This window comes from Melanotaenia boesemani, chromosome 7 (assembly GCF_017639745.1).
Source record: "Melanotaenia boesemani isolate fMelBoe1 chromosome 7, fMelBoe1.pri, whole genome shotgun sequence".
Lineage (NCBI taxonomy): Eukaryota > Metazoa > Chordata > Actinopteri > Atheriniformes > Melanotaeniidae > Melanotaenia > Melanotaenia boesemani.
The window spans coordinates 38,190,443-38,257,072 of record NC_055688.1 but is presented as its reverse complement, the minus strand read 5'-3'; the positions used below and the strand labels follow the sequence as shown (position 1 = coordinate 38,257,072).

Sequence of the window (66,630 nt, the reverse complement as noted above, 5' to 3'; positions counted from 1 at the left end):
ATGAGGACTGATGAAGACTTCATACCGAAGCTCAAACAGAAGCAAGTTAGATGGTTGATAGAGCGAAGAGGTGGGTAAAAAGCTCTTCTGGGTAATGAGCTCATTCCATGTAACTTCAGCCATGTTTCCATCTCAGTCTTTTTGTTCCCACCTTCCCCCTTGTGACTCTGTTCTGGCTCATTCATGGCTCTTTTATTCCTCCGCTCACTTCCCAGCCTCCTATCCACACCCAGCGTCAACCATCAGCCCACGGGGAAATTATGGGATGTCAGCATTCTGCTGGGGAGGAGGTGGAAATAAAAAAATAGAGAAGTGAGAGAGAAATAAAGACAGCAAATGGCTTCTAGAGGAAGTCATCCATCTTCTAAGAACATCGGTCTAATTTCTTCTTTGGCATTGTTGCCATCGGAGACAACACGAAGCACAATCCCAAGAGAAGGTGAGAGATAAAGAAATGGATGTAGCCTCCATTTTACCTTTGTGGATAGTATGTTTTCAGGGTTAAAGGTCAACAAGCGGACCTGCTGGTGTTAAACTTTCCTCCATCTCAGGGTCCTCATTAAAACGAGGTCATTGTGGAAAACCCGTTTAAAGGATACACTGTATAAAATGATTGTCTATTTACAGCAGAGTTTTACCACAAACAAAAATCTCATGATTATAAAATACTTTTAAACACAGCTGAGGCACATGCCCCAGTGGTCTGTGCCCTGGTCTGTCTTAGCATCCAGCAGTGAGGGATAAGGTGATTATAGGAGTAACAGGAAGACCCGATTCTACCAGTCTGTGTAGTTAAATAAAGCAGTTTTTTCTTGTTTTTGTTCCCTCTGGTCAACCATGTGGTGTTTTTTTTTTTTTTTTAAGTGCTAAATAAATAAAAACGGTGTGGTAGTTAAATGAAAATACTAGACCCAGTCAGCTTAAATTCACTCTGAATTTTGCATTAACAGTGATTATCTCTGAATTCCTCCTCAACCCTTTAAAAAGGTGCAAAATGGTTTAGTCCACACCTGAACCGGACATTTGAGTAACATAGCCAATGTTTGGACCGACCATACAGCCCCAAGAAAGGATAAGAGGTGAGTATCACCTGAACTAAAACAGAGCTGATGCCAGCAGCAGGTTGGGATTCATGTAGAGACAACACATTAAATATCAGCGTTCAAATTATTACCAACTAAACAAGTTTGACAAAACTGTGTTCAGAACTGTCCAACCATCATTAAAACTGGAAGGATGGTGGGAACCATCGTCTTCCAGGAAGAAACGTGGTCAGAAAAACATCCTGAATGATGGTGATTCAGCGTTTGGTGGAAGCAGAAGGAAGAAAAACAGCAGTAGAACTCAGGACCATGTTTAATAGTGAAAGTTAGAACATTTCCACATGAACAATGTGAAGGAACTCAAGGGACTGAACAGCTGTGGAGCCAGAAGAAAACCACTAACCAGTGAGGCTAACCAGAGGAAAAGGCTTCAGTCTGCTAGGGAGCATAAAGACTGGACTCTGGAGCCAAGGAAGAAGGTCATGTGGTCTGATGAGTCCAGGTCTACCCTGGTCCAGAGTGATGGAGCATCAGGGTAAGAAGAGAGGAGGATGAAGGGATGCAGCATCATGTCTAGTGCTGCTGTACAGGTCTAGGGTTCAGGTCTAGGTTTAGGTTCAGCTGGTATCTGAATACCCTGAATGAGCAGGTTATTCCATCTTCCCTGATGGCTCAGTGCAGGACTCATGGGGTTCAGACTGTGAAAAAGTGGTTCAGGGGACAGGAGACATCATGTTCACACATGGATCGGCCACCACAGAGTCCAGACCTGAACCCCACGGAGGATCTTTGGGATGTGCTGGAGAAGACTTTGCTCAGTGGTCGGACTCTCCGTCAGTACAATAAGCTGTGTGCACTTATGATGATGTGTGATGAAATCATGGTCTCATAATTAAACAAAGGACTATTATAGAAACACAAAAAAGCCCTGCCCCTAGCGCTACATGACAGCACCTGGGTCCACCTGGTCCACCTGGACTCCCATCAGTCTGACTACTACTTAATGATGACGTCCCTCCTGGTTGGTTCCTGCTGGTGGTGTTCTTCCTCTCAGGTGTAAGTCACTTTGGAGAAAAGGGTCTGCTACATGACTGTAGAATAGAATAGAATAGAATAGAATAGAATAGAACCAGATCTTGGAGAGAAATTACATAGCGCAGTGCTGCATGTCTGCAGGATGCAGCTTGAAGGTCAGTAGGCCCACAAAACCTCAAGCCTGTAAAAGTTTATTCAAGTTCAGTTGCAAAAGCCATCAAACAATGTGATGAAAGGAAGACTAATGAGGGGAAACCAAGAATTCCCTGTGCTGCAGAAAAGATCATTAGACTTTCCAGCATTAGAAGTCAACAATTAATGTCACCTTAGATTAGAGTTGGCATCCATACAGAAGAATTTCATCCTGCCTTGAACCTGACCGGAGAAGTTGGGGCTCGGGGATGATTCGGAGCTCCGTTGGAAATCAAAGCAGAAGGTACATTCTTTAAGGAATGTACAACAAAAACAGATTTTACTTTTCTGTTTTGGTAATAATTCAATAGAAAGTATTCAGTCTTGTTTTCTCCACGGCAGAGAAGAAAATGGGTAAATTTAAGAAGAACTCCAACAGATGGAGTTCTATCAACAATAAGACCGGAGGTGGCCTTGCTTTAGAAATGCTCTCCTTAAAGCCAGACCCAAGAAAAAATGGGCTTGTTTTATCTAAAGTCTTTATTTGAGGGAAAAGGTCTCAGAAACAGTTTCAGACATGATACTTAGAGCATTAAATGGTTAAAAACATGCCTCTTATCTACATGGTGAAATTATTTAAACTCTTAAAAATGAAATTTTGGCTGTTTATTAGATGCTTCCAAGCCTGCCAGTGAGGGTCAGCGTTGTTTTCAGTGAAGCCTAAAAAGGAGAAATTATTAGTAAAATTCAGGTTCCAAAACTGCATCTTTGATTTTTCTGCTTTGCTGCAGCCAAGTCTGAAAATCCTGTATGTGTGCGGGTGGATGGAGACCCGTGAACTGGTTTCTGGCCAGCCTGCATGAAGCCAGCCTTTCTCCACGTTTATCATACCTGCACCTGGAAGTCAGCCGACTCTCCTTCTGGAGGAAGCTGAGATCCTTCAGTGTCTGCACCAAGATATCTGGGGACTGATCTGGTCCTGGTTCTGTGGATGGGTCTTTGGTAGTCATTAGACACGGATTAATAAGATTGATTTATCTGTATTTGTTTTGTGTGGTATCAAAGTCATTCTGGAGACTCGTGGAAAAGATTGACGCGCAAGAAACTATGAAATAATTTGTTCTTTTTTTTATCATAAATCACTTGAACACCTTCAGACCTGCTCAAACATCCAGACATTTAATCATTTCAAGACTTTTTACTCTTTAATTGTGAGTTTAATTATTTGGTTTTTCAAATATTATTGATGCCATCAGAATTTTTATACAGTATCCGAAACTTCCTCTGAGGACCTTCGAAGACAAACTGTCCCTCTGACTTCCATTAAAACTACAAGTTAATCTGTCATTCCAATTTACAATAATTCATTCTTTAATTTTCAAGTAAACTCTTGATATTTGACATTTTGGCTGGATTCCATTATGAAACTGTGGTGTCCTGTTGACCCCACAGCTCCATGCAGTACCTGTCAGAAACACCAGGATTCCTTGCATCTGACTACAGGTCGTCCTGTCGTCCAGTTGTCCCACCACCACAGCTAGCTCTCCGTCATCAGCCACCGACTCCATTAATTCCACACAAAGACAATGAGACACAACCGCTGAGCTCAGCATCAGTCTGTGCAGCTAATAAGAAGCATAAACCTGGCAGGAGGCTGCAGCTGGATTGGTGTCAGCTAATGGGAGCAAAGGAGGACTACTTCATCACTTTCTGGAGCAGAAGTTCAGCTGATGCGCACTAATCATCATGTGGATGTAGTGGACTGAAATGCGTAATGATGGTGTAGAAGTAATGGAGTGGGATGCCTGTAGCCTGGAGGATGTTCATTCAGCTGCTTTCATTTGTCACAGATATCACAACAAACTTATTTAGCAGCTGAACGTTTGGAACAAATAAAAAGTAATAAAATGCTCCCGTTTGTTGACATTAATTCAATAAGAGAATCAACTGCACATTTTGACTGAAGGAGGCGAAAGCAGCTGTTCTTTAGGAAAGAAAAGAAGTTTTCATTATTAAAGATCCCGTTTCCAGAAAAGTTCGGCTCTATAATCTGGTGTCCTTTCTGCCCAACTTCAGCGTCTTTAGAAACAAATCTGTGTTTACGTGTTTAAATTATGCTAATATTTATTTATTTATTTATTTGTTTGTTTGTTTGTTCATATTTTACTCTTATTTTAATTATCATTTTAATTTATTTATTATTTAATTTATTCTTATATTTATTTTTTTATTATTTTTTCATTTAGGTTTGACCGGAATAGAATAAAAATGTGTCGTGTAAACGCCACAGCTGGATGATGATGTCTGAGTCCGGAAGAGACCTGATACACTTCAGTCTTCTGGTTTTCAGCTGCAATGTGTTCTCATGCTTTTCAATCACAGACATCATCAATATGTTCTACAGTAGATCCACTGGTGGGTTGGACCATGGGAACGTAGACCCCCTTGTGGGTCGGACCACAGGAACTTACACCCCCTGGTAGGTCAGACCACAGGACTGTAGACCTCCTGGTGGCTCAGACCCATGTCATGTCAGTCATGAGGGCTGGCCTGCATCACATGCAGCTCACACAATCAGGCTCATCTGCTCCACCTGGGTCTCATCAGCACTCACTCTCCTCACCTGTTCATCACCCTATATAATCCCTCCTCAGTGTCTGCTTCCCTGCCAGATGGTCATTTACCTTCCCTGTGAGATATCCTGTAGTAATCCTTGTCTTGTTCTAGATCTCTGTTGCCGACCTTGCTACCACTCATGGACTCCCCGTTGCCTGATCCCTGCTGGACTTTCCTGATCTCTGCCTACCTGGATTTGACCTCTTTCTGGATCAACCTCCACTTTCTGCCTAGCCCCACTTCCTGGACCTGGTTGCTGTGCCTGCCGTCAACCTGCTCCCTTCCTGCCTCTACTCTTCCAGCATCAATTAAACTGTTTAAACTCATCACCATGTGTGGGCTGAATTTCCGGGTCTTCCTGAAACGATCATTACGTCTGACCACAGTAACCAGACCTCCTGGTGGGCTGGACTATAGGAACATAGATCCTCTATTAGGTCGGACCACGGGAACGTTGACCCTCTGCTGGGTCGGACCACGGGAACGTTGACCCTCTGCTGGGTCGGACCATGGGAAGCAGTCATCCTCATGGCTGAATTTTGAAAAAAAAAAAAGCACCTGGTTTCATGAAGGCAAAGGCAAATTTATTTGTATATCACATTTCATGTGCAAGACAATTCAAAGTGCTTTACATAAAACATTACAACAAGTGCATTTAAAAAAAATTCAAATAAAAAATAAAATAAAGATTAAAAGAAATGCAATTAATGAAATAAAAGCAGAATGAATATGCTCAAATAAAATAGATAAAATGCAAGAAATAAAGTTAAAGACAATATTAAAACATGATTCCAGCTTAAAGAACCAGATCCAGATCTGGACTCTAAATAAAAACTAGTCCATGCAGCAGAGAACAGGTGGGTCTTTAACCTGGTTTAAATAAACTGAGTGTTTCAGCTGATCTGAGGCTTTCTGGGAGTTTGTTCCAGACATGTGGAACATAGAAGCTGAATGCAGCTTCTCCATGTCTGGTTCTGACTCTGGAACTGATAAGAACCTGGATCCAGATGACCTGAGGGTTCTGGTAGGTTCATACTGGGTCATGACTTCTACTTTTGTGTGGATGATTATTTGTTAAGGAATTTCTCTGATGGTGGGCTTACTCTCAGGTTTAATCCTGTAAAATATAAAAATTAACCCGCCATCTTGACGGAGCGGCCTCCAGGCTTCTTTTAATTGCCGTGAGATTTGTTCAGGTGGCAATGCGAGCGTAAAGCCGAGCCATGCGGGCCAAAAGCCTGAGAGTTGGTCACTTTGTACACGCATGCAAGAATGGAAAGGACAGTTTCTGCCTACAGCTGTACTGTGCACTACTTCCAAAGCCAAGGAGTAAAGCCTTGATACAGTAGTTTATAAAACAGCAGTGTGGATCCATTCTGCCGTTCGTCACTGCAGAGGTCGTTACTGGAAGGAAAGTAGCTTCTTTTTCCTGAATATGGAAACATTTAGACTCCAGAAAGCTGGAAGCAGCTCATCCCAGACATGTCAATAAGGAGGGCCATTTACATTCTGGTGGTTGGTTGAACCACAAGTGTGAATGTGCTGATGGGCAGAGATGAAGTCTGAAGGTGATGATAGCAGGATGAAGCATAAATAAAAGACGAGATTAGCTGATTTCACCTTTAATCACAGTATTAAAGATCCTGAATGACTTTCCATGTGGGATCATGCATGGACCATGTCATCTGATCAGGAAGGAAGGTAAACAACATGCATGTTACTGCTTCCATGTTTTCATGGGAAAGTCCGGCAGAGGAAGAGATTTTCCCTTCAAACTGACGGATTGAATTCTCTGCGTGGGATGAAACATGAGGCAGGTGTGACGGTGGAGGACGTCTCAGCCTGAGAGCAGGACATGAAACAGGAAACCCATCCAGCATGTTTTACCTCCTGCAGGAGAACCAGCAGTAGCAGGTTAAATTATGCTAATATTTATTTATTTATTTGTTTGTTCATTTTTACTCTTATTTTCATTATCATTTTATTTAATTTATTATTTAATTTATTTTTATATTTATTTTTTTTTATTATTTTTTCATTTATTTAATACATTTATGTTTATTTAAGAACAGGGAGCAGGCATATTAATGCACATTTTCACATTCATATGCTGGTTATAGCCAACTTCCCTTTTTGCTCTCTAGACAGGTTGATGAACTTAAACAGTAAAATACATACATACATCATACATACATTTGATACAGAAACATAAAACATGGACAACAGCATTTATATCACATTGTTACTGATAAAAATGCATCTAGTTAATGTTTCTGTATATCTCCAATAATAACACATAACAGGAAGCAATAAGCATCAGTGTTATACGTTGTTGCTTAAGATTATTTTAAAATAATGAATAATTATTAATTTCCCTGATAATTACTGGTAATTTATTCCAAGTTTACAGCCTCTGAATACCATTTCAATGAATTTTGTTTATCCTTTGGGAGTATCACAGTCCCCTCCATGTCCTGGATGATACGGCTGGATTTTTTTTTTTTTTTTACAAACATAGGTGTTTCATGATGTAGGTGCCCGTCCATTCTGTCTTTTATAAACCAGATGTGTCCAAGAAAATCTGATGACTTCACAATTGAGAAAGTTGTATTTTCTTATGTTACAGCTGTGGTAATAATTTTTTCTATGCATGATTTTTATACATGATTTATTGCTCCTCCCTGAGCCGCCACCTTATCGTGGTGGAGGAGTTCGTAGAGATGTGACGTTCATGAACGAATCGATTCTTTTGAAAGACTCTTTTAAATGAACGATGGGAACCGGTTCACAGCTGTGAGCCGTTCTTTTGTGAGCCATTCTTTTAATATACAAATTTTTGACACTGCTTTCATCAAATCAAATCAAATCTAACTTTATTTATAAAGCGCTTTCCATGCCATAGGCAACACAAAGTTCTTTACATGATTAAAAACAAGAATAAAAACAATGAAATCTTTCACACAGTCACACGCACACACATATACACACACACACCAAGCCCAATCCGCCACCTTCCAGCTAAAAATGACTGAATGAATAAATAAATGAATAAATAAGTAAATAAGAAATTGTACAGTTGAGTAAAATGTAAGAAACATCAGACATCGAAGTCTGATGTCCAACACGCTCCATTCATGTGAAGCATCTATGGACAGAGAGTTTTGTTTGGAAACAAATACTGTGAGTTCTATCCAAAACATTTACTAGAATTTACACAGACTGCTCAGGTTTATCCTTTTTTATCTATGTTTTTTCTATAATTTTTTAATCTTGTATAGTAGATTTTAAATACACTGAAAAAAAAAATCTGTTGGATTTACATAAAAAAAGTATGGACATCGGTTACATACAATAAAATCATGTTATGCCAACATGAATATTACACATAAAAAAATCATGTTACACCATAATGAATATTTCCTTTTCACTACACCTAAGAATTTTACATTAGACAAACATGATTTTATCATGCAGTTTTCCACAATTTGTTCACATTTAATAAAACAATAAAATCATGTTTTAGCAGCTCAATTATTTCACAGAAATATAGATAATTTTAATTGTATAATAAAAATGCAATTGCAGATGATTTGTCCAAAAAAGCATATTTGCCAAGAACCACATGCATTATTATAATTCATTAAACACAGGACACTGAACACAAATGTAAGGTTCAACCCTTTTATTAATACAACTAGAAAAATATTCAACAAAAAGTTGAATCTCTTTAACTTATTTACAATTACCTGAGCATTGACAAAATGAAACATATCATAAGGTGTTTTTTCTAACACTCCCTGAGAGCATTAAAGTGCTCTCTATGAAGCCCTGATTACAGTGTTCTTTAACAAGACAAAACAAACAAAATGAGGGGCTATTTTTGGAGCCCTGATCTTAACAAACCTCCCAAGTACCTAAAAAACTGTGCATAAGGGCACCTAGCAGAGGTGATGTAAACTGTGATTTCAGCAAATACTGATTAATTGAACATTTCTTAAGGTGTCTTCTATCAGATTTTTCTGATTCTTTCATGTATTAAAGTGCTCTCTATGAACCCCTGATTACGGTGCTCTTTAACAAGGCGAAACAAACGAAATGATGGGCTTGCTATTTATGGGGAAACAGTAGCAAAACAAGTAGCAAGATGCCACGTAAACCCACTCTTACAAACACACAAAAACATTTTTAAGGCACCATCTCTACTCAAAGAGTCGGATCTTCAAGGCCTGAGCCCTTTTTAATAATAATAATAATAATAATACATTTTATTTGTTGGCGCCTTTCTTGACACTCAAGGTCACCTTACAGGATAAAACACAAGAGTAAAACAAATCAATAAATACATTCATAAATTAACGGATACATAAAAAATAATAAAAGCAGTGTGAAATATTACAGTGAGGATGCCAGTTTAAACAGATGTGTTTTGAGTTTGGATTTGAACAGTTGTATAGAATCAGAGTTACGGAGGTCTGGGGGGAGGGAGTTCCAGAGATGAGGAGCAGAGCAGCTGAAAGCTCTGCTCCCATGGTAACAAGGCGGGCGGGGGGACGATGAGGTGGATGGAGGAGGAGGATCTGAGGGAACGGACTGGTATGGAGACATGGAGGAGATCGGAAAGGTAGGGAGGAGCGAGGTGATGGATGGCCTTGTAAGTCAACAGCAGGATTTTGTAGTGGATGCAGTAGGTGACGGGGAGCCAGTGGAGCTGCTGCAGAACAGGGGTGATGTGATGGGTGGAGGCGGTTCTTGTGATGACCCGGGCTGCTGCATTCTGAACCAGTTGAAGTTTATGAAGAGTTTTTTGGGGAAGACCGAACAGAAGGGAGTTACAGTAGTCGAGACGGGAGGTGACAAGACTGTGAACGAGTATGGCGGCGGTGTGAGGGGGGAGGGAGGGGCGGAGGCGGTTGATATTACGAAGGTGAAAATATGCTGACCGGGTTATGTTATTGATATGTGATGTGAGATGTGTTTTTGAGAGTACTTTGCCTTCCAACTCCATTAAAACTTTCTGGATTACCTCAAAGGTGTATCTAAGATGAGGAGGGTAGTCCAGGTTTAAGTTGTAAATAAGGCCAAACAGCATGGCAACCGCCACTCCAACACTTCGTAGGTCGACCACCACGGCCTGGCCTTCAAGGACCACGATGATGTCCTCTTCCTCACCACTGCCACTTTCCATTATGATGAAAATTCCCACCGTGGTGTCCTCAATTGCCTCCTGGATTGCAGCATGGTCTTCATTCTACAGAACACAGACAATAATTTCAATACAGTTTTATAGAAGCAAAATATAACCAATCACCACCTGCAGGGGAAGCAGAAAGGTTTCATAGCTTTCTTTACACACTTAATCACTTAATCAACACTTTCAAAGTCTAAATTAACATGTCATAAAAATGTAAAAGTAGAACCTGTGGGAATAAATAAATAGTTTGTCAGGAGGCCTCCCAGACCCTAAACAAAAACTAGAGGAAAAAATATGATATGATATGATAGTTAGTCAGGAGTTTCACAGCACTTAAAGAAAATCTGAGAAGAAACAGGCAACCATTTTCTCCAGGACCTTCTATTAAAATGAGGTCTTGGAGATGGGCCTGAGATTTAGCATTGATGTGTGGTCCAGGCTGGGTTCCTGAAGGAGTGGCTGGGCAGTTGCCTGTTTAAAGTAAGACAGAAACACCTCTGAATGCAGAGAAGAGTTGATGATGGTGAGGACACTGGGGCCCATTGTGGAGAAAAACTTCAAACCATCAAAAAGGAGCTGACCACACCTCTCAAGTTCATAATAGTGATAGATAAACGGCTCAGCTGTTACATTAGGGGAGGGAGGGGAGGAGGAAGGAATGATGTTAGAGCTCACATTCATTACTATATTCACAAAAAAACACTAGAAAGCCATCACAGCCCTCTTTAGAAAATACAGCAAAAGGAGGAGAAGCACAAGAGACAATAGTTTTGATGGTCTTGAAGTGCATCCTGTTGTTCTTACTGCGACAGATGGATTCAAACTGTCAACTCAAACGTTTGTCCTCGTTAAGTAATTACATTCTGCTCTCAATAATACATTAGTTGGACTCACCTTGTATTCCATGAAGAGGTGTGCTGGGTCCTCCTGGAGATATATGCACAGTCCCTTTAGGATGAGTTTTCTTAGAACCTCAATGTCCTCAGTCTGGAAAGAGATAGTTACTTTATTAACTGGTTTGGAACTTAAGCAAATTTTCCAAATTATTTGACTCAACAAGGCCAAGGATCTAACATATTCAAGATATGGTATATTTCATTAAAAAATTCTTCTGAACGCATTATTTTTTTGTATAAAAACATGTTATCTCAGTGATCCCTGCAACTAGAGTGAACTGCTTTCTGCGACACAAATAAATGACTGATTTTCATCAGTGGCTCACCCATCTGAATAGTTGGTAGCAAGATTTATTTTGGGGCATTCTTCCTTAATTTGATGATGTCAGATTAAAAGAAAAAGTTATACTGGGTCCCTTAACTTACAAGATTTGTATGTGGAACTTTAAACTGCAATAAAATTATGAGAGGTTAATACTTTTTCTGAATTTTTTTACATTTTCTTATTTAAGGTGTTTGTACTAAATTGATATAAAGACATAATGAATGCACCTCAAAATAGACACATATTTCTCTAGTAGGGCATAATAAAGTTAATCAATCGGCACTTGCCTTCCCAATCTCTTCCAGGATGTGCTTCAGTTTGGTTCCAATCACTCCTCCTCGTTTCCTGAATAACTTGATCATTTTGTCGGTCTGAATATCCAGCTGGGAGAGAAATCTGGACTGGAGCAGCATGGTGGTTATCCTCTTAAATTCCGCATTTATCTGAAAACACACAGATAAACCATTAATACTCAAAACTGCAAAAAATGTCAATGTAAAGTCAAGGGAACAAAACTGTAGCAGTTACATGTATCGCTGATGTTTATAGTTTGAAGAAACATGCCAAAGTATCACAAACCTCACTCATGTGAAAGAAGTCTGGCCATCTTGCCTTGAAGTCCTGAACCATTGGCTCCTCGGAAACGACTTCTCGTCTCCTGTATGAAAATGTTTTCTCCATTTTCCTTTTGACCACTTCCCTGTTTGTCCTCGTCACATCATCAAGAAGTTCAACTCTCAGTCTTTCCAGGCTTGTATCAGATTCTCCAGTGGGATGCGGGGGGCAGTAATTAACTTCTGCCCGCCGAGGTTTCTTTATGGAAGCTGCAGGACTTGCTTTTCCCTCTGGCTTGTTCTTCAGGGAATTGATAGTCACTTCAGTGCATCCCAGTTTTCTCAGATGGGTGCGGTACATGGCAAGCTTATTTGCCAAACTGGCCTTCCATCCAGCATGTCCGGTGATAGAACCTTTCTCTCTCAAGCAAGGATGCTTCGATACAAGGGCCTCAGCCACAGAATTGAATTCCTTGCCACTGCAGTAAAGTTTGTATTTGATAATTTCTTGCACCAGGGTCTCAAGAATTTTGGATTTAAGTTTTGGATCAGGAATGAGAGGGGTGCCATCTTTTTTGTATGTAGCATTACCTCTGTCAAGTTTCAGCTCTGAATCATAAGAAAACTGGGGCACAGGAAAATTGACTGGCCACGATGTTCTTGAGCTTGAAGAATCCGAAGAGGACAGAATATCTGTGTCAATAGACCCAGAAGACACTGACACTGAACTGGATGAAAGAGGAGCCTGAACTACAGAATGACTGAGAGAAGCCTCATCACACTGGGAACTCTCAATCTGGATTACTTTAATTGTCCCCTTATCCTTGAGTTCCTCCACTCTTGTTAGGTTTGTAAACACATTTCCGAAATGCTCATCCATAAACTGAAGTCTGAAGGTATAGTTGAGGTTGCACTGTCTCTTTACCTCCTGAACCACTTCATCAACTGATCTTGGGAAACCATCTTCAAACAGCAGTCTTTGAGAATTTTCAGCATCCAAGATAACCCTTAACACTTTGAATGCGGACATGATGATCTCTTAATCTGAGGGGGAAAAACAGAACAGGTATGATTTAGTGATTACTTTCACCATCATGGACAGTGTGCAAATCAGAGGGGGAATACAAGAAGAAGCAATTTAGTGTGCTTGTGATCCTCCAATGTCACCATTTCAATGCAACCAAGTTGTCAAATCTTACCCCTAACGATGATGTGCCTTTTTAAGGTTACCATGCGGCTTCTTCCAACCTGGTACTCACTCAAAGGATAGGTATCCATCAGTTCCTCAAGTGCAATAAGTTTCATTGTTTTTGATGATTGCTCTAGTGCAAAGGCTCTGTAGTGCTCATTATACCATGCACACAACAAATTCACGATGAAGAATAGCTTATCATCAATGACGCACATTTGAAAGATTTCTGAAAACTCTGGTAACCCAGATTCTGTCCCATGAACTACTATCATACCCTTGCAGTATGTGATGCCACAACTTGATGCCTTCTTGGCTAGATGTACTTCATTTGTGTCAGGGTACCTCTGCTGAATAGCCTGAGCCATTTCATCTTTTACCACATTTATTGGGACTGTAGAAACATCAGACACCTCTAGAGGAGGTTTACCATGAGATGGAGAATTCACATGAAACGCTATCATCAGCTGATGTTTTGATGCTAACGTCAGAGGTATATTCTTGAAGCAGCTGGTATGTTTAACAATCTGTTTGAAAAAACTGTGCTTTGCTTCAAAGCGCATGGTCCAGTGACAGACAAGAGGACCAAAAGCACGGATCATGAGAGGGTAATGTTCTACATAGTGATGCTTCGGCAGAAGTTTGATGCCAGGGAACTGCTCTTGATATCTTTGCCTATGCTCAACAATCTTACTTTCAAGGTACGCAATAGACTGATCAGTATGTATGGGTGCGACAGCAAGTTCTACAATTTCTTTCAAATCCAAGAGCACAAGCCAGGCTGGCTCACTCTCGGGTACAGAATGCCCTATCAGAAACGGAAGAAACCTCAACAAAGCCCAGTTTTCATGAGCATTTCCTCCGATGGATTTACGACTTTCAAAGCTTTCTGGTACTGGATTTGGCCTGTTAGTTTTGTCCATCAACTTGAAAGGAAAGGTCCGTATGGCTGTGTTAAGGTCAGCCAATCTGAAGAAACTCTGAGATATAAAGTGTGCAAGGCAGTGAGCAAGCTCTACTGGTACAATTCCTTCAAGAAGGTCATGGGCCAGATCAGGTGGGTAGCCACCAACTACATGAAAGAAACTCAACTGTTCTGACAAGATACACCCTCTTTTAACTCCAAATACACTTTTGCCTGTCTCCTGTGCAGACTTTACATGAGATTCATGCTGCTCCTTTGTTCTTGGGCCAAACACACCTGATGAAACACAATGATGTTGAACATCGCAACTTTTTGCTGTGCACTGTCGGCAGTAGTAGTCTCCAGAAAAGCTTTCCTGAAATCCAGCTAGGCTGTGAGCTCCCAGGTTGTCTGCTACCACAGTCTGAACTGTACCTTTCAAACTTTTCCCCAACAATGGGATGTATACCCCTTGATCCTCTAGGATTTTAAGGTCCTGTAAGAGAGGCTTGAATGTCTTTGCATAGCCATACTTTTTGATATGATCAGTTTTGGCAAGTAGCGCCAAATAGATGGATGATAATGATGAGTGGGACCCAGGTGGTAGGTTACCAAAGATCCAATATACTGCACACAGCTTGTGCTTCCTTCTGGAGGTGCCAAGAGGGTTACATGTCTCAAAGTCATCAACATAAAGGCCTAGAGATATTCTTAACTCATCATTATTCAAAAAGCTGTTCTTTTGAAAGTGAGAACCATCTTGGGGGGCCTTGTACTCAAAAAACTCATTAGGTTGTGTATGCTGTGCTCCTCGATGATTTTTTAAAACCTTCTCAACTATAGATTGGCTCCTCAAAATTTGCTGAAAAAACTTCAAAATTGGCACGTACTGAAATGTATGCTTCTCTTTCGCATTCAAAACATGTGTAACAGGTTCAACAACTCCAAATTTTTGGTTATAATAACATCTGCATTGATATGAAGTACTTAAAGGTCCACCCTTTTCTAGAGCCTTTAGCACAGGGGCAGCTGAGCAAACTGCTGTGGCAATATCTGCTATAATGGATTCGTCTACTTGGATGTTGTTGCTCTGAAGTATGTCACTGACCAACCTTTTAGATACTGTGTTAGTTGGAGAGCTGAGTAAATGGTGTAGCTCTTGTAAAAACTCGTCAATGGCTGTTCCAGGGACATGGACCAAATATTCTAATTTTAATAGAGCAGCTCCAAGTTGTTGTTCTATTAAACCAGAGAGTTCTCTGGCTTGGGTGTTTATATCTGTTAAAGAGGATGTAGAAGAAACCTCTACGCCATCATCTTCCTCTTGATCAGAAGATTGTACATCTGGTTGAGTTGCTAGTTTTCTGACTATACCTGGCTTTAAGTCAGCATAGGTATGGGGTGCATGTTTACGGCTTTTGTGACTTTTAAATGTGCCATAAATATTACTTTGAAATGAACAATCTGAAAACGGACAGGGAACATTCTCATTCCGCCTAAGATGTGTGGTAATATGACTAAAGAAATCTCTTTCTGTTGATAAAGCCTTACAGCCGCATATGTGACAGGAAAATACAATGTGCTCTGTCTGTCTTTGAGCTGTGTGAGTGGAATGAACCCTACTCTGGTGAACAATTAAGGCATTCCATGTTTTGAATGAGCATGGGCAGCTTAAATACGTACAGGGGTAACGGGTGGTGCGTCCAAAGTGTGGATGTTTAAGTTTATAGTGAGAAAGAAGTTCATTCCTACTTGTAGTTGATTCAGAACAAGCTTTACACTGCCACATACTGCAAAAAAGAAAAAGAACAATTAGTCTGAGTCTTTATGTTGAAGTTATGTAAGTTATGTGAAGTTTAAGTAAAATGTGTAGATTATACTACTCACCTGTACTACAGAGCCTTTGCACTGGTGGATACCGACAGGAAAGGCAGCAGTCTGGAATACAAAGAAGAGTCAGCAATTATGAATTCACATGCAAACTTCATAACAAATACTGTATGATTCTTAACCATGTGTTAATTGGCTCACAGATAAATGTTTAAGGTTACTGGGTTTATGGAATCTAATGTTTTTAATGTTATGTTAACAGAGATAATGGGATAACTTTTAACCTTTGTCCCACATGAGGACAAATGTGTCCTTCTTGAATTTAATTTTTTAGATTTCTTTGCACTGGTTGAGGTTAATGCCATAAAATTAATCTCTCTCTGCAGAAAAGTTATGCGTAATGACAGCTCCTTGCTGGCATGGCTCTACTTTTAACAATGAAGTCAAAACCTACACCATACTAATCAAAATTATGTATACATGTATGTATACAAGTAAAAAATACTCAGAAAAAAACATTAAAATGGACAATATGTAGTTAAATTAAATTTCATTACAAACACCTCTGAAATGTTCTGAAATTTCAGTGCAATATATTTTCAGACTTGAACACTATATACATGTACTGTATATACAGCATATTTATACCTGCAAATACCTCAGGAGTGTGCACCTCTGTTTATTTTGTACATATTTTTATAGTTTAGATCTGTTATTTATCTTTTTTATACTGCTTTTTTGCACTGTTACTGCTTTTCTTTTGCATGCTTTTTTCATATGTGTATAATGAGAATAAAAGGCATTCTATTATATTCTATTCTGTTCCCAGAGCCGATAATAAATTATAATAATATTTTTTTACTGTGTATTTTAACCCACAAAGTTATCAGCCCGTCAATATTAGATGGACTTACGTTAGCAGACAGTAGCTAACTAGCTAGCTAACTAACAAGCAGGTGCACCCTTTTCATGATTTGATCATCATGAGTTACATCATAAAAACACAGCGGATGCAGAGACCGAACTCCAGTTAGTGTCTGTCCGCAGCATTCAGCTGTGTGTCCGTTATGTGGACATGGACCCAAAACTAGTTGCTGTTTGTGGTTCAAAGATCTTGTATTAAGAGCTCTCACTCTATCAATCAGGCTACTGGATACACATGAGCCCTGCTATGAGCAATTAGGAGAAATTGAGACATTTTCTGAATGGCACGTAGCGCGCATCTTTTTTTGTGATGTTTTGAGAATTCATACCGTGTCATTTTTACTCTTTTACTAGAGTAGTGGGAAAAATTGTTATATTTTAAGCGGGATTTGTCACGGACAGAGCATCACGTTAGCAGGCTGTGTTAGGAGAAGTCATTCGCACAAGTGCTCCTATTTTTCCCCCCTCGTTCGCACAACAAAATATTCACTCGCATATGCGACAAAAACGGTCGCACTGTAGTGCCCTGGCCGCTGAGGGCAGCGGGCGGAGAGCGAACAGCATAGGCAGTGCTCGCTCAATGGCTAACACCAGCATTAGCTTTGACTTACTCAATAATAACAGATTAAAAAACTATACTCCGTGAAAACAAGCATTTTGAAGCGATGTCTCCTACTTCCTAACGGTAATTACAGGAAATTAACTTTACCTTTTGCAGGTGACTCCAAGGTGCAGGTGCTTGCAACATCAGTGGTAAAAAATGGCAGACTCCAAAATATCCCCTGGAGGCATGCTTCTTGGCAGACGGGGTTTCACGCTGCCCAAATTCAGGGGCAGAGGCAAAACATAACTATTTCATTTGGTATCAACATGACTTAAATATGCTGAAGTGACACCGCTAAAAATTAAGTATGATCCTCAAGATTGGAAGATGTTTCGAAAGGAAACATAAATTGTTCATGTTATTTATACCAGCTTAATATTTGTAAATTGCACAACCCCACTTCTCCCCTTTTTTCAGTGTAGGTACATATTTTGATTGTTTGTCATTCTTATATATTGTGAAATTCTCTAATATATTGTGAGAACGAGTCAGTCTTTTGAATGGTTCTTTGAAAGGAACGGCTCCTCAAGATCCGGCTCCCTTCAAAGAGCCATAAATCCCATCTCTAGGAGTTTGTGCGTCCTGACGATCCTAGTGGCTTTGTTGTCAGGGGCTTTATGCCCCTGGTAGGGTCACCCATGGCAAACAGGTGTCTAGGGGAGGGAGCAGACGAAATGCGGCTCAAGACACCCCTATAATGACAACAAATCATGGTCCCAGGTTTCCCTTGCCCGGATGTGACTCACCGGGACCCCATCTGGAGCCAGGCCTGGAGGTGGGGCACAGAGGTGAGCACTTGGTGGCCGGGCCTTTGCCCATGGGGCTCAGTCGGGCTCAGCCCGAAAGGGTGACATGGCCCTCCCCTCCCGTGGGCTCACCACCTGCAGGAGGGGCCATAGGGGTGTGTGCAGTGTGAGCTGGGCGGCTGCCAGAGGCGGGGACCCTGGCAGTCTGATCCTCGGCTGCAGAAGCTAGCTCTAGGGACGTGGAATGTCACCTCTCTGGCCGGGAAGGAGCCTGTGCTGGTGCGCGAGGTTGAGCGGTTACGTCTAGATATAGTTGAACTCACCTCGATGCACGGCTTGGGCTCTGGAAACACTGTCCCTGAGAGGGGCTGGACCCTCTTCCATTCTGGAGTTGCTCCCGGTGAGAGGTGCCGAGCAGGTGTGGACATGCTCATTGCCCCCCAACTTGGTGTCTGTACGTTGGGGTTTACCCCGGTGGACGAAAGGGTAGCCTCCCTCCGCCTTCAGGTGGGGGGACAGGTCCTGACTGTTGTTTGTGCTTATGCACCAAACAGCAGTTCAGAGTACCCACCCTTTTTAGAGTCCTTGGAGGGGGTGTTGGAGAGCACTCCTTCTGGGGACACCATCGTTCTGGTGGGGGACTTCATTGCCCACGTGGGCAATGACAGTGAGAGCTAGGGGCGCGTGATTGGGAGGGATGGCCCCCCTGTTCTAAATCCGAGTGGTGTTTTGTTGTTGGACTTCTGTGCTCGTTATGGACACCATGTTCAGACATAAGAGTGTCCACATGCGCACCAGGACACTCTAGGCCGCAGTTCAATGATCGACTTTGTAGTCGTGTCATCGGACTTGCGGCTGCATGTTCTAGACACTCGGGTGAAGAGAGGAGCGGAGCTGTCAACTGACCACCACCTGGCTCAGATGGTGGGGGAGGATGCCAGTCAGGCCTGGCAGACCCAAGCGTGTTGTGAGGGTCTGCTGGGAACATCTGGCGGAGTCCTCTGTCAGAAAGAGTTTCAACTCCCATATCCAGCAGAGCTTCAACCATGTCCAGGCTGAGGTGGGGGACATTGAGTCCAAGTGGGCTGTGTTTTGCCTCCAGTGTTTAGGCGGCCAGCTGGAGCTGTGGCCGCAAGGTCGTCGGTGCGTTTCATGGTGGTAATCCCAGAACTTGTTGGTGGGCACCAGCCATCTGGCGGCTCAGGATGGGAAACCGGTGCTCCATCAACACTGTGGGTAGTGACCGAAAGAACAAGATCCCAAATACAAGCGGCCAAAAGGAGTTTTCTCCGCAGGGTGGTCGGGCTCTCCCATAGAGATAGGATGAGAAGCTCGGTGATCCGGGAGGGGCTCAGAGTAGAGCAGCTGCTCCTCCACATCGAGAGGAGCCAGATGAGGTGGCTCGGGCATCTGGTTAGGATGCCTCCTGGACGCCTCCCTGGTGAGGTGTTCCGGGCACGTCCCACCGGAAAGAGGCCCCGGGGAAGACCCAGGACACGCTGGATGGACTACATCTCAGCTGACAGGGCATATCGTGCCCTAGGAATGAGCTGGTAATGGGTCAAGTATTGGTAATGGGCAATGGTGAATAATAAAGAGAGACCACAGTGTGTTGTACGTCAGAATATCAGCATCTGACAGAATGAAGCAAAACAAGTTTAAATGCTTCTTGGGGACATTTAATCCTGAACACAAAGAAAAGCCTGTAGATTACTTTAGAAATAAACTACTCAATTGTCACATATAGCAGAGTTGTTTTAACTAAAGCAGCATCCTTATCATTGAAAACGTAAGTCATGTAAAGAAGATTGTTTTAATTTAAGTTTTAATTATAGTTAACGAAGTAGCAGCCAGTAAACTAATGACTCTTTTGTGGCGTATTTCTTTGTAAGTTTTCTTGTAGGCATCAGGGTGTATGTGGTAGGGGGATCAGGGGGGCTTGACATTATTGTTGTAGAAATGGGAGCTGTGCAGGTAAATGTTTGGAAACCACTGGTTTATATTTATATCTAAGAATGTGCTACTTTAACTAGTCAGTATTTGTAGGGGCTGCTTCTGTACATTTAAGTACTTTTATTAAGACGACCTGCTCACCCGTACTCGGGCTGAGGTGTTTCGCCTCTTGCTCAAAATCTCTCCTGCTTTGGAGAATATTCTCTCACAGGAACTGATGAGGCTGGGATGGAGATATGTCTTGGCCAGTTGGAAAAGACGAGGGAATATGGTGGCATGTTGAGTCCAGTAATCTAGAGGTTCATCTCCTCTTGGAAGATACGGAGCTTAGAGATAACGCTGAACTTCAGCCATCACATCAGCAGTAACTCTGTCCTCGGGTGATGTCCAGCCCTGTCAGAAATGTCCCAAAGTCCAGAGTCCCATGTCCACCGACCTGATGTGTGGTGACTACTGTTGATGGGACACAAGCACTTGGCTGTTGCTGAGAAGTTGCTGAAATGACAGCAGAGCACTCAGATGTCAAAGCTTTTACAGCTTTGGATGAATTTTCTGGAGATTCAAAACCCAGAACTTTGAATCGTGGATCCAGAGGAGTTGACACCGCAAGGATCCTTCCAGGCTCCGCCCACATTGTTCTCTCAAGTTCCTCTGAAGATTGATGCCTAACTGAGAGGCAGCTGGACTGGTTAATCTCTGACCTTTCTCCTTAATCTTGTTATTCTATTTACCAATTAAATAATTTTTGAAGCAGCTGCTTTATCGAAGGCACCAAAAAGCTGAAGGCTCTACCCGACCGCATCTTGGTCGGCCCTCCCCGAGTCGGTCAGCGCTCCCCGAGTCATTCAACACTCCCTGACTCAGTCAGCGCTCCCCGAGTCGTTCAACACTCCCCGACTCAGTCAGCGCTCCCCGACTCGGTCAGCACTCCCCGAGTCATTCAACACTCCCTGACTCAGTCAGCGCTCCCCGAGTCGTTCAACACTCCCCGACTCAGTCAGCGCTCCCCGACTCGGTCAGCGCTCCCTGACTCGGTCAGCCCTCCCTGAGTCGTTCAGCGCTCCCCGACCGCATCTCGGTCCGACTGTGTCTCATTTACAAAGTGGCATGTTACTGCCAGGTAGGTGTCCATGTTACCTGAGGTCCACATATGTGAAGCCAAGCATGTGTAGCAGGTTGAAATTTTTTGTTTAAATTGCAAACTATTTAATCCAAACATTAATTTTTCACATGGTGTTTATACAACTCCAAGTCAGTAGATGACACCCGTGTGCCATGGTGGGTGTAGCAGAGAGGTTTTAGCTACAGACTTTGGACATGCGCAGCTCAGAATAAATGAGCTCTGGTCAAAATGCTAAAACGGTCTCCTCTCTGTGATTCACAGGTACAGTAAAAGCCACTTTTCTAAAACTGATTAGAATTGTAATGTAAATGCATTAATATTAGTTTGAAGGATTAAGAGACTTTTGAGATGTGTGATTCAAATTGTTGCTTTGTGCTTTACTTTGGTCTGTTTTCCGGTACCTAGCATGTTGCAAGTAGCTAAGTCAGATTGATGGTGATTTTAAAAGTGTATTAAACTGACGAACCATTCCAGTTGTTTGAAAATGTGTTCAATATGCTGATAAAATGTTAACCAGCCAGTAGCATGTTCTTTGAGGATAAGAGAAAAATGAACTTTTAAAAATTGTTTTACATACATGCTTTTCTTTTCATGCCATGCTGTTCACCATCACCATTAAGTATACGCGTATTTTGCTGTACCGGTAAAACTAAGAGTGGAAATCGATTGCAGTAAATGTAATGTTAGTTATTTTAATTTGATGTTTATATTGATATTTATTTTATGAAGATAACTTTAATGAAGTTATATGCACTTTCAGTTTAAAATGGTTTATTTTTTTTCTTTATTTTATTTGTGAAAATTTTGGTTTCTTTTGTTGTAAGTAATGAGCACTTTGACATTGAATGTATTTGGTTATTGAAATGCAGCTCAGAATAAACAATCTCTGGCAAAACGCTAACAGGGTCTCCTCTCTGAGCTTCACGGGTACGTTGTACTACCCACACAGTTCTCCCAAGCCGCCACTTGCTGCCGGTCCAGATTTCCTCTTGGTCTGGCTCCGGTAACACATGCATCCTCGGCCTTTTTCACCTCATCCTTTGCTCTGTCCTTGCTCTCATCAACCTGGACTTCAGCCTTATTTAAATGTATTTCTAGATAGGAGAAGATGGGAGATTGGGGTCAGGTTTCTTTACAAAATTCCTAAAACCATCATCTTCCATGATTGAAAAGGTGAATCTTTCACAATCAGGTCAACAAGCGCCTCGTCCAGTTTGGGGAGGGATGCAGATGTGCAACGTGAATATATGTAGATGTGTAACAAATATGGTCTTTTTTTTTGCTCAGGTGTAAAAATTTACATTCATTGTGAATAGAAGGCCAAAGTAAAGTCAAATGTGAACTAAAATAGCATGAATTAAAAGTTTCTTCTGGGATTAATAAAGTATTTCTAACTCTGGATACAGTTAACGTACAGAAGCGGAGCGCTGGCTTGACTCAGGACTGGATGGTCAGCGCTGGGACTGATGGAGACGTCGGGATGTTTGGTCTGTAGGTGACTCCACATTGTTGTGGTATTATTGCAAAAGGCAAGGTGTTGCATACATTTAACCCTTTTCTCCTCGAGGAGCTCCAGCTGAGCTCAGACAGCCGACCCGGGACGCTTCCTTCCATTTCCAAACGGTTCAAACTTCGACACAACAACACACTCAGATAAATGAGGCAAGACTTTGCAAATGAATGTCCGTTAGAGCTTTTAATGTTTTACACAGGTCAGGTGATTAATCATCCACCAATCCAGCAGAGGCACGAGGAATAATTAAGAATGTTAGTGTATTTTTAAAATGTAGGAAACATTTTTCGTTGCTCCATTTGGACACACGGCAGAAAGACGGCTTCACATTCAGCTGGTTCACTGAACTGATGTTTCAGAACGACAGGTGTCATGTGACATCCTCGTCTTGATTCGGATCACGAAGCACCGTTTCAAAAGTTCCACGTCACTTTCAGTTCGGGCTGGAACACCGTTTCCATCCTGCCGTGACTGGCTAACACGTAGCATGATGGGCTTTCGATGGAACCATGTTGTCTCTGAAAACAGGTCTGTTCTGTTCAAGCATGCAGTCATTTTTCCGTTCATGCTAAAAGACCCAACATGAAATAGAAAAATACTACTCCTGTCGTGGTACTCAGGAGCATTTCTCAGAGCAAATGAAACCTCCCTAAACGAAGGACCTAACCCCTAACCCTAAAGAATTTATCAGCAGCGTATATAACTTAGAAAATAAAAGACTAGAAAACTTTGTAAAGTTTTCCTCAACCAAGGCGCAACGTATGTGATTTTATCCACTCCTGGTTGGAGACATGGGGCGGTTTTCAGATGATGAATAAAGACCAACCAGTCATGTTCCTCTTAGTGAAGGCCATGAGAGCAGAGCATGAAGTTCACAGTGAAGCGTCCAGACGGTCTGTTGACGCTGAGGACAACCTCCCGTATATGCAGACTCAGGGAGGTGGGAGCATTTGCAGGAAGGCTGACTGCACCGGTTATTTCCTCACATCAGGATTTGTGTGGATAAAAAGCCGAGCACAGCTTCAGGCTTCGAACAGATGTTCCACCTGCGCTTTCAAAGACCTTCCGCCAACCCAAATGTTTAAGATGACCCTTCATTTTTCTCCTGAGGTCTGAGTCATTAGAGTCATTAGCCAGTAGACTGGACAGTTGAGGAGTAAACCGTGGGTTATTTCCCCCTTTAAATTTACAGAAGGGGGTGTGTTTGTATTTGTAATTAAAGCATTATAAAAACATTTCCCAGCAAGCTCAACATCATTAATGAATGAGATTCTGCTCCAGTTAAAGCCCCGTACATCACATAAAACATAAAACGTTTACAGACCATAATAAGAGAAATGTGGTGCTGCTCTGCAAATAATTTAATTTTGAAAAACAAACACTGGACTTCCTGTTCGGTCATGGCTTGAGAGTGGCGGTAAGGAGGTGACAGAGTGGCATGAAGCTCGTCACACAATTCAAGAGAAGCAGAACTTTGTTCTCTCGAGGTCAGAAAGCTGTCTGTGGTTCATCCTCCAGCCACGGGTGGAGCAGAGCGATGTAAACATGGCTTCTCAGCTGTTCTTTAGTGTAATAAGGAGACTAGTTCCCCTCACAGTAAAGCATCCTGGAGGAAACTGCCGTTAGGCTCCGTTCTGTAGTCGAAAAAACTTTCCACGTTAAACATTTGGTCTTGAATTTTTTAAATACGTTTCCAAATAAATGTGACTCATAGCCTGGTGTGACTTTTGTTTTTTATTTTTTTATTTTTTCCTATTCATTAAAGACTGATGCATCTTATACTCTGGAGTGACTTATAGTTGGAAAATACTGAAAATGTTGTTTAAACTACTTATTTTTCTCCAAAATAGTTTCTAGAAAGATAGTTAATTAAATGTAAACATCTTAAAACTGTATTTGTGTTTTTCTATGCAGTAAAACATGTTTTTATTTTCCTGGTTTGGCAGACCAGACTGGTGGGGTTTAAGTAGGTTTAAGTAGGTTTAAGTAGGTTTTTTCTTCCTTTTGCTTCTTTTCATTCTTATTTTGGATGACTTATCAAACATGAATTAAATAAGCTAAATAAATAAATTTGTGCTGCATGTGGCTGAACGTGAGTGAGTTTGAATCGTGTTCGGTTTTCACAGCAGCTCTCGATTTATTTTAGTAATGACGAGGTTAACGGGTAAATCTACAGTAACTAATCAGGAACCAGTGTCAATCTAAAAATCTGACAGCTCCACGCTTCAGTTACAGCAAACAGCTGCTTTCATAACGGTCACGTTTTCATTTTCTCCGCTCTTTAAATCTTCAGTACATCTGAACGCCGTCAGTAACCCCCTGTGAGACTTATAAGCTCTCTAATATCCATAATCACATTAACATAGCCAGTTACACTAATGAGATTATTAGATAATTCATTCATTAATTAAGAAACGTGTCTTTGTTGACACATGATCCATGTCTTCAGGCGTCGGACGGAGCAGGAAAAATAAATAGCATTTCTCTCCTGATGTAGAAATTTATTATGCACACAACTAAGTCTAATCAGATTAAAGTGCAACGTTTTTACAAAGGGTTTGCGTTGCCATGGAGATGAGATAAATAAGACTACACACATATAGATGTGGTCTAAACTAATTTATTCCATACAGAGACCTCTGAAGTGCAGCAATTTCCTTCCCTAAAGTCTCTGCTGAATAAATGAGCTGAAGGCAGAGATGTAAGATAACCTGATCCACCGGCAACCATGGAGGCGATGTTATAACATCACCTGATCCGCTGGTAGATCAAAAAAATAAAGGGAACATATGATCATCAGCATGTAACTGAAAGTCAGTCCCACATCTGGGACATCATTCTCTTCAGTTAGGAAGTAAAACTGATTAATTAGGCCCGAGCACCGAAGGCGGTGCGAAGGCCTGTTGTAATTGCTCCGTTTTTTCCGTATTTAGGCCCGAGCACCGAAGGCGGTGCGAAGGCCTATTGTAATTGCTCCGTTTCTTCCTTATTCTTCTTCTTCTTCTTCTTCTTCTTAAACATTGGAGGCATTTTTGGGGACCTGAACATGCACAAAAACGCGCCTATTTTTGTGTACCCCCCAAAGGAATGTGAAAAATTTGATATTTTGGGGTGCTTGGGACTGTTCGGGCAAAATTGAATGAGAGCGCCACCTATTTACGATGCCCCGCCACTGCACGTCATCAATCTTTATGAAAATTGCTACAAATATTCTAAATGTTCGGGCGAACAAAAAATCCTCTTGGAGCAACAGACTAAAACCAACAGGAAGTCGGCCATTTTGGGTCAAAGTCGCCATTTTGGCGTTTTACTGACATTTTCAAAATCTATCTCCTCCTAGAGATTTTATCGTACCGCTACCAAAATAGCTCAGGATGTCCAGAAGGCATGTGTCTTTAAAAGTTATTGAAAGTTTTCTAATAGGAGAAAGGGCATGGAGGGGGTGGGGCCTCAAATTTTGATGTGTCGCCGTGAAGAACGAAAGTGATATAGCTTCCACATAAAACAATGTATCTGAACCAAAATGGCCATGTATGATGCCAGTCCCATCCTGAACACATCTACATGTCAATATTTGGGTTATGAATTGGCCACGCCCCCTGGCGACAGTAAGTCATAGTTTTTACTTGGAGACCCTCTTATCTGACGTTTTGAACACAACCAGGTCCAAACTGGGTCAGACAGCAGAAAACAAGTTGGTGATGATAACCAGTGAAAAATGTTGCTCTATGCTGCAGGGCGAGACCGTGGCGCCATGGCGAACTTTGATAAGACGCCATGACATCATAAATCACTATAAATCCCTCAATTCTGATCCAATCCCCATCAGACTTGCAGGGATTAATCAGGGTCCGGCCCTGAACAGATTCATATCACCAATTCCGGTCTAGCCCTAAGCCCCGCCCACTTCCAACAGGAAGTGCTTTTTTTCAGACGCAGGGGTCCATCTCCTCAGGAATAAAACGTGCACACTTGAAAGTACTTCACAACAGGTCAAACCCTTTCATGATACCACAATAAAAATCTCAAGCTCCTTCGCCAAACGTAACCATGGCGAATAGCGGTCCGACGCCATCAAACAGGAAGTACTTGTAACTGACCCATTGTACTGCTGATCTACACCAAACCTGGCAGGGAGGAGCGCGGACCAGCCGAGAACTCAGCCACATTGACATATGTTGGAAAAATTGCAATATGGCTCTATAGCGCCACCTACAAATATTTAATTGATCATATCTGCCCACTACATTGACTGATATGGCTGAAATCCAGTATATTGATAGAACTTGGAAGGATGTACAAAAAAGCCTCTTGGACCTATATGATAACTTCAACAGGAAGTCAGCCATTTTGAAAAAAGTGTCATTTTTGGGGTCATTTTTGCATGTTTCTTTGCCTTGCATTTGAACGAACTCCTCCTACAGATTTTATCGTATTTACCTCAAACTCAGTCTGAACACTCCAGAGGCATGCGTGGTCAAAAGTTATTGAAAATTTTCTAATAGGAGGTGGCGTTCAGCGGCGGCGCCTCATCAAGTTTTGATGTTTCGCCAACAAGCACGGAATCTATTATTTCTGCAATACAACACTCATTCTGTACCAAACTGCATATATTTCTCTTCACTTCCATGCCGACCACATCTACAAGTCCTGATGTTGTCATCTGGACATTGCTCAACGCTGCATGGCGAGACCGTGGCGCCATGACAAGGTTGGATAAAACGCCCATGACATCATTATTGAGTATAAATCCCTCAATTTCATCCAATCAGCATCACACTTGCACTGATTAATCAGAGTCTGCTTCTTAACAGATATATGTAATTACTTCTGGTCTTGGCCTAAGCCCCGCCCACTTGAAACAGGAAGTGCCTTTTTCCTGCAGCAGGGTCCCTCTCGTCAGGGATTAACCTCACACACTCTACAGTGCTTCAGATCAGGTCAAACCTTTTCATGATATAAGAGAAAAAAAACCTCAAGTTCCTTCCTCAAGCAAAACATGGCAAATGGCGTCCACCGCCATGAAACAGGAAGTACTTGTAACTGACCCAATGTACTCCTGATCTCGACCAAACTTGGCAGGGAGGACAGTGGTCAGGCCTGGAACTGATTCAAATACACATATGCTGGTAATATGGCTCTATAGCGCCCCCTATCAATATTTAGTCTATCAGCTCCACCCACTGCTTTGAACGACATAGTAAAATGTGGCATATTTATATAACATGCCAGGACAAATAAAAAAGCCACTTCATGTCCTGATGTTCTCAACACCATAGCCCTGGGAAAAGGAAGTCCCACCATTTTAACCCTTTATCCTCTGTATAACTAATTCTAACTCATTAATATCATCCTTCATGAACTCATGGTTGAAAATATGACTGACTTCTTACAGCATCATGATTAAAATGGCTTCCTGTGATGGTTTAAATCATTCGCCATTATACAGGAAGTGGCACTAACCCTGCTGTCAGTTGACCAATTGAGCTAATATTTTCCTGTTCTCATTAGAGTTCCAATCTGAACATGGTCGTACATTAAAAGAACTTTACCACCACCTAGTGGCCACGTGGAATTTTCCTCTTGATGAAATCATGCTCCAGATTGTGGGAATTCAACACAGTTTGTAAGAAACAAGGTCATGAATGCTTCAGATGTCATCACTGGACAGGCTGACGTGCAAGTTGATCTTCTGATGAGGAAAATCACCTCTTGATGGAGATAAACTCTGGAAGAATGGGTATATGGCTGTGGGCAAGAGAGGCTGTGTTGCTGGAGGGAGGCTCTTGGCCGATGGGGCGGTGCAATAGGCCGAAGCGGCGCCAGAGGTGCGAGGGCCTCCAACGCTGCTTGCAGCTTTAATCTTCTTATTATTTTTCTCCTCAAAAGTAAATCGCATGGTAGGGGACCTGAACATGCGCGAAAACGCGTTTAATTTTGCGTACCCCCCCAATGGAATGCGTAAATTTACGTATTTTGGGGTGCTCGAGACTGTTTGGGGAAAATTGAACGAGTGCGCCACCTATTTATGATGCCCCGCCACTGCATGTCATTAATCTTTATTAAATTTGCTACACGTGTTCTGAATGTTCGGGCAAACAAAAAATCCTCTTGGAACAACAGCCTACAACCAACAGGAAGTCGGCCATTTTGGGTCAAATTCGCCATTTTGGCGTTTTACTGACATTTTCAAAATCTATCTCCTCCGCGAGATTTCATCGTACCGCTACCAAAATAGCTCAGGATGTCCAGAAGGCATGTGTCTTTAAAAGTTATTGAAAGTTTTCTAATAGGAGAAAGGGCAAGGAGGGGGCGGGGCCTCAAAGTTTGACGTCTCGCCGTGAACAACGAAAGTGATATAACTTCCACATAAAACAATGTATCTGAACCAAAATGGCCATGTATGATACCATTCCCATCCTGAACACATCTACATGTCAAAATTTGGGTTATGAATTGGCCACGCCCCCTGGCGACAGGACGTCATGGTTTTTACTTGGAGACCCATTTCTCTAACGTTTTGGACACAACCAGGTCCAAACTGGGTCAGACAGCAGAAAACAAGTTGGTGATGATATCCAGTGAAAACTGTTGCTCTACACTGCAGGGCGAGACCGTGGCGCCATGGCGAACTTCGTTAAGACGCCATGACATCATAAATCACTATAAATCCCTCAATTCTGATCCAATCCCCATCAGACTTGCAGGGATTAATCAGGGTCCAGCCCTGAAATGATCCATATGACCAATTCCAGACTAGCCCTAAGCCCCGCCCACTTCCAACAGGAAGTGCTCTTTTTCATACGCCAGGGTCCATCTTCTCAGGAATAAAATCTACACACTTGAAAATGCTTCACAACTGGTCAAACCCTTTCATGATACCACAATAAAAATCTTAAGTTCCTTCGTCAAACATAACCATGGCGAAAAGTGGTCCGACGCCATCAAACAGGAAGTCCTAGTACCTGACCCATTGTAACATTGATCTCCACCAAACCTGGCAGGAAGGACCGCAGTCAGGTCGGGAACTCAGCCACATTGACATATGCTGCAAAAATTGCAATGTGTCTCCACAGCGCCCCCTACAAATATTTAATTGATCATAACTGCCCACTACATTGAGCGATTTGGCTGAAATCCAGTATATTGATAGAACGTGAATGGATGTACAAAAAAGCCCCTTGGACCTATATGATAACTTCAACAGGAAGTCGGCCATTTTGTAAAAAGTGTCATTTTGGTGGTCATTTTTGCATGTTTCTTTGCCTTGCATTTGAACAAACTCCTCCTACAGATTTCATCGTATTTACCTCAAACTAAGTCTGAACACTCCAGACGCATGTGTGGTCAAAAGTTATTGAAAATTTTCTAATAGGAGGTGGCGTTCAGCGGCGGCGCCTCATCAAGTTTTGATGTTTCGCCATGAAGCACGGAATCCATTATTTCTGAAATACAACACTCATTTTGTACCAAACTGCACATGTTTCACTTCAGTTCCATGCCGACCACATCTACATGTCCAGATGCTGTCATCTGGACATTGCTCAACGCTGCACGGCGAGACCGTGGCGCCATGACAAGCTTGGAAAAGACGCCATGACATCATTAATCAGTATAAATCCCTCAATTTTCATCCAATCAATATGACACTCGCAGTGATTAATCAGGGTCTGCTCCTGAACAGATACATGTTACTACTTCTGGTCTTGGCCTAAGCCCCGCCCCCTTCAAACAGGAAGTGCCTTTTTCAGACACCGGGGTCCATCTTCTCAGGAATGAAACTTACACACTTGAAAGTGCTTCACAACAGGTCAAACCCTTTCATCATACCACAAGAAAAATCTCAAGTTGCGTCGCCAAACGTAACCAAGGCGAATAGTGGTCCAACGCCATCAAACAGGAAGTACTTGTAACTGACCCATTGTATTACTGATCTCCACCAAACCTGGCAGGAAGGAACGCGGTCAGGTCGGGAACTCAGCCGCATTGACATATTCTGGAAAAATTGCAAAATGGCTCTATAGCGCCCCCTACAAATATTTAATTGATCATATCTGCCCACTACATTGACCGATATGGCTGGAATCTAGTATATTTATAGAACTTGGAAGGATGTACAAAAAAGCCTCCTGGACCTACATGATAACTTCAACAGGAAGTCGGCCATTTTGAAAAAAGTGTCATTTTTGGGGTCATTTTTGCATGTTTCTTTGCCTTGCTTTTGAACGAACTCCTCCTACAGATTTCACCGTATTTACCTCAAACTCAGTCTGAACACTCCAGAGACATGTGTGGTCAAAAGTTATTGAAAGTTTTCTAATAGGAGGTGGCGTTCAGCGGCGGCGCCTCATCAAGTCTTGATGTTTCGCCATCAAGCACGGAATCCATTATTTCTGAAATACAACACTCATTTTGCTGTAACGGTTCAGCAAGCTGGACCACAAAAAGATCAGGACAGAGGGTTGGGTAAGAAAACAGGTTTATTATAAGGGACTGAATACTGCTCAGGAAATCCGGGTCTGGAGACGTCACCCACTGGCCTGTGAGAATAGGAGATCCAGGTGAGCAAAAGCGTGGCAAAAATGGGGATGTAAGAATAATGACGTCTTACGTACCGGCCAAGGAGAGGAAGGACGCAGGGGGACTCGCTGTACTGGGAGGGCGGTGAGAGATCCACTGGGGCTGTGGTGATGTGAAGAGTGAGACAAGGCTGGTGGCAAAACTGAAGGGGAAAAACAGTTAGTTTGGCCTAAGAGCCCTGAGGTCCACTGAATCCTCTGGGGAGGAGATAGAGGACAGGTAATGTTAGGGGGGAATCTCCAAGATCACATCCACATCCAGATCCAAGTCCGAAGTCCTGTATCCAATATCCAAACAAGTAATCCAGTTATCCAAATCCAATAATCAAATCCAAAGACAGTCCAAGGGTCAATGCACAGACAGGTTCCAAACAATAGACAGCAAAGTTACCAGACAGGGGGCAGGCAGGATCAGGTATTCCAGGTCAGAAAACGGGTCGGAGATCAGAACACAGGCAGACAGGCAGGCAATAATGGCTGGAAACGTGCAGGGTAAACCGAGACGATCTGGCAAAGGAGTGGTGCTGTGCACTGGTAAATAAAGCAAGCAGCGCAGGTGGAGCGCATCAACAATCAGGAGCGCACCGGAGGAAAGATGCCTTCAGGGATAGCTGGGAGAATCTAACCACAGGCAACCTCCGTGACATTTTGCACCAAACTGCACATGTTTCACTTCAGTTCCATGCCGACCACATCTACATGTCCAGATGATGTCACCTGAACATTGCTCAACGCTGCATGGCAAGACCGTGGCGCCATGACTAGGTTGGATAAGGCGCCGTGACATCATTAATCTGTATAAATCCCTCAATTTTCATCCAATCAATATGACACTTACAGTAATTAATCAGAGTCTGCTCCTGAAAAGATACATGTAACTACTTCTGGTCTTGGCCTAAGCCACGCCCCCTGGAAACAGGAAGTGCCTTTCTCCGACACCGGGGTCCCGCTCATCAGGGATTAAACTCACACACTCTACAGTGCTTCAGATGAGGTCAAACCCTTTCATGACACCACAGAAAAAAACCTCAAGTTCCTTTGTCAAGCAAAACCATGGCGAATGGCGTCCACCGCCATGAAACAGGAAGTACTTGTAACGGACCCAATGTACTCCTGATCTCCACCAAACTCGGCAGGGAGGACAGTGGTCAGGCCTGGAACTGATTCAAATAGACATATGCTGGTTATTTGGCTCTATAGCGCCCCCTATGGTTATATCATTCGCCATGAAACAGGAAGTGTCTCTAGCTCTGCTGTCAGTTGACCAGATGAACTGATATTTTCCTGTTGTCATTAGAGTTCCAATCTGAACATGGTTCGACATGAAAACGACTATAGCGCCACCTAGTGGCCATTTGGAATTTTCCTCTTGGTGAAATCATGCTCCGGTTTGTGGGAATTCAACATCGTTTGCATGAAACAAGGTCATGAATGCTTCAGATGTCATCACTGGACAAGCTGAGGTGCAAGCTTATCCTCTCATGACGAAAATCACCTCTCGATGGAGATAAACTCTGGAAGAATGGGTTTATGGCTGTGGGAAAGAGCGGCTGTGTTGCTGGAGGGAGGCTGTTGGCCGATGGGGCGGTGCAATAGGCCGAAGCGGCGCCAGAGGTGCGAGGGCCTCCAACGCTGCTTGCAGCTTTAATTTCAGTTGCTGTTGCACAAATGCAACAGTCAGCAGATGGAAATGAGGCAATTAGCAGCATTACCAGGAGGCGGACCGGTATACCGGGAGGCGGACAGGTATACCGGGAGGCGGACAGGTATACCGGGAGGCGGGCCGGTATACCACGAGATGGACCGGTATACCGGGAGGCGGACAGGTATACCGGGAGGCGGACAGGTATACCGGGAGGCAGGCCGGTATACCAGGAGGCGGACAGGTATACCACGAGACGGACCGGTATACCAGGAGGCGGACCGGTATACCAGGAGGCGGGGAAGGGGCTATCTGCTCCTTAGTGCAGGAGCGCCTCCTGGTTCAGGAGGACCTCTGCAGTCCTACTAAATTACCTCCAGCAGCAGCTAATGCTCATGTTTCTGCTCAGACTGTCAGAAACAGACTCCATGAGGTGGTATGAGGACCCACGTCCACTAGTGGGGCCTGTGCTCACAGGCCAACATTGTACAGCCTGATTGGCTTTTACCAGAAAACACCAGGACTGGCTGATTGGCTCTCTGTGCTCTTCGTGGATGAGAACAGGTTCACATGGAGACCATGAGACAGACGTGAGAGAGTCTGGAGATGCCGTGGAGAACGTTCTGCTGCCTGCAGCATCCTCCAGCAGGACCAGTTTGGCAGTGGGTCAGTGATGGTCTGGGGAGGCAGATCCTTGGGAGGCCACACAGACCTCCATGTGCTATCCAGAAGTACCCTGACTACCTTTAGGTACTGAGATGAAATCCTCAGACCAATTGTCAGACCATTTGCTGCTGCAGTGGGACCTGGTTCTGTTGCGGGACAATGCTCGGCCTCATGGGCTGGAGTGTGTCAGCAGTTCCTGAATGACGAAGACATTGATGCTATGGACGGGCCTGGCCATTCACCAGACCTTGTCCAGCACCTCTGGGACATCATGTCTCGTCCTTCAGGAGAACATCTGTGGTCTCATTAGGAGTCCAGATATTGTAGGGAGTGCATACAGGCAGGTGGAGGCCTCACATAAGACAGTACACATGTAGGTTCCAGTAGTGCAGTCATTGCTGAACCTGAGGCTGCTGGATCCACCCACACATGAATTCTGGAAGAAATTTGGCCACTGATGGTTGCCGTACATTCACAGCTGTCTTATACCCATCTTTACCACTAGATGACAGCAATTCTGATACACCAGACCTTTGTGATAAAGAAAATAAAAATCAGTCCAGATACATTCGACTGGACATTCCAGCAGTAACGATCTCCTACCGCAGTGTGATTCAGGGTTATCAGCCAGTTCCAGAAGCAGATGTCCATAAACGCATCATTTCCAAGTCCGTTTACTCCTTCTTCTTTAGCACACAACTCGTTTATGCCTGTAATGTCCTGCTGCTGCTTAACCAAGTAAATAACCCAACTTTGCGTTCCACAAGGTCCTAACTCGGTTAATAACTTAGTTAGCAAGATGTTTGGTGTAGAAAAATAAAATGTTTAAATCAGTCAAATCCATGTTCGAATGCAACGCGTGTCCGTGTGTGTGGACAACAGCGCTGACCACATGGATACCCTGCTGCATGGATCTCAGTCACAGGATGAAGGTTTCTTTTTGTGCACCACCTTCCTGCCTCCTTCCTCTGAGCCCTAACTTTGAGTGCTCCACCTTTCCAGTTACGTTTATGATTTACTGAGGATTTCTAAAATACAGCAGCTCATGTACAACAGTTACTCTATGTGATAAACTTGAGGATTTATTGTTTTTAAAGGTCTCCAGAGGTTAAGCAAATTAAAATAAGGAGCTTAAAGCTAGCTTGCTCCACAGCTGATGGTGGGAATGCATGATGGAGCAGCTTCTCCACGCTACTTTATCCTGATGGCTGGCTTACTGCTGAGTGGACGACCTAAACAGCCATTTTAATGCTAATAAAACCCTCTGAATCCTCCACTTGGCTCATGTTACAGCTAACGCATCCTCCACCATCAGATTTAAGACTTTGCATTTTATCAACTTCACCCTTTGTCCTGCTTTTTCTCCATCTACCCACTCCTCCTGTCCTTGGCTTTTTCCACCCACGTCCATTTCTCTTCATCTCCCCTCCATCCACAGCCCTCTCCTTCCTCACCTCCCGTCCCCAGACAGCAGTGTCAGATTTTACCCTGACCATGAATTTTACATGAGTCCTGGTCTTCTCTCTCTCTGAGATCATCGTGTCTCACCAACCCTTCCCCCTCATTAAAGTTCCATGTTAAATAAATGTTTCAGGGAGATCTTTTTACTTGCAGCACCCAAGTCGTGTCCAGAGGATGTTACTTGCAGGAGAACAAATCTATAGATTTCAGCTACTTTTATAATATAAATGGCTTCTTCATTCCCATTCCCACTCACATGCAGGGAAAACTAAGAGACCAGGGCTCAGAGATGCAAAGATTAAGGAGAAAACTGTAAAACATGGAGGACAACTTGAGAGGGGAATAAATGGAAAGAAGAGGAGACTTGTGTACACTGAAGGTACCCGTGTTCCTGAGAGAAATAACATCTTTAACAGGTTATTTCTGTATTCTGCAAATAAAAGATGGAACTTCCCCTCTTCTCTAGTCAGTCCGTGCCAAGTAACACAGAGTCCGGAGTAATCCATCATATCAGTAACTGGCTGCCTTCTGTTTTATTAGTGTGAGAGCAGCCCTAAAAAGAAACTCACATTCTTATATAACCAAAGAGGGACTGGCCATCGGGCATGCTGGCATTTTCCCAGTGGGCCAACAGTTTGTCTTTTTTATTTTATTTTTTTATTTAACCTTTATTTAACCAGGTAAAAAATGTTTGAGAACCAGTTCTCATTTACAAACATGACCTGTCTGACTGGTCCATGAAACTCTGTTACACTGGGCCTCCTTCCCCTGTGGTCCCTGTTCCTGAGTGATTCATTCATCCAGGTAGTCAGAACTTTTCCTGACCACCGGCCCATGAAACACAACCATCTGCAGCTCATTGGTTCTTTACTTATGTAACATGGGGAGATGTGGACTGGATCCTGACTGAGGGCGGGACCACAAGAGCCCACTGGTAGACCAACCCAATTCCCAAAGAATGGTCTACGGCTCCCTGTTAACGGAGTACGCAGTTTGGATCTGGCTATTGATTTATAGAAACAAGACAGTGTAAAAAAATAATCTCTCTTTATTAAACAATGTATAAAACACAATACAATAAAACACGTTGAGTAATCTGGGTGTTAACACAAAATCCACTGCAACCAAAAACCACAACAAACCAAGAGTTAGTAAATTAATGACAAAACCAGACGACATAAATCCCCAAATTACCAAACCCTGAAAAAAAAAACCCATTTTGCAGACAATTAAGTAACCTAAAGGGGCGTGGACCCTCTGTTAGGACACAGGGTAGGTGGGACAGCCAAAACTAAGGTGCGCAAAATCAACTACTGAGAGCACAGTCAACTAATTAGAGCACAGTAAACTAAAGAGAGCAAAGTAGGGAGCAAAGGCAATCTGTTTTGCAGAGAGAACACAAAAGTTAGCCACAATACATGCTGACCAAGAAGCCAACCATTGTCTTATCCATACGTCCGTCCAGAACAACGTAGCTCTACTCCAACACCACTCCAGAAATACCAGCAGCACAGTCTAGTGTGGAAGAATACACGTTAGCCTGGTGTATACATAATATGCATCCTACAATGTCATCCACGACCCAAACAATAAAACCAGACGACCTGGCTCTAGCAACAAACCACGGCAACCAGCTCGTGGCGATATGCCGCACCGCCGCCAACACGCCCAAAGCTAGAGAGAGGAAGACTGTCTAGCAACCGCACCTGTTTATACTCTTCCTGATGAGCCTAAGCGGAGAAACGAAAGCGGAAGTACAGCCCATGATGCCTTCATGACCATGCATAGGGTCAGAAAACACACCGTCATAATTACCCTGGAGTAAAACCACCCGGTTACACTTAACTGACACCATGATGAACCAATCAGAAGTACCAGTGGATGCAGCTACCTGTTGGAACCGAGAAGAGGAAACAGGAGGAGGCGCAGACAGACTGATGATGATGATGATGATGATGATGATGGTGGAAAAAGCTGCTTTCACATCACTGAGGTTCTGGTCTGTGTAAATAAAGCCACTAAACCCATTAAGTCTGATCCATATGAGCCAGTTAGGGGTGAACATGCTAGGTGTTAGCTGTGAACATGCTAGCTGTTAGTGGTGAACATGCTAGGTGTTAGCTGTGAACACACTAGCTGTTAGTGGTGAACATGCTAGGTGTTAGCTGTGAACACACTAGCTGTTAGTGGTGAACATGTTAGCTGTGAACATGCTAGCTGTTAGTGGTGAACATGCTAGGTGTTAGCTGTGAACATGCTAGCTGTTAGTGGTGAACATGCTAGGTGTTAGCTGTGAACACACTAGCTGTTAGTGGTGAACATGTTAGCTGTGAACATGCTAGGTGTTAGCTGTGAACACACTAGCTGTTAGTGGTGAACATGCTAGCCGTTAGCTGTGAACACACTAGCTGTTAGTGGTGAACATGCTAGCTGTTAGCTGTTAGCCCAGCGTCTACCATCCCCTTCCCCCGACCACCTTCATCTTCACCTTCACTTTCACCTACCCCCCATCTCCACTCCACACCAATGGACTCCACCACCAGCCCCCCACTGCCCTCCACTTCCCCCCTCTCCCTTACATCGGTCCAGGTGAGGAGAGAACTGAGGCGGCTGAAGAACAGGAAAGCTGCAGGACCAGATGGCATCAGCCCCAGGCTGCTCAGGACCTGTGCAGACCAGCTCTGTGAGGTGCTCAGGTACATCTTTAACCGGAGCCTCAGCCTGGAGAAGGTCCCTGTCCTGTGGAAGACCTCCTGTGTGGTTCCGGTTCCTAAGATATCACACGCTCATCCTCGGCCACCTCCGCTCCGTGGTGTGCACCGTGATGGACCCGCTGCAGTTTGCCTACAGGCCAAACATCGGGGTGGATGATGCTGTCATCTACCTACTGCACAGGGCGCTGGCTCACCTGGAGACCGCTGGGAGCATCGTGAGAGTCATGTTTTTTGACTTCTCCAGTGCGTTCAACACCATCCAGCCGGCGCTGCTGCGGGGGAAACTGGAAGGAGCTGGAGTGGATGGAAAGTTAGCTGCGTGGACCATCGACTACCTCACCAACCGGCCACAGTACGTGCGTCTGCAGAACTGTGTGTCTGAGGTGGTCTCTGCAGCACGGGGGCCCCTCAGGGAACAGTGCTCTCACCGTTCCTCTTCACCCTCTACACCTCGGACTTCACCTACAACACCAGCAGCTGTCATCTCCAGAAGTTCTCTGACGACTCAGCCATTGTGGGCTGTGTGTCTGAGGGGAACGAGCTGGAGTACCGGTCAGTCATCATGGACTTTGTGGACTGGTGTGAGCGCAACCACCTGTGCTTAAACACCAGTAAGACCAAGGAGATGGTGACTGACTTCCGGAGAAGGACACTACCCCACACACCGGTGAACATCCAGGGGAAGGACATTGACCTGGTGGACAGTTTCAAGTACCTGGGTGTTCACCTCAACAGTAAACTGGACTGGTCACACCACACAGACGCCCTGTACAAGAAGGGCCAGAGTCACCTCCACCTCCTGAGGAGATTGAGGTCCTTTGGAGTATGCAGGCCTCTGCTAAGGACATTTTATGTCTCTGTGGTAGCCTCTGCTGTCCTCTACGCCGTTGTCTCCTGGGGAGCGAGCAGCACCGACCGGGACAGGAAGAGACTGAACAAGCTGGTCAGGAGGGCCAGCTCTGTCCTGGGCTGCCCGCTGGACTCTGTGGAGGAGGTGGGTGAGAGGAGGATGTTGGCCAAGCTCACATCCATCATGGACAACACCTCTCACCCGCTGCACCAGACTGTGGAGGGGCTGAGCAGCTCCTTCAGCAGCAGACTGAGACACCCTCAGTGTAGGAAGGAGCTACCGCAGGTCCTTCATTCCCACTGCTGTCAGACTGTACAACTTATCTGTATAGTCATAATACTGTGTAATATTTATTTATATTTTACTGTGCAATACCCCCCATTATCAATATCATCATGTTCTTCATATCCCACCATCACCATGTAAATATGTATATAGTCTGTGAAGTTGTTTTTCTTGCACTGTCAATTATATATATATGTATATATTTTATATATATATATATATATATATATATATATATATAGTATATATACATATATACTTTTTTAATATTAATAATGCTAAACATTTTTTTGTTTTTCTTAGACTTCTTTTCTTGTAAATAATTTATATTGCTACTTCTTGTTGTGATTCATGTTCACTTTATTCTGTAATAAGAGCTGCTGTAACGAGTGAATTTCTCCACTGTGAGATTACTAAAGTCCAATCTAATCTAATCTTATCTGAACATGCTAGGTGTTAGAGGTGAGCAGCGCTGCCAACTTTTCAGTAATCCTCGGAGTGAGATTTGGCGGAACCAACCGAAATGTTGCCGCCTACATGGCAGCAAGACATGCGAATCATTGTGTCTGATTTTTTGCAGGTTTAATCATAAACACAGCTCTCAGGTAGAACAACATGTAAGAAAAGGTAAACAAATAGATTATTAGAAGTACCAACAGAAACTTCAAACTGAAACAGAAAACAACTCAGCTGCACAAAGGAAGTGAAACTAAGACAAAGAACAGGAAATTTCCCCGTAGTTATTTCTCTGGACCTGCGTGCCTGCCGGACTGGCTTGTGGCCTTTTTGAGGCCTCAATTAACAGCTGATCGAGGTGGTGAAAAAGTATGAAAATGAAGACGACATGTGGAAAATAAAGACAGGGACACCGCTGCTCAGACCCGCCCGCCGTGGACAAGGTTTCTGGTTACATATGAAGTCAATGGGTCAGCTGTTGATTCCACATAAAAACACAGCTTAATGAGAGGCAGCCGAATGGCGCCAGAGTGAGTTAGTCCAAACGTAGGTTCTGGATTTATCTGGATCAGCCTTGAGGTCCATCAAATGGTGATATTCACGATGCTGTTTCCTATTTTGTAAACTCAGATTAACCCAGGGTTGTCTTTCTTTTATACAGTAAACCGAAAGATTTCTGATTTTCTGTGCAAAATCTTCTGACTCTCTATCTGTCAAACTTTGTCACTCAGGGACCGGTTTGAAAATGTCAAAATCCCCACCAATATCATAACCAATCCAATTTCTTGGAGAAAAGCGATCTTAGAGCGTGATGCACGGCACTGTTGCCGTCGCTGTCTTTGGTCGCCTCTCGTGTGTCGAGTCCAGTAGTCTGCTACAAGGAGGACCGACCCCATATAAGCCAGAGAGATACAGGCTTATCTGAAGCTGCTAAATAAAAGGATAAAACATGATGTCAGTGTTACTGAGATTGTTCTGTTTGATCCAGCTGCAGATGATTGACTGTAAACTGAAGAATCTCAGCTACATCTGGACGGGATGATGGACCTGCTGCTGGGTCTGAACCTGAGGACCATGTAGTTCATGATGTTAAGGTGGTGCTGAAAGGTTCCATATGACTGTTATGCAATAGGCCAGTTGCTAGGATATGCCAACAAACACACGAGTCATGTTTAGTATCATACCTCCTGTCTACCCTCCATCATCCATCCATCCATCCATCATCCATCCACCCATCCATCCACCCATCATCCATCCATCCATCCATCCATTCATCCACCCATCATCCATCCATCCATCCATCCATCCATCATCCATCCATCCATCCATCCATCCATCCATCCATCCATCCATCCATCCATCCATCCATCATCCATTCATCCATCATCCATCCATCCATCCATCCATCCATCCATCCATCCATCCATCCATCATCCATCCATCCATCCACCCATCATCCATCCATCCATCCATCCATCATCCATCTATCATCCATCCATCCATCATCCATCCATCCATCATCCATCTATCATCCATCCATCCATCCATCCATCATCCATCCATCCATCCATCCATTCATCCATTCATCCATCCATCTATCATCCATCCATCCATCATCTATCTATCATCCATCCATCTATCATCCATCCATCCATCATCCATCTATCATCCATCCATCCATCATCCATCCATCCATCATCCATCCATCCATCATCCATCTATCATCCATCCATACATCCATCCATCCAGCGCCACAGATGTTCTCCCACTGATAGTACCCAGTAGTACCTGACAATACCTGATTGTATGTTGATAGTACACGGTAGTAGAGAACAGCCGGTTAGCTGGTTGTCAACTAGCTGGTTATGTTGGCTGGTTAACTGGTTTTGTGTAATGTAGTGTTTTGCACAGGCTACTGTGGACAGTAAACTGTTTCACTCTTTTTCTTTATGTTTGTGTGTAGAGGCTTTCTGGTGCCAGCATGCAGCATCAGGATGTATTTTACGTTTGCAAAGTCAGCAGAACGTCTTCAAGTCACCTTCCATCTGAGGTCAGGTCCAGTCCTCTAACCCACCCTTGAACCACATTTCTTAAACTGAAAGAACAAAATGCTCAATGGCTTCATAAAGGGAGCAAATTAAGCCGAAATAAAACACCCCATAAACCTGCAACCCGCGGCTGATGGGAACACAATAAATGGATAGATGGTAAATATAAATGGTCCCTTGTTTTTCTTTTTTCTAGATCTTCCAGCCTTTTAGCTGCATTTGAGACGGGAAATATGAATATGTGTCCACGTAAAGAAAGTGGACAGGTGGTATCAAGGAAAATCAAATTTCAGCTATTTTGATTTCCTGAAAATAGAAACAGAAACCTGATATTTAATGCAAATTATATGAAAAACCTAAATGAAAAAGAGGAAACAAACCAAAACAAGGCTTTGCCTCTGGAGAACTTGTAGTGATCTTTGTGATATGATTAAATGTGAATGCCAATGAGAACCCAACTCAGAACAGCAGGGCCTTTTTAGAAGATGAGGGATAAAAAGGTGGATTAAAAGAAGGTGGAGGCTCTCTAGCATCTAACAAAGAATGGGATTGCTTACTGAAGGCAGCTGCATTCTGCCAGCGGAGACTTCATTCCTCATAATCAGTGTCATGCCACATGACAGATAGCACTAATCCATTATAAAGCAGAAAGTGTGGGGGCCTTTAGAGAATTTGATCTCCGTCCATATGGCTTTATGTGAGCTTCTGTGAGTGTGCACATAAGGATCATTTGCAGTGTGGGTGCTTGGAATTAATTACACAGAGGAAAAGCAAAGTGTTGGTGGCCCTGACTCCATCCTGTCTTCCCATAATTGCCAGTTTGAGCTCAGCAGTGTGTACTGGAAGGTGTCGCATGCAATAGTCAGTCACCTAAAAGCCTCAATTGCTCATTAGATGTGTGGTGGTCTGCACAAGGTAGTGCATATGGAAGAGGAAGACAGAGTGGGCGAGTCAGGGAAAGTAGAGGCAGAAGAGGAGAGGAAGATGAAGGTGCTAGAGAGGCAGAAATATATTCAAAGGGAGAGATTGACTAGGGGTGTCATGCTAAGTTAGCTTATCTGGCTCTGATGTATCAAAGTGAAATGTAAGAGAAAGAAGTAAAAGTATGATGTGACTTAATTTTCAACTTCCTGAAGTGGAGACATCTTTAGGAAGAACATCTAAGGTTTCAGCCAGCCAATTTTAATGGCAGCGACTTGCTGATATCTTAGAGATGCTGTTGCTAGGAGACAGTCATGTTCCGTGATGATCAGAAATTCAAAGCTATTTAACCTGATACAGCATCTGTCATTAATCATTTCGCTTTCATATGGAAATATGTTCAACATAATTGTAAAGAGGTTTAACATTAAGCTTTAACTTCTGGTCAGTGTAGATATTTATTTTTATTTAACCAGGAAGCCCCTTGAGACAGCTGAGCACTTACAGAATTCAGTTAAATGAGTTCATAATTTAGCTTTAAATTGACCAAAACACTCCAAAACAGACTGGAGTATATAGGGCGAGAAGACAATATATATATATATATATATATTTAAATTTGTCCCCTCGCCCTCCGTGGGCGGTCTCTCATCCATCCAAGCTCGGGTCCTCTACCAGAGGCCTGGGAGCTTGAGGGTTCTGTGCAGTATCTTTGCCGTTCCTAGGACTGCACTCTTCTGGACTGAGATGTCTGAGGTTTGTCCTGGGATCTGCTGTAGCCACTCTTCCAGTTTTGGGGGTTACTGCCCCGAGTGCTCCGATGACCACGGGCACCACTGTTTCCTTCACTTTCCAGGCCTTCCCAAGTTCTTCTTTCAGGCCCTGGTATTTCTCCAGTTTCTCATGTTCCTTTTTCCTGATGTTACAATCGCTTGGTATTGCGGTGTCAACCACAAAGGCTTTCCTCTGCTGTTTGTCCATCACCACATTGTCCGGCTGGTTTGCCATTACCATTTTGTCGGTCTGGATCTGGAAGTCCCACAGGATCTTAGCTCAGTTATTCTCTACCACCTTCGGAGGTGTTTCCCACCTTGACCTTGGGGCTTCCAGTCTGTACTCCGCCCAGATGTTCCTGTACACTATACCAGCCACTTGGTTATGATGCTCCTTGTAAGCTTTCCCTGCCAGCATCTTACACCCTGCAGTTATGTGCTGGGTTGTCTCAGGGGCCTCTTTGCACAGTTTACACCTGGGGTCTTGTCTTATTTGGTAAATCTGGGCCTCTATTGCTCCGGTGCTCAAGGCCTACTCCTGTGCAGCTATGATCAGTGCCTCTGTGCTGTCTTTCAGTCCAGCAGTTTCTAGCCATTGGTAGGATTTCTTGATATCAGCCACTTCAGTTATCTGTCGGTGGTACATCCCATGGAGGGGCTTTTCCTCCATCACCACATGATCTGTTTTCCACTGCCTGAGACATTCAACGTACACTTGGTCAGTTGGGGCCATCTTCCTGATGTATTCAAGAATGTTGGATGTTTCATCCTGGATTGTGGTTCTGACACTCACTAGTCCTCTGCCTCCTTCCTTGCGCTTAGTGTACAGTCTCAGGGTGCTGGATTTGGGGTGGAACCCTCCATGCATGGTCAGGAGCTTTCGTGTTTTCACATGTGGTCTGAATCTCTTCCTTTGGCCAGCTTATTATTCCCGCAGGGTATCTGATGACCGGCAGAACATAGCTGTTAATTGCTCGGACCTTGTTCTTGCCATTGAGCTGACTCCTTAGGACTTGCCTTACTCGTTGGAGGTATTTGGCTGTGGCTGCTTTTCTTGTGGCCTGCTCGAGGTTGCCATTTGTTTGTGGGATTCCAAGGTACTTGTAGCTGTCCTTAATGTCTGCTATTCTGCCGTCTGGGAGTGTAAGGTTTAGCCCCAGCCAAAACCTTTAAAAATGCAGAATGGCGACGTCCACTGAGTTGCACATCCAAAAATAGACCACATGGGACTCTAGAGTTGGCAGAGCTCTGTTTCTTTTTAATCCTTTCTTTCGTGCATTTACATAGTGCATAAATTCATCTTCTCCTCGACTCACATTTCTCACAAGGTATATAAAGACTATGGCCACCACCAAGACTCAACAAGCAGAGGTGTATTTACATGGGTGGCCCATTAAAAACATTCAATACAAAACTAATGCTAAACACCATCCAAAAAAGGCTAAATTACATTACACCATAACCATTACTTAAATTAACCTAATAACTAAAACTAGTAAAGTAAAGAAAAACTAACTACTCCCCCCCACCGCCTCTCCTCTCCTCAGGCCACTTGGAGTGTGCCAATCAAGCACACCAGGTTCTTGTCAGCTACACTCATGGGCGCGCCTCCATGACTGTGCTGAACTCCAAAATCACCTCAGAGAGATAGAGAGAGGTTAGAAATAAATCAAAACATACTGAAAATAAGCCCAAATCAATGCATCAATACACCAAATAGGATCCATCTTTAGTGAACTGAGACATAAACAAAAACAACAAATAAATGGTATCAAGGTGTAAGTATTATCATAAAGCACCTGCTTAGTGAGGGAGTGTCCGGACCTCCCTCACAGGGAGTAAGACCCCTTCTGTATCGACTACCTTCCCTCTCTTTGTCACCATCTGCCCACACTTCTCAAGTCCGAATGACATTCCTATATCATTGCTGTAGATCCTGGTTGTGTGGATCAGTGAGTCAATGTCTCGCTCACTCTTGGCGTACAGCTTGATGTCATCCATGTAGAGGAGGGGACTAATGGTGGACGCATTCCTGAGTCGGTATCCATAGCCAGTCTTGGTGATTATTTGGCTGAGGGGGTTCAGACCTATGCAGAACAGCACAGGGGACAGGACATCTCCTTGGTATATGCCACATTTGATGGACACTTGTGCAGTTGGCTTGCAGTTGGCCTCAAGGGTAGTCTTCCACTGCCGCATTGAGTTTGCAATGAAGACTCTTAGAGTCCTGTTGATGTTATACATCTCCAAGCATTCCATGATCCATGTGTGTGGCATTGAGTCATAGGCTTTCTTGTAATCAATCCAGGCAGTGCACAGATTGGTATTCCTGGTTCTGCAGTCCCGAGCGACTGTTCTACTGTATCTACCGGCAGCTGGTGTTTTGCTCCTCTGGTATTTTTACCAATGCCCTTCTGTGCTGTGCTCATGTATTGATCCATGTGCCCACTTATCTTAGCCGCTATGATACCTGACATGAGCTTCCATGTGGTGGGGAGACAGGTTATTGGCTGATAGTTGGATGGAACTGTTCCCTTCAGGGGATCCTTCTGGATCAGGATTGTCCGGCCTTCTGTTAGCCATTCAGGGTGGGTCCCATCCTTTAGCAGCTGGGTCATTTTGTGAATGTCTGAGTTATGTGCTTTATGTACCAAGGAGTGTTTTTTTTTGTATCTCAATAATGGGCCCTTAGGCCCAGTGTGGAGATGCCTTTTTTTATTCTCTCCAGCCACATCTTTTTCCCCTAATGTTACCTTTCTCCTATATCTAAGACAAAGGTGCGCTGTAGAAACGGCTGCTGCCTCAGTATGCCTGATCCTGTTTGTGTTATATGTTGTTAGTGTCTAGTCTTGGACGGGTTGTACTGGAAACACAAATTTCCCTGAGGAATTCCAAAGGGATTAATAAAGTATTTCTGATTCTGATTTGTGCTGCCAGGCGCTCATGGAGTGTAGTTAGATTCTTCAGCCAGTAGGTGTGAATCATGGCCCTGGTGCTGTCCAGTTTTTCATACCTGAGACTCTTTGTTGAATGTCTGCCACTGTGATGGTTACTGATTCTTGTTCAGAGAGGTTGCTGTGGTCTGCTCTTAGATCCATCAGCCACTGTGCACCACTGTTGTGTGATGCCTCCTTCTCCCATATGCTTTTCCAGTATTGTTCAGTCTCCAGCCTTGGCGGGTCTGCCCTGTTATTACCCTGCCACTGAGAGTACAACACTTTAGCTGGTTGAGTTGAGAACAGGCGGTTTATTCGCCTTGCTTCAATTTCTCTCGTGTACCTCTTTAGGCAGGTGGCCAAGGCTTGGAGTCGTTGTTTGGCAGTTTCTAGTGCTTCAGGTATGGGCATCTGGCTGTACCAGGCTCACTTCTCTCCGAGCTGCTTTGATTTTAGCCTCCAACCTCCTCTTCCACGGTGGATATGTATCTTTATGGTTGCTCTTTGGTTGATAACCAAGCACCTCAAAGATCACTGCTGCTGAGGTGTAGATCAGCTCATTGGTTTCAGTGATGGTCATTGTAGGAATCATTCTCAAAGCTGCATTCACATCTTCCAGGAGACGTTCTGGTGGTGCTCCACTCAGCCTCTGTAATTGGCATCGGGGTTGCCTGATGTTCATTTTTGCCATGATCTTATCTCTTGGGTCAGTCGCTGCCTCATGCAGTGTGATTTTGCTTATTGGGGCTTCGTACCCAATCTCTGGATGAGGAGTTGTTGTTAACTCCCCCCTTACCTGGCGCCCTGGCTCCCCCTTGCCGTAGCATTTGTGCTAAACCATGTCCAGCTACTTAAAGCAATAGAGGATGATTTCTCACGGTGGAGGCACTTACCCATATCACTCATGGGGAGGGTTGCCACAGTTAAAATGATGGTTCTGTCTAAAGTAAACTACCTGTTTTCAATGATACCCACTAAACCATCCTCCAGCTGGTTTAAGTCACTGGACTCACATATATCAAAATTTTTAATAAGCCATCACGTATCAGTCTAAAAACTTTAAAACAGACTAAAGATAGAGGCGGATTGGAGCTACCCAACTTTAATCATGTTTTCTTAGCTAACAAGCTGCAGTATATCTCCAAATGGCTTAAACCTAGCAGTCTGGATGAAACATGGTTAGATGTAGAGCAAGCATTGTGTGAGGATCTGTTTATCTCTGACCTGCCATTCATCAGCTCAACCATCAAAACACATAAGTGTTTTAAAAGCATCAATATCAGTTCCTCCTTAGTGGCTTGGTGGGATTTTCTAAAAATAACCAAATCCTCACTTTTTCCATGTAAGTTTACATCCCTCTGGAACAACCCTGACATCCTGCAAAACAAAAAGCTGATTAATTTCACTCAATGGAAAAATAAAGGAATAAAACAGTTAGAACATATAATAGAAAATGGAAACTTCTTGTCATTTAATATTCTCACTTCACAATATGGAATCAGTAGCAAAACATTTTTAGAATATCACCAGCTTAAATCTATTATATGTAAAAAATATACCATTAATCAATTAAACTTACAGCTACCTGTTAGGGTGGCAGAATTCATGAATCTCAATGCCCCAAAGCTATTATCAAAAACATATAGACTATTATCTAAACTAGAAGACTCAATCTGTCTTCCAACTTCAAAATGGGAGGGTGACTTATCCAGTAACTTTAATAAAGATAAATGGTCACAAATATGTTTAAACACCTTTAAAATGACTAAGAATTCAAATATGCAAATAATACAATTCAGAATTCTGCATAGAACTCATTATACAGGACAAAGGATGTTCAGGATGGGTCTGTCACAATCAAACATCTGCACACACTGCAATGAAAACACACCTGACAACTATCTCCGTGCCTTGTGGTCCTGCACACCTGTCCGCAGGTTCTGGCTTCAGGTATGTGTGGACATGTCAACATGGTTTAAATGTAATATTGCTACAATCCCCGCACTATGTCTACTAGGTGACTTGGGTGACATTAATATGGCAATTAACTCTGCACACATGATATGCACAGCATTATGCTTCGCAAAGAAAACTATCCTTGTGAACTGGAAAAACAAAAATGATCTGTGTATTCAGCAGTTTAGGAATCTCTTAGTTGACCACATCAGTAGTGAAACAATGTCTGCCTCCTCAAAGAACTATTTAGCTGAATCTCATTCCCTCTGGTCCCCTGTGCTTAGTTCCATCACTTAGTGTAGGTGGAGGACTGTGACCTTGTTGCTATGGGGGTTTGGGAAATGGCCGGGAGTGACTGGTGGTTGCGGGTTCTTTGTGGTTGCCCATGGTGCGGGACCGGGCTGCTCTGCGGTGGGGGTGGCTCTGGGTCTGGCCTTGTTGGGGGCTGTGGGGGCCAGCCGTTGGAGTCGCCTCGTGGCGGGGGGTGTTGGTGGGTGTCGGTCCTGGGCCGGGCGGCCGGGCTATTCCGGGGCGGGCTGGGTGGGGGTTCTGGGCTCTGGTGCCCGGGGGTGGTCCTCCTCCCTCTGGGGTGGTGGGGTCCGTGTGTGCCGGGGGTCTGGGCCTGCCTGGATGTGCTGCCATGGTGTGGGTTGGTGCATGCCCTGGTGTCTGGTTGATGCCCTGGGACCCAGGGTATGGCCTGGGGGCAGGGGGGGTACAGGGGTTTGAAGGAGGGCTGAGTGGGATTCGGAGGATTATAGGGGGAGGTGCTGGGGTGTGAGACAGGGATGCCTGTATGTTGTGTGTGTGTGTGTATGTACTTTGGATGATGTTTGTGTGGGTGGGGCTGAGAGGGCATATATGAGTTAGGATGAGCGGGAGTGTGCAAGGAAACAGGTGTGTGCATGTGTTTCTGTGTGTGGTTGGGGCGGGGTTAAGTGCACTTGTGTGTGTGTGGGGGGGGGGATTGGTCTGCCGCTGTCCCCATCCTCTCATTCCCCGTTAGGGGTCTGGGAGAGTGGGTACTTTCTAGGGTTGGTGGCGGCTCACTGGCTGTGGTCCCTGAGTGGCCCGGTTGTGGGGGGTGGCCTCTCCTGGCCTGTCTTGCCCTGGGGGGCCTCCTGGGGAGCGGGGGTGCCTAATGCCACTAGAGGCTCATCATCCAGAGGGAAGTTTGCTTCCCTCTGGACGTACATCCCCAGACCCCACTTACTTCCCGCTCTCTCTGTCTCTCACACACACACACACACACACACACGTAGGGAGTTGGGAGGTGTGGAGCCATGCGGCGTGGAACGGAGGAGACCATTCAGTGGTCTCCTTGGATGCACCCCGTGGCGACTCGCCTCTCAGTTTTAATTGCACCAAGACACCAAAACACAAGAAACACAACACACAAACAACACTTGGGGGGCATGGCATGCGGTGCATGTCGGGTGGGGCCACTTAGGTGGCCCGGCTCCCGGCTCATTGCGGTCACTGCCCCTCAATTTTAATTGCACACAACACACACCACCTAAACAGTCAGGAGCGGGGAGGGAGAGGGTATTGGGGACCTCTCACACCCCTGTTCCCCCTTTGTGTGGCCGGGGGAGGGCGGGGGGAGGTGGTTGCCCCGGGGCCGGGTCCCAGGGTGGCTGCGCCGGTGGGCTGCTGGCTCTGTGGGTGTTGGGTCAAGGGGGGGGGTGCTTGGGGCTCGCTGTCCTCTGGTCCGCTTGGGGTGTCCCCCATGGGGCATGGTGGGTGGGTTGTGTGTGGCGTGACTGTGTGGTGGTGAGTGATTGTGGGTGCGGCGTGGGGGAGGGTGTGAGTGTGGGGTTATATAGGGTGCAGGTGGGGAGTGGGGGGAGGGGGCCGACAGCACCCTGGTTCCCGGGGTGTGCGGCTGGAACATCGGGGTGTGTGCTGGCCTGCGCCGGGTGGCTGGGGCCTGGTCCTCCTAGGCATGTTGCGGGCCCTCTGCCTTTGGGGGGTGGGGCGGCCGCCTCTGGGCTCCTGGAGCCCTGGGCCCTTCGCTTGGACTGCCCTGGGTGGCCGGTCCCTGGTGGGGCTGGTGGCTGCTGATCTTGGCCCCCTGGGACCTGTGCCCCAGGACCGTGGGGGGCTCTTGCTGGGGCTCTCCTCTGCCGCCCTTTGGGTGGGGCTGGAGTCGTCTTTGTGGTGGGGTGGCTTGGGTTGGTGCTCCGGGTCTGCTGCTGGGGGCCTGGGCCTCTGGCTCTGGTCTGCCTCTGGCCTCGGTGGAGGCGTGGTCGCATTTGCATGATCTCACTCACCACTCTTTATCACTGATCACTCCTTGTCTCTCATGCTCTGCATGCTGACACAGTCATTGAGTTGTCCAGTGGGTTTTAATACTAAGTGATATTTTTTTTTTTTTTTTTTTTTTTTTTCCTGTGAGTTAGCATCTCGTCGCTGTTATGTCTTTTTGATTTGGTTATTATTTAAAAACTCTTAATGACTAGTTTTTTTCTGTGTGTATGTTTCTGCTTTTGTAAAAGTTGTAGGAAATTTTCTGGTGTGTTCATGTACAGGTGTAACAGTTTGTTGTCTGGTGATGGTGTGGATTGAAGGGTCGTTTCCTTCTGTCTGTGATCTTTTTGTCTCCTGTCTTCTTTCCCTTTTGCTCTTTTTGCTATTTTCCATCTTTTTTTGTCCCCTCTGGTCAGGTCCAGCAAGATTACATAGATTCTGTGATTCAAAGTAAATAAATAAATAAATTAATCACATTATCAAGAGGAGCCTTACCCATAGGCCTCCCCTTGGCAGAGCAAATATGTTCAGCACGATACAGAAACCAGATTATCATTTTGCTGCTATGATGCTGGACAGGACAAGTTAAAAAAAGAAAAGAAAAAAAAAACAGCAGCGGTCAGGGTCCAAAAATGGTAAATCTCTGTCCTTCAAACGCCACTATGGACATGCAAGTATCTTTATGAAATGTCACGATCAACGGCAATGTTGCATTTAATTTTAAAAGGTTGTTTCCTGTCTTTCTTTCTTGATTACCTTACTTACATACATGATACAGAATGAATGGTGGATAACATTATAAAAACCATTTAGGATAGACTTACTTGCTTAATACACATTTAATGATCAGAGTGAATGGTGGATAATATTTCTTGCAATAAAAACTATTTAGGAAAGTATCTGTGGACTTTGAAACAAAATGTGGCATCATCCTCTGGACACACACAAGCTTTAAGAGCTGTACCCGCCCTCTGAAATGATTCTTTGTGTCACGTAACATAACGTTAAGCAATCATCTCCCTTCCCTCCACTGATCAGGTCTAATACAACAGCTGACCGACTGAGCTGCAGGTTCTGTGTCAGAGCCGGTTACCTTGGCAAAGCGTCACAAGGAGAGATGTTAAATAGTCCACTCAGTCACTTCTTGTGAAAAACTTAAGAGTTTAATGGTAAAAAAACAACATTAACGCATTAATAATTTATTTTATATTTTTTTCTTTCGTAACTGACCATGGTATAAGTGGGATAATGCCCTCAGAGGCGTCGTCCAATGATTTATGATAATGGACACCTCGTCGGGCATTATCCCTTACATAATATAGCATTTCTCATACAGAGAGGAGCTCCAAAACAAAATGGTTGCTATGCCAACCAGTCAAGCCAACCCACCCACACAACAGAGCATTGCTATTGTCATGAGAAACCAGAGACCTAAAAATGATATGACATCAATAAAACATCAAAAACCAAACAAGAAAATAAAAAATTAGTGCAAGGAATAAATTAACTGTTTTTTGTTTTGTTTTTTGTATTTTTTTTTTTTATTTCACCATCTACACCCCTCCACATCTTCACAAAAAAACATTTTTTTTTTCTGAGAGGAAGGCTCTAATTTCAGGGCTAAATGAAATGTGAAACAAAACAGACCGACAAAACCTTGAAAACATTTGCTATTTATGGAGTGATATTATTGATCCCCTTCCTCCTGCTGGTCACTGTTGTCCTCCTCCTGTCTGTCCTCCTCCTGTCTGTCCTCTCCTTGGTCCTGCTGGTCGCTGTTGTCCTCCTCCTGTCTGTCCTCCTCCTCTCTGTCCTCTCCTCGGTCCTCCTGGTCACTGTTTTCCTCCTCCTGTCTGTCCTCTCCTGCTTTTCCTGTCCCTCCTCTGTCAGCTCTGCTCACTGCCCTTTTTCTTTTCAGGGCCTGAGTTCGTTCAAACCTTTTCATTTGATGAATCCTCTTCTGCTTGTTGGGAGAACTTAGATGAGGACATATTGTTGGTACATAGTCTGGACTTAGTGGGTTCTGGCTTTTTGCTCCTGATGAGACAGAGGTTTCAGTTAATATTACTCGACCTGTTTTCCAGGCAGCTACAACCAAGTAACCAGATGAATGAAATATCTTAAGTTGATCTAAGCACAATAAACTATCAACATTGACCTTCCACCCGAAGTTAACAGAAACTGAAAACTGTAAATGCTGGTAGTACACAGAAGTGGCCATAAATAAAACAACAGGGAAACGATTAAAATATCCGCTGCTGTTTTACCAATCGTCAGTTATTATTAAGACAGCACAGACTGCAGAGGAGCGTCCTTTGGCAGCTTAGCTTGTTGTGGTGTAAGCTAACTTTTGTTGCTGTAGACTGATATGTAAGCTAAGCTAACAACTGCTATCTCTGTTGAAAGATCTTCATATGAAATGCTAATCAAATGCATTTGTTGCACAAAGGGTCTAATCGGATTTAATCTAATCACTTACTTCTCAGCTAAAGCTAGCTCTCCTAGCTTGCATTGAAACTCACCTGATATGAAATGTATACTGCACAGACAGCTACTTGCAGTCGGCGTCCAGTTAACCCTCCTGATCGCTGAAAGCCATCTCTGACAACATTCTTCTTCCTTTGGTAATCGATAAAAAGCTATATATCGGTCTCCTTTCTTTTTGTCACACCAACTGCACAGCATTTTGACGGCATCTCCGACTACCTGTGTGGTTCAGGTACTCAGTGCAGGTACTCAATATGGCGGAGGCAAGCATTCGAACGCAGTGGAACACGTCTGTGACGTCTGCTGCAATGTATCAATAGGATGAATTGTATCCCACGGTCTCCTGAATGAGGAGCTGAAGCAAAGTCTAGTCGTGAACCAGATAAAGAAGCTGATGGTTTACACACAGAATGCAGAGTTAGAACTGGGCCTGTTCCAGAAAGGTTTAACTAACTTAGAGTCTAGTCAAAAACCCTGGGTTAACAGTGTCCGAATCTGGTTAGAAACCTTGGGTTAACAGTGCCCGAATCTGGTTAGAAACCCTGGGTTAACAGTGCCGGAATCTAGTTAGAAACCCTGGGTTAACAGTGTCCGAATCAAGTCAGAAACCCTGGGTTAACTGGGTCTGAGTCTAGTTTGAAACCCTGGGTTAACAGTGTCCGAATCTGGTTAGAAACCCTGGGTTAACAGTGCCCGAATCTGGTTAGAAACCCTGGGTTAACAGTGTCCGAATCTAGTCAGAATCCCTGGGTCAACTGGGTTAGAAACCCTGGGTTAACAGTGTCCGAATCTGGTTAGAAACCTTGGGTTAACAGTGCCCGAATCTGGTTAGAAACCCTGGGTTAACAGTGCCGGAATCTAGTTAGAAACCCTGGGTTAACAGTGCCTGAATCTAGTTAGAAACCCTGGGTTAACAGTGTCCGAATCAAGTCAGAAACCCTGGGTTAACTGGGTCTGAGTCTAGTTTGAAACCCTGGGTTAACAGTGTCCGAATCTGGTTAGAAACCCTGGGTTAACAGTGCCCGAATCTGGTTAGAAACCCTGGGTTAACAGTGTCCGAATCTAGTCTAATCTGGTGTCAAAACCAGCCAGACAAAACCCTCCCAGTCCATGGCTCACAGATGCTCTAAGGGATCACAGAGCCGGACTCAGGGCGGCTGAAAGAAAGTGGCGCAAATCAAAAGAGCACACTGACTTGTCTGAGTACCAGCAAAACTTGAAACTTTCACATCCAGCCTAAAGGCAGCCAAGATAGCCTTTTATCAGAACAGGATCCGCAATGCTCCCAACACACGACAACTGTTCATGGCGTTTAACTCTCTTCTATCTCCACCACCTGCTCAGCCTCCCACTATGCTGACTGCAGAAATGTTTGCTTCCTACTTCACTGAAAAGGTCGCTACCATCAGCAACCAATTCACTGAGCCTGACCAACTCAGCCTTACCAAACCAGCTACTGGTGCCTCACTCTACTCTTTCCGCTGTCTGAATGAGGACGAAGTCTCTAAACTTCTAGTCAGCTCAAAACCCACAACCTGTCCTCTTGATCCTGTTCCCTCTGACATCCTGCAGAGCATTTTACCTACAGTCAAATCTGCAGTAACTCATATTATCAACTCCTCTCTTAAATCCGGTGTCTTTCCTTCTGCCTTCAAGCAAGCTCGGGTTACCCCACTGCTGAAGAAACCCACACTCAACCCAGCCCAGGTTGAAAACTACCGGCCGGTCTCATTGCTTCCATTCATGTCTAAACTACTAGAGCGTGCCGTCTTCAGTCAGGTCTCACAGTTCCTCCAAGACAACAACCTGTTAGATCCATATCAATCTGGATATAGGCAAGGCCGCTCTACTGAAACTGCTCTCCTGTCAGTTACTGATTCCCTACGGCTTGCCAGATCCACTGGTCAATCCTCAGTCCTTATACTGCTCTCCAAACTCTTGGAGCTTGGCATCTCAGGATCTGTCCTCTCGTGGTTTACATCCTACCTCACAGGGAGATCATTCAAAGTATCTTGGCGAGGGGGCGTGTCCAGATCACATGGGCTGACAACAGGGGTGCCTCAGGGCTCGGTGCTCCGCCCTCTTCTCTTTTCCCTATACACCTCCTCACTCGGTGCAGTCATTAGCTCTCATGGTTTCTCCTAACACTGCTATGCAGATGACACTCAGCTTTTCCTTTCTTTCCCACCTGATGACACAACTGTCTCAATGCGAATATCAGCATGCCTTGCTGATATCTCTGCATGGATGAAGGATCGCCACCTTCAGCTAAATCTGTCCAAGACTGAGCTTATTCTCTTTCCAGCCAGTCCTTCTTTACCACCACAGATAAGTGTGCAGCTTGACTCAATCACACTAGTGCCTACATCTCCTACCAGGAATCTTGGTGTCATGGTAGACAACCAGCTGACCTTTAAGGACCATGTTGCCTCGGTTTCCCGGTCTTGCCGATTTGCTCTCTACAACATCAGGAGGATCAGACCCTACCTGACTGAACACACGACCCAGCTCCTGGTCCAGGCTCTGGTCATTTCACGCATTGACTACTGCAACTCCTTACTGGCTGGCCTGCCTGCATGCTCAGTTAAACCTCTGCAGATGATCCAGAACGCAGCAGCACGTCTGGTCTTCAACCAGCCCAAAAGAGCTCATGTCACTCCACTGCTAATTGCTCTTCACTGGCTTCCAGTTGCAGCACGCATCAAATTCAAAGCTCTGCTTCTGGCTTACAAAACAATAACCCAAACGGCTCCGGTCTACCTTCACTCCTTAATCCAGAGCTACACTCCCTATCGAAACTTACGCTCTACCAGTGAAAGACGCCTAGTGCTCCCACCACAACGTGGCGCAAAATCAGTAGCTAGACTCTTCTCCTCTGTTGTTCCCCGGTGGTGGAACGATCTACCAAACTGCGTCCGATCCGCAGAGTCCGTATCCACTTTTAAGACCAAGCTAAGGACTCAGTTGTTTAAGGAGCATTTCCACATTTAGCTTAACTAAATGAGTCAGAAAGATTTGTCCAGCTTTTTGGCTCAACCAAGTACTGAAGAAGCTGTGTGCACTTATGCCCAAGATGATATTATGTGATGAAATCATGCACTTATGACCAAGTTGATATTGTGTGATGAAATCGTGATCCTGTATTTAAATAAAATGACTAAAAAAAAAAAAAAAAAAAAAAATTATATGCACTGCACTAGCACTACATGACAGCACCTGGGTCCAACTGGACTCAAAAGCGGTCTGACTATCACTTAATTATGACGTCCCATCTTGTTTGAATTCATGCTTGTGTTGTTCTTCCTCTCAAATGTAAGTCGCTTTGGATAAAAGCGTCTGCTAAATGACTGTAGAATAGAATAGAATAGAATAGAATAGAATAGTCAGAATCCCTGGGTTAACTGGGTTAGAAACCCTGGGTTAACAGTGTCAGAATCTGGTTAAAAACCCTGGGTTAACTGGTTCTGAGTCTAGTTAGAAAGCCTGGGTTAACTGGGTCCGAATCTGGTTTGAGACCCTGGGTTAACTGGTTCTGAGTCTAGTTAGAAATCCTGGGTTAACTGTTTTTTTGAGTCTAGTTAGAAACCCCGGGTTAACTGGGTCCGAGTCTAGTCAGGAACCCTAGGTTAACTGGGTCAGCAACCCTGGGTTAACTGGGTCCAAATCTGATTTGAAGCCCTGGGTTAACTGATTCTGAGTCTAGTTAGAAACCCAGGGTTAACTGATTCTGAGTCTAGTTAGAAACCCCGGGTTAACTGGTTCTGAGTCTAATCAAAATCCCTGAGCTACCTGGGTCAGAAACCCTGGGTTATATGGGTCAGAATCTAGTCAGTAACCCTAAGTTAACAGTGTCCAAATCTGGTTAAAAACCCTGGGTTAACTGGTTCTCTGAGTGTAGTCGGAAATCCTGGGTTAACTGGGTCCGAGTCTAGTTCGAAACCCTGGGTTAACTGGGTCTGAGTCTAGTTTGAAACCCTGGGTTCTGAGTCTAGTCAGAAACCCTGGGTTAACCGAGTCTGAGTCTAAGTAGAAACCCTGGGTTAACTGGTTCCAGGTCTATCCAAGATTATCGGGCTGGTTTTTTTCTCGATTTTGCCTCATCGCAACCTAGGATGGCAAACACCTGATCATCTGATGTCTTATAAGATTATCTTATAAAATTATCATGTGGTCTGAGGTGTGTTTCGAGTCAATTAGTCCCAACATCCAGCTCCGAAACAGGTCATGGCCGACAACCAGAAGTACTCAACAAGTTCAATATTAATGACCAAAAATCTTCACGTGTGGGGAAAAGCCGACGACTCCTGAGTCATGACTGTATAGATGGTGATGTGGTACAGAACATAGCCAATCAGAGAGTGAGCCGACTGGAGAGCAAGGAAGGACATAAAGTCCATGTTCACGCCGTCTCCAGTCTGTTCAGTTCTGGCTTTTTCTGTTGATAATATTCCCAAGACCACCAGCATTCCCTGTCTTGTATATCCTCTTCCATACTGGGTGTTGTTGCCATGGTACTTCTTTGTTTTTCTTAGATCACATTTGATCACGCGAGATTTCCGGCTCGGAGGACTAGATTCTAGATCGGCTGTGGGACTGCATCGTTATGTGTGTTGTTCTGTGCTGAGATTATCAGAGCCACCACACACAGCATAATCAAACACTGTTAAATGCCTGGTTTTTATCTTTATGTGTAGAGTCTCAGATAAATAATAACAGATAAAAATCTCATCAGATTTAAAAAATCCTTATGCGTGTTCCAGGTCTGAGCTGGGCAGCTCTGAGTATCTTTGTCCAGAGTTGGAACCACCACAAAAAGGCATCATCATTATAGCCCTGATATCTGGATTCACCATGGCAACCACTGAAAAAAGCTAGTTAATATTACCCGATTGGACTGAGAGGTTTTATATTTAGGGCAAGGCAAGGCAGCTTATTTGTATAGCACATTTCATGTACAGGACAATTCAAAGTGCTTTACATAAAACAAAGATATTACAGATATTTAGAAATAGTAAAAGGCATCAACACATAATCAACACATAATCACAATAAAATAATAAATTACATTAAAATGATTAAAAGCAAGATAAGTTAAAAAAAAAAGTTACCGTGCAGATTTCATGCATAGGCGCATGAGAAAAGAAATGTTTTTAACCTGGATTTGAAAATGTCTACATTTGGGGAAAGTTTAATCTCCACTGGCAGTTTGTTCCATTTGTTTGCAGCATAAGAGCTAAATGCTGCTTCTCCATGTTTAGTCTGGACTCTGGCCTGGACTAGTTGACCAGAGTCTTTGGACCTAAGAGCTCTGCTAGGTTTATATTCTCTGAACATATCACGGATGTATTCTGGGCCTAAACCATTCTGGGATTTGTAAACAAGCAGAAGGGTTTTAAAATCTATTCTGTGACTGACTGGAAGCCAGTGTAAAGATTTCAAAACTGGTGTGATGTGTTCAGATCTCTTAGTCCTGGTTAAAACTCTAGCAGCAGCGTTCTGGATGAGCTGCAGATGTTTAATGCTCTTTTTAGGAAGTCCTGTTAAAAGACCATTACAGTAATCCAGCCTACTGGAGATGAATGCATGGATGACTTTCTCTTGGTCTTTCTGGGAAACTAAACTTTTAATTTTGTTGATGTTTCTGAGCTGGTAAAAAGCTTCTTAGTGAAGCTTTGATGTGGCTGCTGAAAGTCAGATCTGAGTCTATCAACACTCCCAGGTTACGAACTTGGTTGGTGATTTTAAGAGCCCGAGTCTCCAGGTGTTTGCCAATGCTGACCCTCTTCTCTTTGCTACCAAACAGAATAATCTCAGTTTTGTCTTCATTTAATTGTAGAAAATTCTCCCTCATCCAGGTGTTTATTTGCTCCAGACACAGACACATTAAGTCTATTGGACTGCAGTCATCTGGTGACAGAGACACATAAAGTTGTGTATCATCTGCATAACTTTGATAACTAATGCTATAGTTCTGTAATATTTTACCCACAGGGAGCATATACAAGTTGAACAGAAGAGGTCCAAGGACTGACCCCTGGGGGACTCCACAAGTCATGGCCACTCGCTCGGATTCATAGCTGCCGATCGTAACAAAATAACTCCGGCCTTCTAAATAGGACCTGAACCAGTTAAGGAACGCTCCAGAAAGTCCAACCCAGTTTTCCAGCCTGTGCAACAGGATTCTGTGATCTACAGTATCAAACGCAGCACTGAGATCCAACAGAACCAGGACTGATACTTGACCAGAACCAGTATTCAACCTAATGTCATTTAACACTTTGACCAGAGCTGTTTCAGGGCTGTGATGAGGTCGGAAGCCGGACTGAAATTTATCAAGATTTCCACTGTCATTTAAAAAGTCATGAAGCTGGTGAAATACAGCTTTTTCAATAATCTTGGAAATAAAAGAGAGGTTAGAGACGGTCTATAGTTGTTCATTACAGAGGCGTCTAGAGTCCTTTTCTTTAGGAGGCTTAATAGCAGCTATCTTTAGTGACTTGGGAAAAATGCCTGATGCCAGTGAGCTGTTAACTATCAGTAGGAGATCACTTTCTACTGAGGTAAAAACTGTTTTTAAAAAGTCAGATGGTATCATGTCCAGAGTGCATGTTGTTGATTTCAACTGCCAAAATGTTTCTTGTAGGACTTTTAAATTCACCATTTTAAATTGCGACATGACAGCAGAATTGTTTCCGGGTTTTAGGCACAGACTAATTTTCTTGTTTGACTGTGTGGAATTAATATTTTGCCTAATTGTTTTAATTTTTTGGCTAAAAAAGTTTGCAAATTGGTTGCATTTCTCAGTGGAAAGGAGCTCTGGGCTTATCTGTATAGGAGGATTAGTAAGGTTTTCAATCATAGCAAACAGAGTGCGAGAATTGTTGATGTTCCTGTTAATCATTCCAGATAAATGCAGCTCTCTGGCCTTCACAGCTCATTGTTATAGTTACGCAGGCTTTGTTTCACAGCTCATAGTAAATTTGAAGTTTATTTTTCCGCCATTTCCGCTCAGTTTTTCTGCATTCTCTTTTTAGGCTGGTACCCACAGTGGTGTTTCTCCATGGTGTTTTCTGTTTGCTCAAGTTGCTCTTGATTCTTATCGGTGCAACAGCATCCATTACATTCAAGACTTTCAGATTGAAATGATCCAGGAGTCCATCAACTGACTCTGCACTGGTTGTTGGTAACATAGCTATGGCCTCCACAAACTTAGCACTTGTTCTTTCATTAATGTTCCTCTTCCTAACCGAGGAGCAGGTTGGTTGAACATTCTGAGTGATCAGTAAATCAAACAAAATACAAAAATGGTCAGACAAGGCCAAGTCAGTGACAGCTACAGAAAAAATTTCCACACCCTTTGAAATAACCAGGTCCAGAATGTGACCTCGAATGTGGGTCGGTTCTTTTACATGTTGCCACAAACCAAACATCCAATATGGAAGAAAATTCCTTGACATTACCATCCGTCATGTTATCTATGTGAATGTTAAAATCCCCAGTTAAGATGAAATGGTTAAAATCAGTAGAGATAACCGACAATAATTCAGAAAATTCATCAATAAAATTTGCATTTGCATATTTAAGCATAGGAACAATACGAAGAGGCATATCATTAAAAAGAAAAGACTGCTGCTGCTGAGAGAGATGAATCAGGGTAGAAAACTGTTACCTGAGTCAATGTGGACGTTGGAATCTACTGGTCCACTGACTGGAGATTGGACTTTATTAATACTGGCGCATGTGAGTTAAAATATGGGCAGATAAAAACCACTGTGAAAACCTGAAACCTCCTCAGAATGTTCAAGTGATGATGGATCCTCTTCATCACTTCATCCTCGGCATCTATTTCTGTGCCTTTAATGATGGTCTGTAATGGAGAGGGACAGGACGTTCGGAAATAAACCATCATGTCTTTAGTTTGTTCCACATTGAGGTGCAGGTGGACTCATCCATCATTTAACAAAGCCTCAGCTTTGTGCGCAAGTAGGACGTAAGCCGACTAATAAAGTCCAATTGTTCCAATGGATGAAACAGTGCTTAAATACTTAAAAATATCATTTAGCTTCACCATGAATCATCATCAACTGTGAAAAAAACATGCTTTGTGTGAAATATTTAGCACCACTGTTTTCCCAACCCTCTTCATTATAAGGTGAGATTGACTCAGACAGCTATGACTGAGCATTTAGATTCAAACGACTCCCATTTCAGCCAGTAGTTCTCCAGATGCAACTTCAGGGTTGTCAGCCATAGCGAGGTTGAAATGGAGGATGTGTATTTACAATAAGATTCTGACAACAGAGAATAGAGGAGAAAAATAAGAAAACAGAAAATGAGACAGACTGAAAGAGATTTACTCCTGGCTGAGCTCTTTATCTGAGCTCTCACCTGAACAACTGCTATCCATCTCCTCTCTCGGCTGCCATGGATAACAGTGCCAAAAATACTACAACAACACAGGTGTCGACAGAGCAGAGGCTCATGGGAAAGGCCTCCCTGCCCGGCAGATTGCAAAGCAAATTAAATCCATCACAACCTTGTGAGCCTTCCAAGGACCGTCAGGCAAATCAGCGCAGGATAGAAAGATACTCTTAGAACCCTGAACGATAGTAATATCAGACAAATCAATAAGTAATCATGGTATTTTTAGCAATTGGCCATTGAAATGTTTTAAATGTTTTAAAAATGACGTAAAAATCTGTCTGTAGTTTTATTTAGCTTGTGACCTTCGTTAGGAGTCTGTTTTCTTGTTTCTTCTGGATCTGAATCTACAGTTTGGGACACTTAACTTTGAAAACAGTATTTAAACATACAGTGACGCAACCATGGGACCATGTTTGGGCCTCCAGTGCCACCTAGAGAACCACAAATGCCTTTCAGTTTTACTCCTGTGTGCCGCGAAACCGCAGATGTTATTGACTAAAAATGCATGAGATATTCCTGTTATCCATGACAAACTCAGCTGTAAAACTTCCCACCATCTGGTGGCGGTACTGCATCAGTCAGCTGTTTCACAAACTTCCAAAAAGCAGAAGATGTTCAGGTAGCCAGTAGCAAAAGTTATAGAGAAAGACTTAAAAATCTGTACAATCCAGTTCATCAACTACGTTTTTATAAACAGAGGTAACGAGGCAGAGCCGAGAACCCTTGATGGAGTGTTAGCTAACACTATCCAGTGTTAGCTAAATCTATCCAGTGTTAGCTAACGCTATCCAGTGTTAGCTAAAGCTATCCAGTGTTAGGTAAATCTGTCCAGTGTTAGCTAAATCTAGTCAATGTTAGCTAAATCTATCCAGTGTTAGCTAACGCTATCCAGTGTTAGCTAAAGCTATCCAGTGTTAGGTAAATCTGTCCAATGTTAGCTAAAGCTATCCAGTGTTAGGTAAATCTGTCCAGTGTTAGCTAAATCTAGTCAATGTTAGCTAAATCTATCCAGTGTTAGCTAACGCTATCCAGTGTTAGCTAAAGCTATCCAGTGTTGGCTAAATCTAGTCAATGTTAGCTAAATCTATCCAGTGTTAGCTAACGCTATCCAATGTTAGCTAAAGCTATCCAGTGTTAGGTAAATCTGTCCAGTGTTAGCTAACGCTATCCAGTGTTAGCTAAAGCTATCCAGTGTTGGCTAAATCTATCCAGTGTTAGCTAACAGTAGTCAATGTTAGCTAAATCTATCCAGTGTTAGCTAAATCTAGTCAATGTTAGCTAAATCTATCCAGTCTTAGCTAACGCTATCCAGTGTTAGCTAAAGCTATCCAGTGTTGGCTAAATCTATCCAGTGTTAGCTAACGGTAGTCAATGTTAGCTAAATCTATCCAGTGTTAGCTAAATCTAGTCAATGTTAGCTAAATCTATCCAGTGTTAGCTACAGCTATCCAGCACTGAAGCCTTCAACACTGAAGCAGCTCAACTCTAGACCTTCCTTTTCCCATCCCAATTCATTTGCTTCATTTGCTTGGAAAGTCTGGAAAGTCTATTTAAACAAAATGACTTACAAAAAACTATATATATATATATATATATATATATATATATATAGTTTTTATATATAGAATAGAACAGAATAGAATAGAATAGTCTGGTACATTTGGAGAGGTGTGAATGAACAATTCGGATCACTGAGGTGAACTCTGGGCCATCATTAAACGTAGATATCAGTTTATTTACACAGACTAATCAATCAATCAGCTCAAGCTGAATTATCGTGATCCAGTCAGTGTTCGTACAAGCCAATTCATAAAAATATAATAGCCTAGCTAAGGAAACCCAACAGACTGCATCCAATCAAATTCAAGTGAACCACATACAGGAAGTGGACCACAATACAGGGCAAGTGGAATGACAGACGGCTCTGGACGGGAAAAATGTTTGCTGGTCAGACGTTGAAGAAGAAATTCTGATAGAAGTCTGATCAACCCACGACCGCTAAGATCTGATTCAGCTCCATGGAAACACAAGTTGTCCTGCATTAACCAATAGATGAAAATATTTTTTTCCTCGTTGGTTGTCCCTTCTTCTCATTCAGTAATTCTCACCTCTGGTGAGGACAGGAGTACGTTGTTTAAAAGTTTGGTTTGGCAGAGAAAGTGCAGTAAAGCAAAGTGACAGGCTGAATGTTGCGACCCCAGTCGTACCGAGCCCAGCCGGCTATCAGCTGTGAATCCTCCACAAAGCGCTGATGCTCTGATGCATCCAACGCTCGCTTTTTATGTGTTTTATCACTGCATTTTATTGACCTTGTGTATGTGCATTGCTCAGGGAGATCTTGAATATTGATCAAATTTTTATTTTTTTCTCATTTTAAGTCCCACCTTTCTCTGCTAGAGTAAATCGAGTCTGATAATCCTGACTTGAGCTTTTAAATGTATTCTTGGATCAGCTAAAAGTGAGATCAGTTAAGCTCAATTCTTTCTACACACACACACATATATATATATATATATATATATATATATAATACGTATATTTAGAGCTGAGGCTCTTCATAAATATAATATGAAATTTGGAGGGGCTGATTCTCATCCCAGCCGCTTCACCGCTTCACACTCGGCTGCAAATCACTCAAGTGAGAGCTGAAGATCACGGCCCGTTGAAGCCAACAGAACCACATCATCTGCAAAGAGCAGAGACACAATCCTTTCCAATCCTGGAAGAGGGTCCAGCCCCTCTCAAGGACAGTGGTTCCAGAGCCCAAGCCGTGCGTCGAGGTGAGTCCAGCTATATCTAGACGGAACCGCTCAACCTTGTGCACCAGCTCAGGCTCCTTCCCCGCCAGAGAGGTGACCCCTATGGCCCCTCCTGCAGGTGGTGAGCCCATTGGAGGTAGGCCCATGTGACCCTTTCGGGCTGAGCTTGAGCGGGCCCCATGGGCAAAGGCCCGGCCACCAGGCGCTCGCCTCCGTGCCCCATTTCCAGGCCCAGCTCCAGATGGGGGCCCCGGTAAGCCACATCCGGGCATACACACACACACACACACACACATATATATATATATATATATATATATATATATATAAAGAGCCTCCGAGGTTTAGATTTTCCCTCCAGTGTTCGGCAATGTTAGCCTGGCAGGATTCTCAGAGCCGACAGAAAGAGCAGCAAGCCATGATAATTATTGGCTCTACTGGACAAGAAGTGGGGTTTCAGGTGCCCCTACGTCTTCAGCCATTTCCTGGGAGGATAATGAAGAGTTCTACACTATCAGCCATGTGGTGTTCCACAAAAGAACACTGTTATTCCCAGACGGGAGGTTTCCTGGTCGATTGTATATCTCTTGGGAAGTTTTAGCTGAAACCACAGATGACATCTCTTCACCCTTGCCTTCTCTCCACATCCCTTCTCCACACCATGCTATGTTCAAACTCATTACCATCCCTTTTCTACACTGCATGTCCTGTCAGGATCATTAGATGCTCAAGCTTGGTTTTTTCTTCAGTGCTTCTTGATCAAAAGAAAAGGAAGCATCCCATGCTGTGGAGCTATTTCTATCCTTTATTACTTCTATATGATTCTATATCGAGTCCCAGGACGCTATATAAGAATATGGTGGGCAGTGGCGCCTGACGTCTTTGAAGATATAAATAGGGAAGACTTTACCCCATTATCGCTAATTTATCATTATCAGCTTTATTATAAGGTGTTATTGTTGTGTGAGTTGTTTTATCAGCCTGTTGCTTCCGAGGTGCAAAATAAAACAATTATAATGAACCTCATAAACGGTACAGTGCTCTATTAAGTTCAGTTAACTAAACCCTAGCAGGCTTCATTTATACTGGAGCTGTTTGGCTGTCAGAGGACTGGGAGACACTGTTATAAAACCATCACTGGAAATAATTCAATATCCATAATTCCTTCATTCAGCATGTGTGTGTGTGTGTGTGTAAAGCATTGACGTTGCTGTTTGCTGATCTATAATTTGTCTCTTTATGAAGTTTTTATACTCAAAAGTTATAATGGAATGTGGGCCGACTGTAGGTGAGTTCGCCAGGGCGGCCATTGCTCTTATTGATTACGTGTGTGAAGGTATCTGTGTTTGCGTGATGTTACATCAGCGTCATGTCTGTGGAAATAAATCGCAGACAGGAGAAAGAAATCATTAAAAACTAAAGCTTGATGACAAGTCTTAAAGAAGCTCCACAGAGCTTTAGCAGATTTTCTCAGTTGCGCCCCCTATTGATGGCTAATCCAGCATCATCTTCATCCTACCTGAACTCTGAGATCTCTCAAGCCAGTAAAAGTCAGTCTGATCTGGACTCTTGTCTTTTGTTCTGTCTCTCCCTCTTCTTTTCCTCTATTCCTCCGATAATGTCTTGTTTGAACTGGTTGGTGTGTTTATATCTGCTTGCTAGCATGTTGCTAACGTGTGACGCGGTGTGTAAAGTGAAACTCAGCTGCACCATCACGTGACATCCTGGAAGAAAAAGTGATGAAGTGGTTTCTCAACCTCAGGATGCACCAGAAATTCATTTGATAGATGTCACTGTGCATCAAGCAACTACAGAACAGAGTTTTAAGGTCAGAAAGTTACGTAGTGTTTTTAACTTATGAGTCCAAGTTGATTCTCAAGTCACTGTATATGTGACTTGAGTCCAAGTTTCAGAGCCGAGTCCTCATGTCAACCCAGAATATATGAGTAATGAGGCATAAATGTGTTAAAGCCCTTTCTAATATTGCACGAGGTTTGAAAATAGATCCGTAGTGAGGCATAAACCAACTCTGTCCCATGCAGAGCTCGGTCTCTTGGCTCCCACACCTTTGTGTAACCTGAACATCTAAATGGAAACCTTGACAAAACTTCTCCAAACTGCAGTCTGCTCGGCTGCACACGGTTGTCTGGGATTCCTGTTAGGCTTTCCTTCGCTCAGCATTTACATTTGTGTTGAACAAAACCAAGCAGAGAGCAGAGGAGAGGAGGTCTCTAACCATACAGCACATCTGATGAAAACACTGGTCATGTTGTGTCCGGGGGGAACCTCCTGTTTTACCTTCACTGCCCAACTAACAGGCTGAATCAAAGCATCAGACAGACAAAGAGGAATCAAAAGGAAAGCAGATCAGAGAAAGGTTAGAAATCCTTGAAGAAATGACTCCGACCATAAAGGAGGGAGGAAATAAGAAAGACGGGTTCAAAGTGTGACAGAAGGTAAGAGTGTTTAGGAAAGATGGGAGGATAAAGAAAGAAAAGCATAAACTGATTAACAGACTCTAACACGTTTTGTGAACTGTGTATTGAAGAAGGAAAGAGAGACAACCGAGTCAGTGGAGTGGAAATGTCCACAGGGACCCTGCTGCATTGTGGGAAAACAAACTCCAATTAAGGTCCGTTTGTCTTGTAAGTTTCAAGTAGACCACGAAGGTCTAAGCAGCAGGGAAACCGACCATGTGCTGCCACGTTAGCGTCCTTTGTTATGTCAGCCTTCCCTCCACGCGACCACCATCTGTGGTGATGCTAAATGACCTGAACCAGTTTTTCCTGTTTCCTTTAAGGTGTTTAACATGCTGGTTTTACAGCTGCTTCATCAGTCCCATTCC

General features: G+C 43.6%; 1 protein-coding gene and 2 long non-coding RNA genes across 3 annotated transcripts; all 3 read right to left on the bottom strand.

The window, feature by feature from the left end:
- Positions 1–6,596: 6,596 nt before the first annotated feature.
- On the bottom strand, positions 6,597–12,867 carry LOC121642808. The gene is made up of 5 exons (XM_041989760.1): positions 12,718–12,867; positions 11,526–11,681; positions 10,912–11,004; positions 9,850–10,074; positions 6,597–6,668 (listed from the first exon to the last, which is right to left on the bottom strand). The coding sequence occupies exons 1-5, from the start codon at positions 12,820–12,822 to the stop codon at positions 6,597–6,599; spliced, it is 651 nt and encodes a 216-aa protein (XP_041845694.1). The 5' UTR covers positions 12,823–12,867.
- A 2,734-nt stretch (positions 12,868–15,601) lies between these two features.
- Positions 15,602–17,368, bottom strand: LOC121642631. Its single transcript, XR_006010932.1, has 3 exons — positions 17,349–17,368; positions 15,773–15,823; positions 15,602–15,675 (listed from the first exon to the last, which is right to left on the bottom strand). It is a non-coding gene; the product is annotated as an uncharacterized LOC121642631 (long non-coding RNA).
- A 35,022-nt stretch (positions 17,369–52,390) lies between these two features.
- On the bottom strand, positions 52,391–61,632 carry LOC121643227. Its single transcript, XR_006011067.1, has 3 exons — positions 61,622–61,632; positions 60,740–60,742; positions 52,391–52,589 (listed from the first exon to the last, which is right to left on the bottom strand). It is a non-coding gene; the product is annotated as an uncharacterized LOC121643227 (long non-coding RNA).
- Between the last annotated feature and the right edge of the window lie 4,998 nt (positions 61,633–66,630).

Excerpts from the sequence above, each read along its gene's own strand:
- LOC121642808 (XM_041989760.1), bottom strand. The coding sequence starts at position 12,822 with ATGTCCGCATTCAAAGTGTTAAGGGTTATCTTGGATGCTGAAAATTCT. Across the intron at positions 11,005-11,525 it reads TCCTGGAAGAGATTGGGAAG|ACTGAGGACATTGAGGTTCT; the intron begins GCAAGTGCCGAT and ends ATCTCTTTCCAG. Across the intron at positions 6,669-9,849 it reads ATCTTAGATACACCTTTGAG|GCTGAGACGTCCTCCACCGT; the intron begins GTAATCCAGAAA and ends TCCTGCTCTCAG.